This window comes from Cannabis sativa, chromosome 8 (assembly GCF_029168945.1).
Source record: "Cannabis sativa cultivar Pink pepper isolate KNU-18-1 chromosome 8, ASM2916894v1, whole genome shotgun sequence".
NCBI lineage: Eukaryota > Viridiplantae > Streptophyta > Magnoliopsida > Rosales > Cannabaceae > Cannabis > Cannabis sativa.
The window spans coordinates 17,104,944-17,177,032 of record NC_083608.1 but is presented as its reverse complement, the minus strand read 5'-3'; the positions used below and the strand labels follow the sequence as shown (position 1 = coordinate 17,177,032).

Below are 72,089 nucleotides of genomic sequence, written 5' to 3'. Positions count from 1 at the left end.
CGTGTTATTAAGGTTGAACTCCTCAAACCGAGCTTTGATTTTTGCAAAAATTCCAGTGCCCCTATATGTGACGTGGCCGTGAAATGCTCGGTGTCTTGGAATAATGAGTCTGGGAGCCATCTGAAAAATCAAAGACCAAACAAATTTAAATGTCAAAAAAGTTAAGAAATGTCGACATAACATCGACATCATGTCGACATTCTGTCGACATTGTCAAACATTCAACACTGGTCGACAAATTGTCGACATACAATCGACATGCTATCGACATCATCATAAAAGCAGTGACAAACGATCAGCATCGACAAATTATCGACATACAGTCGACAAATTGTCGACACTCTAACAGTAAACTACCAACAGAATCAACTGGGATTTATAATCGACAACTTATCGACATACAGTCGACAAATTGTCGACATTCTAACAGTCAACTACCAACAAAATGAACTGGAATTTATAATCGACAAACTATCGACATACAGTCGACAAATTGTCGACATTCTAACAGTAAACTACCAAAAGAATGAACTGCAACTTATTATCGACAAACTATCGACATACAGTCGACAAATTGTCGACATTCTAGGGCAAAACTACATAACATCAAACAAAGGTAAACCATCGACAAGTTGTCGACATTACGTCGACAACCTGTCGACAACAATGTTCAAACACATAACCAGATACCTATACATATCGACATCCTATCGACATCCTATCGACATTTCATCGATAACTATGTAAAAACACAGAAAACACCATTGAAACATATCCAACACATACAACATGCAAGTATTGACATCTAAATTCGCATATACAATCTAAAACACACAAAATCTGAAGCACATACACAAATTCGCATTGAAATTTCTAAAATTTAAACAGAAAAAAACTTACCTTTTCGTGGTTCAGTGGTTCACTTCAGTTCAGTTCAGTGCTTCGTCGTCGTCGTGGTCCTGGATCGTCGTCGTCGTGGTTCGTGAGGGGTTGAGGGTTCGTGCTCGTGAGGAGAACAGAGAGAGAGAGAGAGAGAGGGGAAGTCTGGTTTGTGGGTTCGTGAGTGTGGGAGCGGGTTGTGGGTTCGTGAGGGGTTGTGGGTTGTGGGTTCGTGCTCGTGAGGAGAACAGAGAGAGAGAGAGAGAGGGAACGTCTGAGAGAGGGAAATGTGGAGGGGGGGGGGGGTTCGTGATCGTGAAGAGCGAGAGAGAGAGGGAGCGTCAGAAAGAGAGAGGGAACGTCTGAGAGAGGGAATGTTTAATTTAGGGGGTATTTTAGGAAACTTTTAAAATTATAGGAATAAATTTGTACAAATTATAAAGGGGTATAAATTTTGATATAGGTTATATTATTAAGGGCAAAAATTGAAATTTCCCTTAACAATTTTACAAAATAAAATTGAACTTAAATACATAGAACCAAAAACAATATATTTACCACATATGAAAAAATATAAGACAATTTTTTTTTCCTATTCTCTACATTAGGTAAACTTATGAAAAATTTACCTAATGTGTTGATTATATGCATTAAAAATTAACGAGCATCAAGCAAAGTAATGCTTATATCATTTGTGGAAGATGATTCAGGTTTACTGGATGAAGTGTCTCCTTTAATTGAACCCATCTGCATGAAATAGGCAGGTGCTTTGGGCTCAGGCAACTTGTTTTGGCTATTCAACATAAAAATGACTGATGACATGTTTGGTCTGTCCCCAGAAATTTGTTGCACGCATAAGAGGCCAATGTGGATACATCGTAACATTTTATCTACATCAATGTCATTTGAGTTGATTAAGTACTTATCACCCAAATCTATAAGCCTGCTTTCTTTTAGTAATGTCCATGCCTGGTAGTACAGAATCCATGAGATCAGTCATTAGTTCATTCTATTATAATTGAGTAATAATATTAGTGATATACTTATTATTACTTACATATCCGATGAGGGTGAGACCATTATTTTCTTTGGGGAAACCTCTATTTTTCTTTCCACTTACAATCTCTAATACCAATATACCAAAGCTGAAAACATCTGATTTTACTGAGAATAGTCCATCAGAAATATATTCAGGAGCCATGTAACCACTGCATAAAAATTATTTTGGTTAGAAACCTGGAACGACAGCACTTTGCTCACAAGTGGATCTGATACAGGTTATAATTTAGAATAAGATGAATGAGGTTCCATCTTAAAACCAATTGGCAGTGGGAGGAGTAACCCATTCATCTTATATATCACAATTTATTTCCACACATAAGCAATGTGAGACTAACTTTGATAAAAACAGTGCAAATAAATTTATTTAATTTGGAAACAAAGACATAAAAGAGTTAACCAAATGCACCAAATTACTCACTAGGTTCCTATAACTTTGCTTGTCTTGTCTTCAATCTGGTCTCCTCCAAAAATTCTAGCCAAGCCAAAATCTGAAATCTTGGGATTCATATCATCGTCAAGTAAAACATTACTCGCTTTAAGATCTCTATGTATAATTCTCAACCTAGAATCTTGGTGAAGATATAGAAGGCCTCTAGCAATTCCACAAATAATTTGGAAGCGTGTTGACCAGTCTAGTCGAGTTTCTTGCTTTTGGTCTGTTATTTTGGTTTAAAATAAGCAACTGATGATAATTAATCACAATAGAGGATTGATTGAAGTGTTGATATATAGAAAGTTCTTACCAAAAATGAAAAAGTCAAGACTTTTGTTGGACATATATTCATAAATCAACATGTTCTCTTCTCCCTCAATGCAACAACCTAAAAGCCTTACGAGATTTCGATGTTGAAGCTTTGCAATTAACTTTACTTCATTTTTGAACTCATTTACGCCTTGTCCCGAACTTAATGATAGCCTCTTAACAGCAATTTGTTGTCCGTCTTCTAGCATACCCTGAAAATTTCACATTTTTTGTTGGTAAAATTAAAATAATATTTAAGGGGAAGGAAGAATGTAAGAGTCATCATGTTGATTACAACTATCATGGTTTGTTTTTAGCTCAGTATATCTTTGATTAGTTAGATCTAATTACTTTGATCGGATTGTATTCAGTTTCTCCGATTGGATTTTCTCACTATCTTTTCTTTTCTGTATTTTTGCCTTTTGTTTTTGCAGCAACTCCATTGAAGGTTCAAGAAGTTCTGCTGCAAGAAACCAGGGCTTAGTCGTGTAGGACCGACAAAACAGGCCACACACGATAATAACACTACTTGAAACCCACATAAAAGTTAGCAGGTTTGAGCTTGCCTTAAATGAGTTCGAATTGATTCGTCTAAGCCGTTTAATAAACGGCTCATGTTCAAGTTAACAGTCTAACACGAATCTAACCTGTTAAGATCATCTCCAATGAAAAATATAAAAATTATGTTATATTTACATCAAATTTTAACGTTGTGCATCAATGCACAATTACAAATTTTTCATGTAAAATATTTAATTAATATTTTTATTTTAAAAATAAAACTAATAACTTTATTATCAATTTTATTTATTATTTTAATATATAAGATAATAAAATAATAATATAAGTTCTTCATAATTTAATACTATAGTTAATTATACTAATAAAATATAACAAATGACATAAATGTAAATAAAAAAATAGTGCATTTATTGTGATGTAAATTTTACATCATAGCAAATGTTGTGTCAAATTTAGCATAGAATTTGCTATGTGCTAAATTTATATCACTTTTAAGCACACCATTGGAGTACACTTTTTGTTAAATGAGTTATATTTTAGCTTTACACCACTTATTTGTATCTCCATTGGAGATGCTCCAATGATCAATTTAAAATTAATTTAGTATTTTAATAGATTATAAATGGGTCTGTAACGTGTTGAACATGCCATAAATGTGTTAAACGTGTTAATATATTAATGAGTTGACATGTTTAAACCAAATGGATCATACGGGTTGTGTCGTGTCAACCCGTTTATAAATGGGTTGTGTTCACAAAATGTGTGTGGTTTCGACGGGATTTGAAGAGATTTTAGATTGAGGAATTGCTGAAAGGACTTCAGTAAGTATACACTAGGGGATCTTGTGATTTCAACCAAGGGAATAGTGCTTGTAATTGACATTTGTAATGGAATGTGTTAGAATTCAAGATAGGATGAATAAAGTTTCATTTTAAAACCAATTGGCAATGAGAGGAGTAGCCCATTTATGTTATATATTTTTATTATCTTTCCACAAATTAATAATGTGGGACTCTAACAAGTTGTAGAGAAACTTGTAAATATCTGATTGTGATGTTTACTTTAGTTGTGATGTGAATTAATTGGTTGAATGAACTAACTACATGCTAAATCATAACAAGGCAATTAACAATTAATGAAAGGTGTTTTACTTAAACTTAAAGAAGGAAAGCTTACTCTATAAACCGGACCAAAACCACCTTCTCCAAGTTTATTGCTAAAAGAGAAGAAATCAGTTGCAGTATTAATGGTAGACAATTTAAACAATGGAAGCTCCATGTCTTCCTCCTCTTCTCCTCTACTCGTATTTGTAAGTGTTTCTCTTCTTTCTCTCCTATCTTTCAAAACATAACATGCAACAACTGAGTAATAACCAAATCAGAAACTAACATTTATTAATTAGAGTAACATTAAACATTACCTTTCAAGTATTGCCTCCTGTAGATGCAACAAGCAATAAGTATGAAAATGCAACAAACACCTCCAACAGCTGCAACAATCACTGCTGTTCTTTCCACCTTATATTGTCCTTCTCTTTCTTCATTTAATATTTTATATTAGATTTATAAGAGATAACATTATATATATATTCATATGATCATAGCATAGTAATAGTCACATACCTATTTCTGATTCGGGCAAACGAAAATACAGATCTTGTGTACCTCCTGGCATTTGTCTAATATCAATTAAATCACCAAACCAGATAATACAGCCACTGCCTTCTCCTCTAATATCTATGTTGGAATAAGCCATACAAGAACAATTTTCCAAGCATTTCTTCCTACACTCATTCAAGCTATAAATCTCATTGTTGACCCATGAATGTACAGTATCAGGCAATTTGACCCCATCAAGCTTCACAAACCCATCTTTATATTTATCTTGACATATCAATGGAGTCTTTCTTTCACAACCTTGAGACCAATCCATAATACTCCACTGTTGCTCAGACTTGGGTTTGAAACCCTTTAAGCATTGGCAATTATTAAAGTCACTCACTACACAATTGGTATTAGGACCACAAGCATTGTAGTGGTCACATTTATCAGAAGGAATAGTAAAGAAACTCCTCCATGTCTTTTCAGTTTGAATCCATGTGAAGTGGTTCCAAGTTGCAGTGGTTTGATTCATCACTGCTCTTACCATGGTTGATCTATTCTTGATATTCATGGTGAAATAGGCTTCTTTATCGTTGTGTACAACAGAGTAAGTGAAAAGCATATTAGGCCCTAAAGCAGGGGCACCACTAAATGTTACACCATTCCATGGCCCAGATCGAAACACCACTTTGGTACCTTTTCTATATATAGATTCTAGTAGTAACTGATTCTTACTAACTTCAATTCTCCAAATGAAATCTCCTGGACAAGGGTCATCCCAATTCTTCCATGCCGATACACTCCTGTCTAGACCATTACCACTGTTCAAGTATGGTCCCACTTTCATACTTGATAACAAAGTATCTGAAGGATAATCAAAGCTTTGCCATAAAAATGTGTCTTCATCAGTCACAACAAGATTTCCTGATTCTAATAACTCTAACTTTGGTTTCTTGGCTTGTTTTGATGATGATGATGATGATGACCAAACCACGACTTTACTATTGTTGTTGTTGAAAAGCACTAGATTTCCGGTGTTGTTTATGAGTAAAAAACCAGTTGAACCGTTGATGGGGTTGCATCTATTTGCAACCCAAACGACAGTTCGAGCTGGGTCGTTTTTGTACCAAATTCCCAAATAACGATTGTTGTTGGAATTTCGATTAGGACTAAAAAATCCCAGCTCAAAGGTTCCTTCTTTGGAAACCAAAGTAGTGCCATCGTTTAAAGATTGTTGTAATGAATGTCCACCAGTAAGGAAGAGTGAAGAGAGGAGAATGGTGTGGGCGATGATATAAGTAAAGAAGGCCATTTTTAGATTTAATTACGTTGTATTTTGTTTCTGTATTTCCAATTGATCTAGTGTTGTTTTTCTGAGCTGAGGTTCGTACGAGGAGGACATGGTTCATGGTTGTGTGGTTATTATTTGATCACATTAAATGACACAGCTGTTTGTGTTAGTATTGACTTCAAATTAAATGCAAAGCAGGGTACTTTCTCCCACTCTTTCCACCCGTGAAACACTTTTTGATTAATACTCGTGCGTGGAGAGAAATACTAAAGGCCATGCTGCCTGTTAACATCACTTTTTTGGTGTAATATTATTATTTGTGTAATTTAATATCGGTTCTCTTATTTTAATTTAGAAGAATTACTTTACATACTATTTTTTAACTTTTATTTTTATTTTTATAGTTTGGGTTGTTTCAATAATTACTCGTTGCGATTTATATTGTTCTGCTAATTGCGATGTGGGTTGCTAAGTGAAGTTTTGTAAAAATACAAAAATAAAAAACCAATTTATATATTAATAATTATAAAAAACCGCTAACTAATTATAAGACATCATGCTATAGATGTGCTAGGTACTTTAGTGTCCAATAGCAATGCTCGTGAGTGGACGGACCACATCGTACAATTATCCATATTGGTTACTAAGAGCCTTTTTAAAGGTGCTAAAAATTTTCACATCATCCAAAAATGAAATATTTTATTTTATCTTTTTTCACATTATTTTTGACACTCTTCTAAAAATACTTCAATGGTATAGCACCCTTCAAAAAATACTATAATTATTATTTCACACATTATTATTTATATATTATTTGTTTTAATTATAAATGTTGCAATACTAAATTTTAAAAAATCATGTATCTCTTATATTGAATATGAATATCCCTTGTGGCCATATAAGGTTTGCCAAACAATGAATGGGTGCTTCGGGACGGAAAGAGAGCACCAAATATTGTGATAAATCTAACACGCAAGTCAAAGTTTAGCAGAACAAACTTTGAACGGATTTTTCGGTCACCTCTGGTATCCGTTTGACAAGCTGTCTTAACCACTAGACTCAGCTCGTCGAGGAGAACACCCTACACTAAACTATTTCACCCAACTCACTACTTTTGCCAGCGGTGTTTTTGTAGCTCCGCCCCTTTTCGGCGATATCGTGTACCGTTTAGACAAACGGTTGACATGGGTGTGATCTACTCATCGAGATGGTCGTTTTGATATATGCTACCCATATTTTTGGCGGCATATTCAAGACACCAATTTTTATTGCCACCGATAGCTAATATGCACCGCTTGGTGAGGTTTTGGAACTCTAAACTTTAAATATAGTCATATTATATGTCGTTGGACTCTATTTTGAATGTAGAATGCAATGATAATAATTATTTAGCCATTTGATAGTATAAGTAAGAGTAATATTTAAGATTGGACTAAACAATTGGAGCTCGGAACTTGAGAGCTTAAGATCGTCTTTTGGACCAAGGTTAACGACTTGGGAGAGGTAGGGACTCAACTTGATTATTGGACTTGATTTTTATATGTGATGTATAACATTAGACATATTCTAAATTTTTATGATTTGCAAATTTGTTAAAAAATTGAAAACTTAATCTGCATATATTTTTGGACTGTTCTGGGGCACTGTGTGCCAAATATATTTTTGTACAAATATTTATGTAGGTTATGATTTTTGGGTTTATTCAAAATATAGTCGTTATGCTGCCATTTTTTTTTTAAAGGAATATGTTCTTTTGTTATTCTTATTATTTGTCTGCTTTGGTTATACTGATGAGAGCCATGTTTATCATGTTCGGTGCATATTATTGTTTAACGACCTAGTCTCTGTGTCATCATAGGTAGATCAGGTGTGCACTCACCTGTAAGTGAAAGATCTAGAATCTATACAGGGAGTGAGTTGAATCTGAGCCCCGATATTATGGTGATTATCAGGTGTGACTACTCAATTTTGGATGTTGTTTTCTATGATCGGTATTGGGAGCTAAGGGTCTAGTGGACGGTGTGATATGCATTTGACGCTTGATTTTGTGATTATTTGTGGTCTCTCTACTTTGTTTATATATTTTGATAATGATGATGAGATTTTTTTTTCAAAAGCTAACCATGCGGGAATTTTTATTAAACCAAGGGTCATTTGATATTAGTTGTTTTCCTACTGGGCTTTATAAGCTCACCCCCTATTTTCTCCCTTTCAAGAATTAATTCATACTAGTGGATGAGGATGGTACCGTTGAGGAAGAAAATTATTATTACTTTTGTCTTATTCTACTTATTAAACTTTCAATGTAACTGATTTTGTATTTAAGCTGAAATGGATGGTTTGATGACTTAAATTAGCTAAGTGCCAATTAGAAATGAAGAATGATGGATGCTAGATATTATTTAGTATTTTATTTAACTTATTAAATCTATCTATTCGGTGACTACATAACTTTGGGAATATTATTGTTCTTTTATATTAATGAGTGGTCCTGATTATATTACTAGTATATTCTTATCGATATAGGAGTTAATCTATTATTTTTAAATAAGTATTTTGTGATATAAATTAAAGGATCATTTATAAGTGTTATCTTTCTACAAGGGTAAAAGTGTGACCATTGACCACCCAAGTTATGGATATTACATATCTGCCACAACCTAGGTCTCGAGTCGTGACAGAAAAATGGTATCAGAGCACTGGGTTTAATTATCTCGGAGTGTGCCACCAAATAGTTTAGATTTATTTTAAATAATAATGTTAATATGTATCTTGATATTTATATGTATAAGACATATTTATATTATTAGCATCCAGTTCTCACTAACCAGTTAGCCTTTGGTTCTCAGACCTAAGAAAATGCCTCCAAAAGGAAGGAAGACAAGGAGAACGGTTGGAGAAGATGCCCCTCCAGTTAATGTCCAACCTCCACTAGCTGAATTCTCTATGAACGTTCTTCTCGAAGCCTTAAGAGAAGTTCTTGCTCACCAGATGGATCTTGCCACTCGACAGAGTTATCATTTTCAGATCTTTCATCGGATCCAAGTGCTTGAGTTTAATGGTGAACAAGATCCCATGGTAGCTGAAAGGTGGTTGAGGTAGATAAAGAAAAATTTCAACACAATAGGAACACTTGAGGAATATCAAGTTACTTTTGATGTGTCCAAGTTAGAAGGTGGTGCAGTAGAATTGTGGGAGACCTTTTGCAGGAACAATGGAGACTGATGGGATGACTTAGCGAGATTTTGAGAGAGTTTTTAGGGAATAATATATTAGTCCATTTCACAAGAGGGCTCTTATTGGAGTATTTGATGGTTTAAGACAAGGGGATATGACTGTGAATGAGTTTTACATGAAGTTTGTAGAGCTATCCACCTCTTATGCATATCCTAGTGTTGTTGACTAACCCTTCGTGATTGAACAGTTCATGCATCGTTTGAGGCATGCAATACGTGGTCCAATAGCCCATTTGACCTTTAACAACCTGGCTGAGTGTGTGACAGCAGCCTTGCAGACCAAGGCTCATGTAGAAGGGAATGAAAAGAAGAACACAAGCAAGGGAAAAGGAAATGACTGAAAGATGACCAAGAAGAATCAAGGGCAGTGGTCCCAAAGACAACAATTTAGTGGGGGTAGGACTAGTAGTGGTTCATCTAGAAAGACTCGTAGTGGATCATACGGGTGTTTCATTTGTGGTCAACAAGGTCATAAGAAGAAAGATTTCCCACAAAGACAACAAAGATTTCAAGCATCTCACGGAGGACCCATAGGGAGTTATGTAGAGTCTACTCCTTTTCATGGACAGCCCAGGACCAACCAGTCTCAGTCTTCCTCCTATAATTTCACACCCCAATCGGGCCAGCAGTCTCAGTATCAACATCAGTTTAGGCCATAAGGTTTAGGGTTCAACATGGGGTACTCACAAGGTTTCTAAACTCCTGCTCCTAGTGGGAGTCAAAGAGGGTACAATCAAGGTAGATGTCTGGTGCAAGTATGAGTCATCCTAGTCACAGGAAAAGGAAAAGCAAAAGCAAAGTCATCCGCTCAAGCCTATGCTCTTGGGGTTGATGATGTAAAAGGCAGTCTAGACTAGGGAGTTGTTGATGGTATGGTTCTTATCTCACACTCTTGGGCTCATGTGTTATTTGATACTAGTGCATCGCATTCCTTTATATCATTGATGTTTGCTAGTATGTTGGGTTCGAATTGGAAAACTTTTAGTCATGCGTTACATTTAAGTGTACCTATGGGAGGACACGGTGAGGTATCACCATATGTAGGTCAGTTTATATTGTGTTTGAGGGACACAAGTTGTCTGAAAACTTATTAGTGTTGCCTATGGGACAATTTGATGTAATTCTTGGTATGGATTGGTTATCTAAATACCAAGCTATTGTGGATTGTTCACGTAAAAGAGTGACTCTTTTAACCCCTAGTGGTGATTTCATTATTTACCGAGCCAACATGAAAACAGTGATCCTATCTTAAGGGCATGCTTAGGTGGAAAGAGAAACTTAGAGTGTTATGCGAATCTATTTGCGATCGAGGATGAGTCTAGGGATTTAGACCAGTTCCCTTGGATATCAGTGATTAGTGGTTTTTCGGATGTGTTTCTAGAGGATTTACCAGGGTTACTGACTGATAGCGAGATCGAGTTTTGCATTGATTTGATTCTTAGAGCTCAACTAGTTTCTATAACGCCTTGCCGCATGGCACCTGCAGAGTTAGCTGAATTGAAAAAACAATTAGGGGAGTTAATGGATAAGGGTTACATCAGACATACTACTTCTCCATGGGGAGCTCCAGTTAGGGGTGTTCATAAAATAGCCGATCCAATCCAATCCAATTCGCAAAGTGCGGATATCCGCACTTGTGCGGATTGGATTGGATTGAAAAATTCAAAATCCACACTTGTGCGGATTGGATGTTGATTGACATGTAAAAGTAACCGATCCAATCCAATCCACACATTTATAACAAAATTAAAAATAATATTTACAAATAGCATTTTAATGTAAAGAAAATAGTAATTTAAAAGTCTAATACATATAATACATTTATATTGCAAAACTTAATAGATAAAATGTATATTCTATTCTTATATTTTTTTTTTCTACATGCAATTTAAAATAAAATTAAATATTTTTTTATGTATACAATTTTTTTCTTCCTTTGAATTTGTTATTTGTTATTTTATTTATTTAATGTGTTGTTGGAGACATAAAATAACTATAGTTTGTTTTATTTTGTTGCTAGTTATGTGAAAAAAAAATATTTTTTTCATAAATATTAAATAATTTAATATTAAAAAGTAACCAATCCAAAGTAACCGATCCAATCCCCACTTTTGCGGATTGGATTGGATCGGATTGGAGCTATTGTGCGGATTGGATTGGATCCAAAAAATGAAATCCGCACTTAGTGCAGATTGGATGTTGTTTGACCAAAAAAGTGCGGATTGGATCGGATGAACAACCCTAGCTCCAGTCTTTTTGCCAAGAAAGTTGATGAAACTTTGCAACTTTGTGTCGACTATAGAAAGTTGAATCAGATGATAATTAAAAACAAAAATCCTCTACCAAGGATTGATGATATAGTTGATTAACTTGGTGGTTCAAAGTTCTTTTCAAAGATTGACTTGAGGTCAGGCTACCATCAATTGAGGATTAGGGAAGAAGATATCCCTAAGACTGCTTTCAGACACGTTATGGACACTTTGAGTTTTTGGTGATGTCATTTGGATTAACAAATACACTTTAAGTTTGTGATGGTATTCATTGATGATATCTTGGTGTATTCTAAGACACGTGAGGATCATGTTGAACACTTAACAATAGTATTACAGACGTTGAGAGATCATCAATTATATGCTAAGAAAGAGAAGTGTGACTTCTAAATGACTGAAGTCAAATTCTTAGGCCATGTAATTTCTTAAGATGGTATCATTGTTGATCCTGCGAAGATAGACTCTATTATATAGTGGGAAAGACCAAAGAATGTCACTGAATTTCGAAGTTTTCTTGGCTTAGCAGGCTACTATTGTTGCTTTGTCAAAAAATTCTCTCGGATTGCTATGCCTTTGAAAAAGTTGACAAGAAAGGAAGTAAAGTTTGTGTGGGATGATAGTTGTGAGGGAGCTTTCAGAGAATTGAAGGAAAAATTAATTTCGGCGCCTGTTCTCACTGTTCCTAATAGTGAGGAACCATATGTGGTATTCACTAATGCTTCAGGTACTGGCTTAGGAGGTGTCCTCATGCAAAATGGTAAGGTAGTTGCCTATGCTTCTCGACAATTGAAACCACGTGAGAAGAATTACCCTACGCATGACCTAGAACTTGTCGCGGTAATCTTTATCTTGAAAATTTAGAGATGTTATTTGTATGGTGTAAAGTTTGAGTTATACTCGGATCATAAGAACTTAAAGTATCTTTTTACTCAAAGGTACTTGAACTTGAGGCATAAAAGATGGGTTGAGTATATGGAGGACTATGATTTCACTTTGCAGTACCACCCCAGGAAAGCTAATGTAGTAGCTAACACACTAAGTAGAAAAACCTCATGGTACTTTGGCATGTTTGGCTCTTGAGGACTGGAATAAGACAATCACAATGGGTGATTATATCTTGCAATACTATGAATGGGAAGATGTAGCTTGTATCTCTAATATAGTGGCTACACAAATGCTACTTTAACAAGTTAAGCAACGTCAGTGGTAAGATGAAAAGTTAAGACTTATTTGGAACCGAATCCAGGATGGTGAGCAACTAGATGGGTGGACAGTTAATGGGGAAGGGTACCTATACCATATAGGAAGACTAGTTGTTACAGATATCCCTGATCTTAAGGAGTCCATTTTGACTGAGGCCCATAGATTCAAGTTTGCTATACATCGTGGAAGTACAAAGATGTACCAAGATTTGAAGAGACAATATTGGTGGGAAGGTATGAAAAGAGATGTGGCTAGCTTTGTAGCTATAGTTTGTCAGCAAGTTAAGGCTGAGCATTAGAGACCTTCAAGTTTACTTCAACCTTTGCCTATACCTAGAATGGAAGTGGGACAAGATTACAATGGACTTTATTATTGGATTTCTATTGACACCTTTGAAAGATGTTTTGTGGGTGATTATTGATCGTTTGACTAAGTCTGCCCATTTTATTCCAATCTGAAAGGATTACAAGCTTACCATGCTAGCTTGACTTTATGTAGACAACATAGTTCGACTACATGGAGTCCCTTCGAGCATTGTTTTTGATAGAGATCCTCAATTTACATCAAGGTTTTGGAAGGCCTTGCAACAAGCCTTAGGAACTGAACTTCACTTGATTACTGGCCATCATCCACAGATAGATGGACAGTCTGAGAGGACTATATAGACTTTAGAAGACATGCTTCGCTCTTATGTTTTGATTTTTGGAGGTAGTTGGGGAGAACACTTGTCACTAGTGGAATTCACATACAACAATAGCTACCAAGCCAATATAGGCATGGCTCCTTATGAGGCCTTATATGGGAGACCATGCAGATCACCATTGTGTTGGGCAGATTCAGATGAGCATGTCACTATTGGACCCCAGATTATCACTAGTACAACTGAAAAGATTAAGAGAATCCAAGAAAGACTTAAGGTTGTCCAGAGTCGTCACAACAGCTATGCCGATCTCCATCGATGGAAAGTTGAGTTTGATGTTGTTGATTATGTCTTCTTGAAAGTTACTCCTATGCGTGGCGTAACGAGATTTGGGGTGAAGGGTAAGCTAGCCCCAAGGTATTTTGGACCTTTTGAGGTCATCGAGAGGATTGGGGAGATCATTTACCGATTAAACTTACCAGGACAGTTGGGACATGTTCATAATGTGTTCTATGTGCCTATGTTGAGGAAGTATACTCCAGATCCGTCACATGTCATTGAGTATGAGGCTATCCCTCTTCAGGAAGATGTGACTTATGAAGAACAACCTGTCAAAGTCTTGGCGAGAGAGCTAAGAGTATTAAGAAACAGAGAGATTTCAGTAGTTAAGGTCTTATGGAAAAACCATAGAGAAGATGAGGCTACTTGAGAGTTAGAGTCTGAGATGTATATGAAATATCCTTACTTGTTTAATTTTTAACTTGAGGTTGTACTATGAAATTTTTAAGAATGGGAGAATGTGAAGACTCGATTTGACCGAGTCAAAAGTTATATATAATAATAAATAAATAAATAAATAAAAAATAAAAAATGTATATGAATAAAAAAAACAAACACAACAGACTCCTCCCAATATTGACCGAGTCAAAAATTAAATTTTTGGTGTTCTCTTCTCCTATTCTCTATTTTTATTCATTATTCTGTTTTTTGATTCTGAGATAGTTTGGTTCTTGAAAGTGTGTTTGTTGGTTTAGAAGTATTCTTTGCATCATAAATCTTGATTGATTCACAATAGTTACGTATATGATATATTTTTTATATTAATGTGGATCATTTTATGAAAAGTGATCAATTTGTATATCTTATCACATCATAACCAATTGATCCTAAAAATGTGCATTATTTGTAATTATTCTTAAGCTACTTGTATTTTTTTTTTATTTAGTTAATTAAAATACATATATAATTCACATTTAAAAATTTAAAAAATATGAGTGACATAAATGTATATAATATATTTCTTTTAAAATACAATTTACTAAAAATTATAGTTTCTACGACATGGTAACTCATTAATTTCGAAAATAAACTTAAAAATTACTCAAATCTATTTTAAATAATAAGCTACCATAATATAACTAATTGATTATTAAAATGTATACAAATAAGTTTTGAAAGCAACAAAAATGTATTTATTTCAAGCATATTAGTTTAGAATTAAGGTGTTTTTTTATGACACGACAATGTATTATTGTAATTGAGATTTGTTCAAATATTTTTGTAATTAGTTTGTATTTTAAATATATGTTTTAAAGAGAATCCTAAAAAAAATAGAAATGCCATAAAAAATGCATAAACAAAGTTTTATTTATCAAACATTTATTTAAAATCTCATAGATATTGGGTGTAATTTCCTTTATATATATATATAAGCACCAACAAAAATCTAGATGGAGATTATTTAGAATCATTAGGAATTAATACTTATAAAATGCAAATTATTATTCTTTAATTACATCATGAATAACACTAAGACACATGAAGTAAATAATTTCATTAAAAAAGTAAATACCAGATTATTAGCTCATCATTCCAGTTTATTTGCAGTGGTCTTTGACAGTTCATAAGCGATAGGAATAACCTGAAGAACATTTTTTCTTTGAAGGGTTGCAGCAAAAGTCTCACTCATGTCCAAATCTTCATGTTTCATTCCATTAGGAAGCATCCAATCAAAATGATATAGCAACAATGCAAGACAAAGCTCAACATTGAGAAAACCAAAAGACATACCAACACAAATTCTCCTTCCACCACCAAATGGTAGAAATTCAAACTTGTTACCTAATTTGGAGTCAATAGAATTATTATTATCTAAGAACCTTTCTGGTTTAAAAATCTCAGGTTCAGGCCAATACTTAGGATCTCTTCCAATTACCCATGCATTAATTATAGTGTTGGTTTTAGCTGGTATCTCATAACCATTAATCTCACACTTTTCTTGATTTTGTCTTGGCACTAACAATGGTAAAGAAGGATGTAGTCTCATGGATTCATTGATAACTGATTTTAAGTATTTCATTTCATCAAGTGCTCTCTCATTTCCCAATCCATTTCTGTGAAAGACTTCTCTAACCTCATCTTGTGCCTTTTTCATTATCTTGGGATTCTTCATCAGTTCTGACATAGCCCATTCTGTAGATGTTGCTGTTGTCTCAATCCCAGCAGCAAATATTTCCTGAGAATTATTTATTATTTAAAACTTTATTTCTCTATGAATATTTAACAATATATATCTCTTGGGGCAATTTCTTTTTTTCCCCTTTTTCCAATTACTAACAGCTTGCTTGACAATGTGTGTGTGTTTTGTTTCAAAATAGTTATGTATGTTTTCATAAATGAGAACAGAAAATAAATTTTGCTGTTTAATAAAAATAAGTACTTTGGTTATAATGTTTTCTTAAATGAAAAATTATTATAAACTTTGTAATAAATAATGAAATAAAGTATTATGAAAAGGAAAAGTTAGGATGAAAATAAAGATTGATGAGCATGTAATTAAGGTGAGAGCAAATTAGAAGAAAAATATGTGATAAAATAAAAAATGATGAGATAATAACGAGAAAATATTTCACATGCATCTTCTATATGAGATGTAATACATGAAGTTATATTTACCTATAAAAAATAAGACATAATTTTTTTTATGTACCTACACACATAGTAATGTAATCGATATAAAAGTAGCATAAAATGAAAGTAATGGTGATTATGATAAATATAAACTAAAACAAAGTGGTTAATTAATTGTTAGAATTTGAAATAAGATGAATGAGTTTATATCTCAAAACTAATTGGCAATGAGAGGAGTAACTCATTCATCTTATATATGATAATTTATTTTCACGCATTAGCAATGTGGGACTAACTCTAATATTAATTGACCAAACAAATACTATGTGTTTCTAATTGAAATAAAAAGTAAGCATATACATACTTACAAAGATTATTGCATAAATATTTTCGTTGTCAAAGAAAATCCAAGGTGATCATCATTGTTATGAAACTTAAGAAGAACATCAACCAAATCTTCATGACTTCTATCTTTTGGTTTTTGGTCCTTATGCTCATGAATGATCTCTTCAAATATTGTTGCTGCCCTTTCTCTAAGCCTCTCGAGTTTAGGCCTAGAACGACTCATCTGATAAAATAACTTCAAAGAAGGAAACAAGTCAGCAAGTTCAAACCCTAATGATACCTCAGTCACTTCTGTCAATACTGATAAGAATTCTTTGTTGCGAATCCTTGTCCTACCACATGCTGCACGTGAAATAATGTTATACATCAACATGTTGAGTCTCTCACTGATATTTATAACATCACCAACATTTGATGAAATTGATTCTATGAAGTTGGACATTTCTTCTTCTCTAATGGATTTGAAACACTGAATTCTTGTTGTACTCAAAAGCTCCTGCATGAAAATCCTCCGCAACTGCCTCCAATGCTCATTGTATGGAGCAAAAGCAAGACCAGCTCCATCATATAACATGACTTTCGAAAAAAGAATTGAGGGCCTTGATGAAAAATTAACATCATGAACTCTCATCACTTGTTTGGCATATTCTGTTGATGAGATTACTATGGTTGGAACATTCCCAAATTTTAAGTACATCAATGGTCCATGTTTCTTGGCTAAATCTCTGAGTGTTTGATGGAGTAATAATGAAGACCCAATCATGAGTTGGTGAATGTTTCCCACAATGGGAAGTTTCCATGGTCCTGGAGGGAGTTTTGAAGATGATGAGTTGCTTATTATTACATAAATTTCCATTAACAAGAAAATGAATGAAAAGAAAAGGCATGTTGGAAATGATATTGGTATTTGGATCTCCATGTTGGAAGTGATGATTGTTCAATATTTTTTGAGAGAAATATTCAGTATATATAGATAATACTATAAGCACAACTGCTTAGACTGAATACAAAAGAAGTTTAATTATAACATTTTATTATACATATATAGTTTCAATAAAAATGTAATGATTATGCTGACTTTAAGGGTTAATTTGTCATTTGCACATTAAAGTGTAATTATAAATGGGAAATTTGAAATTCTATGCTTAAAATACCATTTAATTTTTTCCCTAAATGCTTAGTTATTAAAATTGGTCCTATATGACAACTTTTCTAATTTTCCTAAACTACCCCTCACATTTCAAACAATCATCCTCTCTCTTCCTCTTGCTCAGCCGAACCCTCCCCCACGAAACCCATCTCTCACAGCTAAAAAATTTTCAACCAAGGCTCAACCCATCCCTCTCACAGCCACCCAGCTCCGTCGACGCTCAACCCCGAAGCCTCAACCCACCCAGCCCCCTCTCTCTCTTCGTCTCTCTCGGACCCGAAGCCTCAACCCACCCAGTCCCCTCTCTCTCTTTGTCTCTCTGAAATTGAAAAAAAAAAAAAAAAAAAAAAAAAAAAACTCCAGAGTCCGATGGTCGGACCATGGGGTCCGATGGGTCCGACATGGTTCGACCATCGGACCCAACCCCTCTCTCTTCGTCTCAAAAGTAAGAAAAAAAAAAAAAAAAAAAAAAAGAAACTCAAGTGGTCCGATGGTCGGACCATGGGTCCGATGGGAGGACCACTTGAGTTTTTTTTTTTTTTTTCAGTTTGCGACGAAGAGAGAGAGGGGGCTGGTTGGGTTGAGGCTTCGGGTCTGAGAGAGACGAAGAGAGAGAGGGGGCTGGGTGGGTTGAGGCTTCGGGGTTGAGCGTCGACGGAGCTGGGTGGCTGTGAGAGGGATGGGTTTCGTGGGGGAGAGAGAGGATGATTGTTTGAAATGTGAGGGGTAGTTTAGGAAAATTAGAAAAGTTGTCATATAAGACCAATTTTAATAACTATGCATTTAGGGAAAAAATTAAATGGTATTTTAAGCATAGAATTTCAAATTAGGTCAAATATAAAAAAAGTACTATTACTTTTTATTATTATTTTATAAAAGTAAAAAAATTTATAAAGTTCATAATACCCATGTATTAAAAAGATTTGATACATCTCCATATATTTCAAGAAAAAGAGAAAAAAAAAACTAACTTGTACGTAGGTCTAAAATTGTTCCCCGTTATTAATTTTAAATTGTCTACAAGTAATTAATAGGGTAGGATCATTTTTTAAATTTTGTCTATAAGTAATTAATAGGTTAGGATCATTTTGTTGCAGAGAAAACAAAAGCTTATAGGATCATTTATTCAATGCCATATTGGCCAAACTCTAATTTAATTGGCACCCAATAGGCCAAACTCCATCTATATTTCTTTTCTTTGCTGAATCGCCAAACTTTAACTAATTGCCAATAATTTCATCTTGTTAATTCTTACCATTAAAATGTACATATATGGGGGTTAGTACAATAAAAATAAGAATTGAGTATTTTACCTATTTTATTGTAATGGTAGTACAGGAGGGGAGGTATGTTTAGCTTCGTAGCCCCCTCATCTTTCCATAATTTCATCAATATGTGTTTTTATATATATAAATATATGTAGGGTTAGTATGGTAGGAAATAAAAATTGGGCATTTTACCTAATAGGTGATTGATTTATTGTGACACGTACACGAGCGGAGGTATGTTGAGCCTAACAGGGGCTTGTGAAAGTAGCAGTCCCTCTTAAATATTGTTGGGCTATGTTGTAGCCTTAAAAATTGGACCCTACTATTTTTTTTTTCTTTAAAATAATTTTTTTTTGTGTGTATTTTTACGAAATTCTACACATAAATCTTTATAGGAACTAACGGAGTAACTTAAATCGCAACCAAAATTCACATAGCAACTCACATAGAAACTACCGGAAAAATTACAACCCAAACTGTAAATTTAAAAAAAATAATAAAAAATAGTACATTGGATAATTTTCCTTAAAAAAATGTAAATTATGAATAATATATATATTTTTTTAATATTATATTATATATTTTACAAAGTTAAAAAAAATAATAATATTTTTTAAAATAACAATAATAATAGAAATTGCACAATTTAAGAAGTAAATAGTGATGATAACAATAATTTTGAATTAAACGTCTGAGTATATATAAATTCATATAAAAGATTTCTTTTTTTTTAAAAAAAAAAATCTGAATTAATTTTGAAAACATGTGTATTTTGGGAATTGAGTGAATTTTGAACTCATATTTTGTGTGTATAAAAAATAACAACTCATATTTCATTAAAAAATAAATAAATTAGGTCCTTTAATTTTTTAGGTCTCGTGCAATTTGCTCAGCTTTCACAGCCTATGGCCAGTCTTGGACAATAATACAAGAGCATATATAGGTATGTATTGCCACCCCTATATAGGTATGCTTTATGGGGGAATTTGTTATTGGCCTAACACTTTTTATAAGTGTCATCTTACGATTGGTTAGTAATATTCTTTAAAAATAATCTTTTTAAGTTATAAAGGACCCGCTACTTAATTATACTAATAACAATTTGACACGAAAGAGAGTGTTTGGCACCGTTAATACATTTTAGCATTCTCCCCCTCTCATTTTCCATCAATATGTGTACATATATTTCGGGGTTAGTACGGTAGGAAATAGGAATTAGGCATTTTACATATTGATAGGTGATTATAGTAGTACAAGAGGAGATGTATGTTGAGCTTCATAAGTGCTATGACTCCATTATCTTTCCATCAATGTGTATATATTTATATAAATATATATGTATTGGGGGTTAGTACGGTAGGAAATAGAAAGGGAAATTGGACTATTCATGTTTAAAAATTATTTATGGTCTTTTAGTATGCCACATTAAAATGCATAAAAATTTAATACTTTAAAATTAATTAAATCTCAAAATGCACTCCTCATACCTTCCCTCTTTCTCTTGGCCCTCTCTCCCTCTCTCTCTCTAACTCTCACCAAACCCAACCAATACCCACGACCACAAAACCATATCGAACCAGACCTAGACCAAACCCACAACCACCGCACCACCTCCAACAAAACTCACTCTGAACACGAAATGTAGGACAAAATCGAGGAGAATATCACGAAACTACAAAGAGAAATCGTGAAGCCAAAGCCCCAAAATCTATGAGTTCTCAACTCGCTTATTTTTTGTATTTTTTTTACAATGTCGTGAAACATCGCGAAATCATGAAACATGCTAAATGTCTCCAATCTACAATATCACAAAACAGATCGCTAATATCATCGTTAAATATCGCAAATCATCACTAAACATCGTTAAATATCACAAATCATCGCTAAACTTCATCCCTAACCTCAGATTTGTTCTATCGTTGCAAATACATCGCTAAATATCGCAACATATAAAAAAAAAACTAGTAAACCAGAAGAAAGAAACACAATAAATGAGAGAGGCCGTGAGAGAAGATGACGTCGAGGCCTTGCAACTGGGGTTCTGGGTCTGTGTGTTCGATGATAGGGGTTTTAGGTCGGGGTTAACGCCGGAGAGTGAGAGAGAGAAGTTTTTTTTGAAATATAAGGGTTTTTTTGGAAGGAAAAAATATTAAAAGTATATATATACTATTTCTAATTTGGTGGCATATTAAAACAATATATTTTACATTTAACCATACTAAACCAAATTTCTCAACAGAAATTGGGTATTTTGCCTGATGATAGGTGATTTAATGTGACAATAGTACATGAGTAAAGATATATTGAGTTGTTGGAGTTTTATGCCATAAATAAAATCTAATTTTAATATAATCTTGTTTGCTATCAATAAAGATCAGATTTTACATCTTGCTATTGTCATATGTTTAGTTCACATGTTTATTGTATGATCATATGTAGTTCTATTAAACATATAGTTATTCACAATTATAGTGATGTCATCTCAGTTGAAGATAATTATGATTATATGCTTCAAATTATTTAGTCCTGCATCATTGCACTAAATTTACACTAACGTGATAATCAACGATATAGTTTACTTACACTTAGATAAGTGGAATGTCTTTTCCAGCATTACCAAAGTAAACTTGTATCGTATACATTGGTTGTAGATCGGACTAAGCCGATATTAACAATGAAAATATATTCTAAACTTATAACTTTTCTAAGTCAATGTCACTTAGTTGACCATAGATCAATTGATCTCAATCTTGAGATGGTTAAGTTTTAGCATAATTGTACTGCATGAGTTATTTGATTTGTTCGTTACAAACTTACCTACCCGATACTTACATTTTGGGAACTTGATAGTGCAATTGAGTAAGAGTGTTATTCATATATATGAATATTTATAACTTCTATATCTATGTTTATATAAAAGTGAAACGACGATAGAATTCTTAAAGTGTGGATAAATGAGATAAATGATAGAGCACTCATTTCGGTAATTACATTAGTTTACTGAAACATTATTTAGAAGGAGTTAAGTATTTTAAGGGTAAAATACATCGAAGAGTAAAACGATAACTTTGTCCCGCAATGTAAATTATTTATAGATGATCATTAAATCATGTTATTGAAATAATGGATAATTCATAGTGTATCTGTATAGGATATATAGAGCATTCTGTGTAATCAAGAGTGTAATTCTAAATCTATAGTTGAATCAAGAAGAATTAATAAGTTGGGAAATTTACTTGATAAATTTCTAATATTCTTATTGAGAACTTGATTACATAGGCCAATGGTCTCACATTGTCTAGGATGATATCATTTTGTAGGCTCAATTAATTGATTTATTTAATCAATTAGAATTCTAAAATTGACTATGTCAAATTTTAAAATTTTTACTAAGTTGGGCTAAATTGAGAAGATAAGAGAAATATAGGCTTATTTGTTAATTATGATAAATTTGTGCCAAATAAATAAATTATTATATTTATAGTTTCAATTTATAATTATTATGAATTGAATAAGGTTTAAATATAATGTATAATCAATTATATACAACACATTCACTTAGATGTTATACTACATCAACAATTCAAATCGAAATTACTTGCACCGAATAACGAATATCAGTGAATCACACTAGCAACTATTGATTAAAGATTTTATATTTTAATATATTGCTAACTATTTTATTCATGGCTTAGTGATCTTAATTCTCCGTACAATATAAGTCACTGCCTCATGTATGAATAAATTTTTTTCTAATATTTATTTATATAAATTATTCAATATTAAATATTAATAATTTAACATTCAAGTATATATAAAAATGTTAAATTTATATTTATAAACAAAAAATATCTTTATAGGCTTTTCAAGGTATAAACCCTAACAAAACCTAGCACGACAATTTGATTAATGTCATTGTGCGTAGGCATTCCTGACTACGTGACCCTAGTGTTCACGTAATTTATGTCAGGATTCCTCTTCAGCGACTAGTTCATACAAGTCATCATAGAGTAGTAGAAGTTCAATTTCAAATTTCCAAATGGATTGAAAATCACCATCAAATTCAGTTTCAAAGTTGTAGGGATCATTGTTGTATTGTTGAGATTCCATTTTATTATTAAACTGAAATAAAATATAAAGTAAGAAAGATATAAGTAATAGGATATAAATACAATACAAATGTAACAAATGAAAAATAAATATCAAGTTTAGAATCTAAATATGATGCATAAACACATTTAAAACACATCAAATATTTAGAAATTTCACGATAAGGATTATCCAAAGATTAGGGCCGGTCAAATTAATATTGAATAATATACAAGACCATGTTCTTGTATTTATTAATTGTATTTTTCTAATTTCTTTAATATGATGTGACATATGTCTGGGTGACACATGTAACATGCATGTTATATAATTTGGACAGATGATTTTGCTCTTAGTAGGTCGTCCAGACTGTTATGAGGCTTAAGGTCATATATAAGTAGTAGGATGTCCGAACATGGTCACTCTGGTGGACATCCGACCAGCTCTATCAAGTGGATAGCTCACATACATCGACTAGGGCTGTGAGTTAGCAACTTCAGAGTTATACCTCACGTATTTCCAAACTTGCACCGACTAGGGGTGTGAGTTAGCAACTTCAGAGTTATTCTATTTTTTTGTATGGTTTTTCAACCTTAGAAGTTTGAGTATTTGGCATTCCTATTTTGATTATAAAATTATAAAAAAAAAATGAATTTAAGTATTTCATCAATCAAAATTTATGTTAAATTATAAATAAATCTATTACATATCTAATTTTCAAGAGAACTCAAAAACTAATATTAAAAAATTCATATATCATAAATTCATATATTAGTTTTTTTATTTACAAATAATAAAAAAACACACACACAAAGCGCGAACTAAAAAATATTATAAAATAGCATTAGAACAAAAATAAAATTATGTATATGAGAAAAGAAAATAAAAAAGAAGAACTAAATCATATTAAATGATTATTATATTAATTAAATCATTAAAATTACTTTTGGTATGTAATTACATTTAATTATCATGGGGGTATGAGAATTAAAGAGAATAATTGAGGCCTCCGAATTACCTCTAATTAGAGAGCTACTGTGTAATTATACGTGACTAGATAAACACACCAAACTGTGTAATTACTTCCATTTACATCCCATTCCAATTTACACGTGACTTTTCAAACACGCCCTTTAGGATATTATAGTTGCTCTCTAATTATATAAAATTATATGAATCACTTAATTACTTTTTATTTATGCTTAAAGTTTTATGAAATTTTCGAGTATAGTACTATATATTACAAAAATTAATTAAATGTATTTAAATTTTATGCATTTAAACTTCTAGACCTGCCAACAAAACCAAAAAAAATAACATTAAAATAGGTAATCAGACTTTCAAGCTCTCTTTTATTCTCTTAGATAAATTTACTATTTTTCACAGGATAATTAGTAAGCTTGAGAACCAGTGCCCTATATTCTATCAGTATTTATTTCACATTAATTCTTAAAATATTTAACAATTAATTTAGAAAATAGAACTGGTTAATAAAATATTTAGTAAATCAAATCTTGCCATAATTAAAATACTTAATTAATTAGCTGAAATCAAATGTAATAAAGATATATTATTCTTTTGGTTCTCATAGGTGTATATATATGTTAGAATTCTTATAATCACTCATAAAATATTTTATGCAATATTAAAATTAATTTCGTAACAAATATATTATACTGAATTTTAGATAAGATGAATGAGGTTTCATTTTAAAATTAATTGGCAATGGGAGGAGTAGCGCATTCATCTTATATATCACAATTTATTTCCACATATTAGCAATATGAAACTAACTCTTAATACACCCTCCTCACGTTTGGGCCTGAAAAGTATAGGTATAACGAACGACCTTCAAGAGACCACGGGACCGAACGTGACATTTGAAAGAATCCCACAAGACCAAATATTGGGAAGTTTGTGGGTGTACACATCGAGAAATTTGTGGATTTTGAAACAGCTCAAAGACCCAACCACTGGAAATTGACACACATTGGCCGAAAGGTCCCAAATAGAGGTTAAAGGGGAGACAGGAACACTTTGGCTCACAACGAATCACAAACGACTTTTTGGACACTTTGGGCTCACAACGAATCACAAATGGCTCTGATACCATGTTAGAATTTGGGATAAGATGAATGAGGTTACATCTCAAAACCAATTGACAATGGGAGGAGTAGCTCATTCATCTTATATATCACAATTTATTTCTACAAATTAGCAATGTGAGACTAAGTCTTAATATTATGAGTATAGATTTGATAATAATTAAATAAAACATTTTGTTGATTCAAAGAGAATAATTCAAATAGCGAAAGCCTATCTTAATCCATTGATAGAGATAATTGATTTAGTGGTGATGATCTTCCAAGAAAGTAAGATTGAGGTTTTTCTAATTTTTTTCTCTTAATGGGAAAAAAGAGTAGATTAATTTATTCTTGTTTCTTAGAACTACCAAATATAACCTCATTACTAGCTTATTAATTTAAAATATTTTTAAATTTAGCTCCTCAATAAATTAAAAATATCCCTAATTAACGTATCTACATATTTAGCGCATAACACTTTATATATAACTTACAATTACTAAAATAATCACGATCAAATTTAAAACTGCAATACTCTAATATACATTGCACCATATTTGAATTTTAATAACATTATTATAAATATAATATTCTAATACTTCATAGATTAATTTTTAAGGGGATTATTATAAATTATTTAGACGTGAAAATATTACCTGGCCTAGCCTTGCTATACCTTGTTTGGCAATGCATTTTTTCCATTTGCAAGTAATAATAATAATAATAATAATAATAATAATAATCAATATATATATATAAAGTAAAGCATATTAGAGTTGATGTGGCAGCTTAATAGAGTTTTTTAATCCCTTATTTGATTTCTCAAATTTTCTCATTTATATATTTTAATCCAATCTTATAAGATTTATTATATAAATGTTGACCATTTAATGATTTAAGCCTAAATGATGACCTTTCAGCAATTGATCATCAATACAATAAGAGTTTACAACGTACCCTTCAATACAATTGTTACTCCATATACTATATACGTTAACACTACATTGATTGTGTATTATATGACCAAGCCATGATAATATTAATACCGGTGATGTTTTATATTCCCTTCCTCAACAACAATAATAATAAAAATAACAATAATAATAAATATTAAGTTAGAACCTTTGGACTCACAAAGGCTTTATCACTTATTGTTTATGTATATAAATATAGATTTGTTTGTGGGTTGAGTGTTTTTCGTTGTATAAAATACACATAATCTGTTTTTAGGTTTTTTTAGTGCAACAATATAATTATTTTTGTTCTGATGATTTGTTTCTTACTATAATAATTTGTTAGTTTGTATTGTTTGGTTTAATTATTTTGTTAGATATTTTTTGTGTACATGATCATGTCGCTAATTAAGGCTCTTTTTATTGAAATATATAAATATATGTATTTCATATGTAGCTCACTTTTTCTTCTTCTATAGTTCTATATTTTTTGACAGGCACCTCAACATATATATTTATATATGTATTTCATATATGGCTGACTTTTTCTTTTTTTATAGTTCTGTATTTTTTAACAGGCACCTCAACATGGTATATTGAAAATTAGTTGAAACACTTAATAATTGTTAAAGCTAAAATAATTGTGTTCGTTGTCTCCTCTACCTTGAAGGCAAAACTAAATATAAAGTGAGTATCATCAATTATCTTTTTAGACATCGAATTTATTTAGTCATCTATTTATTTTGTTGATTAAAATTTTAATTTTTAATATTGCATTATTCTCATTTTTTTATTTTGTGATTATTTTAGTTTTTGATATTATATTATTCTATTGCTATCAACAAGAGTGTTTGGAAGAATAATTTTATTTTGTATGGCAGTTAGTATTTATGTGAGAAGGTGATGTTGTCGTGGTTGTTTCGAAAAAGATATCATCAACTCTTTTTTTTTTTTTTTAAGAAAACTGATCACCTAAAGGACAAATATTTATCGGAGGAAGATTTATAATAAGTGGCTAACTTTTGGTATTAACCATTTTTAAGTTTAGAACAAGATTTGCATAATCCTTTTTAAAGTATTTTTATAATTTTTTTGGAGCTTCAAGTTTTTATTATAGAAAAAAGTCAATATAATTTTTATTAGCTTATTTAAAAGTCTTATATTATTTAAAAATACTTTAGGTGTTGCTTATGTAATCTATAAATAAAATTTTATTTTTTTACGTTTATAATTCAATATTAATTTTAATTTATTTTCACGGGATTAATTAATTTTCTATCTTAAAAAAACCAATCAATATATTGTTTATATATTTAGATTTATTTATTTATTTATATCTATATATATTATATATATCGAGTTTATATATATATAGAGAGATTATTTTATTTTTATTATTTTATGTATGGAAATATTAAATTGAGAAATTTTAAGAAATATTATAAAACTAAAAAAGATATCATTTTTTAAAATTATACATCATTTTTCAAAATTTATTTGTAAAAAACTAAAAGTGGAAATCAAATATATCTTTATACATGTATTTTCTGAGAGAAAGTAAGTAATTAATTATACATATACTAATAATACATATATATCTATATCTATCTATATATATATATTTGTAAGCCTAAAAATTTTGAGGTACCATCCTATTATTGTAGGATTCATTTTTTTTTATTATTTATTCTCTTTAAAGTGAAGTTAGATAAACTTACAAAAAAAAATATTATGTACAAGGATAACATATAAATAATGATAGAATGTATTCCAAATGTAATTAAATTTTAGAATAGGTAACCAATTTCTCTATAATAATCTAATACTAATTAAAAAATAATAAAAAAGAGATTTTTTAATTAATACATTTCAATTTTTTTTTTTTTTGTATTTTTACTGAATATACAGTGCAATCTACGAAGCAACCTAAATCGCAACCCAATTCAAACTGCAATCGACATCGCAACCTACACAGCAACCAAATAGTAACCAAGAGAGCAACCCAATAAAAATAAATAAAAAACAAAAAGAATCGTAAAAATAGAAAAAAAAAAGTTAAAAGGTGATGTATGGGGAGATTCCCCTACAAATATTAAGGTAATATAATAGGAATTAAAATATTATTCGATTGTTATTAAAAAATAATTATAAAATTGCTAATAATAAGATTTATAATTATATGTTACTTATTTAGTAAAAATATTGACAATTACTTAAATATAAAATTCACACCCTAAAAATAGAGGGATTATTTCATAAATATAAAAAAATGACAAAACTTTACATTTTTATGGCTTTTTTTCACAAAAATATAGAGTGTTGTTTCTTTTTTTTTGTTATTTTTGAAACAATGTTGTTTTGACATTACTGTTATGGAAAAACAACATGATTTTTTTACATCAATACGGAGTGTAATTAATCTGTTGTTTCAAAACAACGTTATTTTTAGAACAACATTATTTTTACGTTATTTTCTGTAAAAAAAAAAATCCTTAAAAATGTAAATAAAAGAAAAATAAAGTCTGTAAAAATATATAAAAAAATTATAAAAATGTCAAAAGTAAAGTCTATTTTTAGGTGTGTTGTGTAAATTTTTAAAAATTATACATAAATAATTAAAATAATCATAAATTAAATTTTATCTTTCAATTATTACAACAATTGGGCGGTTATTAATTTATATAATTTATAGAAAAAAAATATTTAATTGGTTAAATGATATTTAAAACTGTAAATATATTATTTTTAATGATTAAAAAAATATTTTAAATTATTTAAAAGTATGTTATTATTAATATTTAGCTCACTGAATAATATATATATTTAATTTATTATTTTTTCAAGTGTAATATAAGGAAAAATGAAAATTAATTTAATTTAATTACCATAAATATAACTTAATGCAATGTTGTATTATAAATTATTTTTATTAATTCTAATTTTTGTTATATATTTAATAAAAAAATTAAAAAATAGTAAATTTTAAATTCCATTCATAACTAACTAAAATTCTAATTTATTTTTAAGAAAATTACTCCATATATTATTTTTTTTTAATATTTTTTTTAAATTTACGGTTTGAGTTTCTAAAGTGTAAAAATAAAAAAACCCCTTATTTTTATATAAACTAAAAAAAATAATTAAAACCGCGCGAAGCGCGGATCTATTGCCTAGTAATAATAATAATAATAATATTTAGCTTTACGTACACAAGGCTCATTATAATAGGATTCTTCTAAAAACAAATTCTATTTTTGCTATCTATTTAATTAAAAAAATACAGTTTGTATTTTGTAAATGTCTCCTATAAAAAAGGGTTAGTGATGAGGACGTGCGAAACTAACATGGAAGGGATAAAGTTGACTTATATAAATAAAGAATAAAGAATAACGTATCATAGCATTATAATTAGATTGATTTATATATATAATAACATTTTTTTTATTAATATTATATATATATATATCCAAATAAAAGAGAGTCTTGGATGTTTTAATTAACAACGATGAATTAATAATAGAGACCTTTTCCAATGGATCTGAAAAGCTCCTCCCAAGATCAAGAACGTCAAAAGCTCCAAATATTCTTTGTTCCAAAACGAGATGTTCGTTATATCTTAGCTTTATTCATCCTAATAATCTCTTCATTCGTTATTTCAAGGCTCGTTAATCTCACAACCCCTTTCGATCGAGGCTTCTTCATCTTTTTTCTTTCCAATAATAATAATAATTCCAAAACGACGTCGTCGTGTGATTATTCGTATGGGAGATGGGTTTGGGATGAGACTCGTATTCTCGACTCCTACAACGAGAGCTGCCGCTTTCTCGACCCCGGATTTCGTTGCCGCCAAAATGGACGGACCAACGAAGATTTTCGCCGGTGGCGATGGCAACCCGACGGCTGTGATCTTCCAAGGTAATAATAATTAAGATTTAAAATTTTCTCCAAACTTTCAAGATTTGTTTTCTTTATTATTTGCATGCATGGCTCTCTTTTGTAATTATGTACTTTTTTGTACTGCCCTAATTAAACACTTTTTCCTTTTTTAATTAGAGAGAGAGAGAGGTGAAGTTAGGTTTAATCTTGTAAGTGGGCCACGTGGCAGTTTTTTTTAACAATACTTTCCTTCTGAGGGAACATGGGTCCAATCCAACTTAAGTTCATGTTCATAGTTTTTTATAAATAAAATTCTTTACTCTTTTAAGAAAATGATAAAAGACCCTAGAGTTGCCCTTAGTAATGCAATTTAGTATAGGGTATGATATTTTAGTATTATTTGTCATTAAATTAAAAAGATACATGGGATCCCAATACTAAATTACTCTATAGCAACTTGTATATGGTATTGGCACTATTGAATTAATTATATTATTTTTTACAATTTAATATCGAATCCCTTATATTTAAGATGTAACTATATATGTGTAGATTTGAATTGTGATTATATATGTTGATATTGTTTTTTATATTATTAATGTATTTATTCCTTTTCAAAGTAATATATGTACATGGACATACGACATTGCATTACAAGTTAGAGCGATAGTTTCAAAGCATAAAACGACAAACTAACTAAGTGTATTTTAATTAGATTTAACGCCAGCGATTTCCTAGAGAGAAGCCGAAATGGAAGAATAGTATTTGCAGGAGACTCCATTGGAAGGAATCAGTGGGAATCTTTACTGTGCATGCTAGCTCAGGGAGTGTCCAACAAGTCGACAATCCATGAAGTCAATGGCAAACCCATAACCAAACACAAGGGCTTTCTCTCTATGAGGTTTCCTCACTATAATCTTACTGTTGAGTATTACAGAGCTCCTTTCCTTGTCATCAATGGCCGCCCACCGAAGAATTCTTCGAAACAAGTGTTCAGCTCTGTTAAACTTGACCAGTTGCATTGGTATTCCAAGTACTGGATGGGAGCTGATGTTTTGGTTTTTAACGATGGACATTGGTGGAACAAGGACAAGACAATTAACATGTATGTATTTCCTCTATATATATATTAGGAATATTTTCTATATAACTACTTAAAAGTTTTAAATTTATAATCCATATAAACTCAATTATCATTTTAGCATATCTAATATTAAAAAAATAGATATTTCCCTATATTTCATTTTTTAACATTTTTTTTTATATTTATGATTATGGTTGATTTGATAGCTAATTGTTATGTATAACTTTCAGTTGTAATATAAACTGGGTGGATTTCTATAAAAATATATTGCGTGGATTTTTATAAAAATATAAAAACATTACTGCTTTAAAATATGAAAATGAAAAAACAAAAAAAATTAACTATAATTTAACTTTATTAGGATTCGTTTGTAACGTCTAATAAGTCATATTATATTATATTGAATTAAATTATTTATCATACTTTTATATAATACTATGTTAAACTTTAATTTATACTGAATATTATATATTTGTGTCCATAAGAATTAATACTACATATAGTTTTACATAAAAATATTACATAAAATATAATTTAATATAATACTATATAATACAATACGGTATAATACTGCGTGCCAAACGAACCCTTAGTATCTTAAACAAGACTACTCTAAAGCCTAAATTCATTCAATATACATAGTATGAGTTACTTATAGAGTATTGCTATAAAGCACCAGTGGTGCCTAACACCTTCTCGACATGTCACGTTGCGATTAGTTAGCGATACTCTATAAAAACTATTATATTAAATTATATGAGACCCGATACTTAATTGTACCAATAGCGATATTAACACATAAGAGGGTGCTAGACACCACTGGTGACCTCTAGGATTTCTCTTATATATCTTATGAGCTTATATGTTAACCCTTATTTTTATTCCCTTTTGTCTTTGAAACACCATGTGCACACAAATATAATAAATTAGTAATATCTCTAATTGATGTTTCAGGGGCTGTTATTTCGAGGAAAATAAAAAAATAAATATGACGATGGATGTTATGGAAGCTTTTAGAAGATCCTTACAAACATGGAAATCTTGGGCAATGAACAGTCTTGATCCTGAAAAGAGCCATATATTCTTTCGTAGCTACTCCCCAGTACATTACAGGCAAGTACCATAAGGTAATTTTGATTATTAATTATAACAATATACAAAAACAATTGAGATTATTCAAATAAGATGAAAATCATGTTACAATTTTGAAGGACCAAAACTTTTATCTTTTATTTAGGAGGGCATTCATGTAATAAACTTTTAAGACAGAATTTAATAATCCACATATCTAACAGAATAAAAAAAATGAAATGAAGTTAGATTGGTAGACAAAAAATATGGACTGTAAATGTTTACATGTATATATGTTTTGTTGGCTGTGTTGAGGCCCAGAGGACTAATAATTACATAAGGAGAAAGAATAAATGTATTGGCTTTGTAAAATTTGCAGGAACGGGACATGGAATGAAGGGGGTAACTGTGATATCCATGTGGGACCAGAAACAGATTACAAGAAACTCGAAGCTGATCCACCCTATAATCAGATCATGTATAACGCGATTAAACAGATGGATAATGGAAACTGGAAGGTCAAGTTCTTGAACATCACATATCTAACTGAGATCAGAAAGGACGGTCACCCTTCCAAGTATCGTGAACCTCGAACCCCACAATTTTCTCCACAGGATTGTAGCCATTGGTGCCTACCTGGAGTGCCAGACACATGGAATGAACTTCTTTACGCTCATCTACTATCGAAAGGATTCAAAACCAAATGAAGTAGAAGTGAAAATACCTTTATAGTTTGGGAAAAAAATTCAGCTTCAACTGTACATAGTCAAGGATTCATTCTACTCAAGCCAGTTCCTCTACACTTTCATCTGAGCTCTCTTCGCTGGTTTCAATTTCCTTTACCTTCTCAAGTTGCCTCAAGAGATCCAACCTTTCCGATCCGTATGTAGAGGGTATCTGTCAAAGAACATAACAGTGAAGGTTCATACAAGTCTCAACTCCAAGAAAAAATTTCAAAACTACGTCTCCTCAGTTTTGAAAATTCACTCACCAGAGATGGTACATATCTCTGAATAGCAGCCAACATAGCTGCATGCCCGACTGCAGTAACCTGTTGGAAACATTGATTCTCCATAGTAAGTTTCAGTAGGTCAAACAGCTAGCAGATTTATTCTGAAATTGTAATGCATAAATACAAAAGATTGTTGATCCTTTTATGTATGATGATGGAGTTATATGAAATGAATGATCTATTAAGTGACCCTTTGAAACTTAAGAAACTCTGAACCAATCCTTGAACCTACTGTACCTCAACCTGATCACCAATGGATACCTTCTATAACATGTCACTGTTGACACATGGTACTAGCACTGAAACAACATAACTACTACTCCTTGAGTTGAGATCAATTACCTTAGGATATACATGATTCAGAAGGCATAAGGCATAGTAATCTTAAAATTGGGGTTAAGAACCTCCGTAACTTAATTAATATTGCTTCCGAAGGGAACTCCTATCTCGATTATCACTGGAGAACTACTTATATGTATGATGATTGCACTAATTTGGGACGAGGGAAAGAGATGTAATATATTTTGGCAATATATAGTCAATAAGGATTCATGGAATATAGTGACTCACAGGAAGAAGCATTAAAACACCAATAGGAACAACTGATGCTAAGTCAGTCCCAGTTCTTCGTAGTGCTTTCTTCTCTTTCTCTGTTAGTTCATCTCCTACCAGGGCCCTTCTAAGCAATCCCATTGAAGCACCTACGTCAATGGCTAGAAGCTGTGTTCCTTGCCAGACATCCTGTCAAAGATCAAATTTTCAAATATTTGAATATTTGGACAAAATTTTCAAAAATTGTTTTCCAGGGAGAAAAAGAGAAGGAAGGAAAGAGGGAGGGAGGGAGGGAGGAGGGGAGAGAGAGTCATACTGTGCTAGCTTCTTTCAGCTTGTCAAATGATTTTTCAATAATATTTTCTTTCTTCTGAACCTGGACCAATTGAGTGGATCCAGCATCTTCGCGGTATTTATAACCTTCTTTTCCAATCTCAATATCCTGGTAGAGAAATGTAGGATAACAATGAACGAAGAGAATCCAAATGACAAACTCAAGTAGAAACAAGTTTTCACATTACTGCACATAACTTCAAAAAGATCACGTAATTGAAAAGTTAACTACAACAGCCAGATTCATAATTGCTCAACTCCAATGTTGAGGTCTAACATTCAAATCTTCCTACAATGTTAGTCTTTATTTCAAAAATATCACCACATAAGCACATAGTTGAAGTTGATATGGCAAAAAGAATCATTGTATTCCTAAACAGAAACTTATGGAAGGATCTGGTCAGCAGCTCCTTATTTATCTTTTTCTTGTACTTGTAAGGATGCCGAAGATGCTTCGTCACAATTTTGATTATGCCTACCTACTTAACAGTAACAATTAACTCGTGAACTTTCTAGATCCAATTTTCTACAGTATTTAAAGTAACACCATTAGAAATACTATACTATACCATAAAAATATACCTCATTATCTGATTCATCAGCGGTTCTTTGAACCCGCTTTTCAAGTTCTATAAGCTCATTTCTTAGGAGCTCAAAACGGTGGATTTCATTTAGTTCTGACTCTGCAGAACTTGAAGCAGTCTGCTCAAAAAATTCATTTTCCTGCATACAATAAACAAGCATTAGGAAAAAAAAATGGATTAAGCAATACCACCAATTTGCAGCAGCTACATACGTTATGAAATCTTTCATTCCAATTTTTCAAACATAATCCATTTGGTAATGATGCAACAAATGCCAAATGATAAGTTCGAGAGGCATTTTTGTCATAGATCATGTCAGAGATAGATGACGTACTGATTCATCCGAAGTTAACACAAGATTGGGTTTCCTAGTTGAAGGCCGCCTAAAGATGCTCCACATACCACGATTTTTATCACCAACTCTGAAGAATATTAACTTACTTTAATGGGAAAGTTGTGATTTAATAATCTAATTTATTACAGAAACTAAATGTAGCTACACTAATCGCACCTGTCATTCCTATCTGCCCTGACATTACCACTCCTACTTTTTTTCCTTTTTAAAAATTGTTGTTGCTCACTAACAGCCAGTTGGGAATGACTGTCGTCAATCCCCTAGACAAAGAGAAGGAAACCAGTGGAATCGAAATAAATAAGAAAATCATGGAAAATAAACAAAGGCTGTACACACAGAGCGTGAATGTTAAGGTACAAAAGTTTAGAGCGAAGGTAATTAAAAAGTGATTACCATGCATTTTGTTAGTCCTAGAACATAGCTTATGCTTTATCCATTTTGCATATTGGTCCCCAACCTATTTGTTTTGGCATTTCGTTACCTAAAATATTGTTTCCTTAGTCTCCCTTTGCTAATTTACATCTTGCATCCAAAATCCATTAGGCTGTGAAAATTGACTATGTATATAATATTTATATATTGTGCCATGGATCCCTAAAACTTCTTGATTGTTGTTACATTACTACCATTTGAGTACAAACAAACATATCCATAATTAAAGGAAGATTTAATGAAAAATATATATTTTAGTCAAGTCCTACATAAGTGCATGTTTGTTTAATATTTTTAATTTTAGTCATGGTTTTCAAAATTGGTCAAGGCATACACCTCAAGGAGGTTCAAAACCGAATCTGAGGCTACACCTCTGCTATTTTCATTGAGGCATACGGCTCACATTGATGAGGCACACACCTCTGAGGTGATGAACACTGAGACTTGAGCGCACGCCTAAGGTTAATTGTATTATTAGGCATTTTTATTGTGGGCTCACTTCGGCTTTTTTGTAGCTGTTTTTCAGGGCTGATTTTAGGCTTTTGAATGACTTAAATAGGCTTTAGTTTGGACCTTTTTTTAGCAGATTTTTATCAAATAAATTACGCAAAATAAATGAAACCCTAATAACTCTGTCTCTCTCTCTCTCTCTTCTTTTCTCACCACAAAAGCTCCTCTTCCCATTTCCCCTAGCCTAGTCACAAAATCCTCAAGTGACTTTGGATGAGGAAGATGAAATTGAAGGAGAACATGACTGCACACATATGATGGTCGAGCTACAAAATTTGATCACTTTGAATTTACTTTATGTTTTTAAGACTTATAACTATTAATTTTATGGTTTTGATACGGAATAATGTGTTGTTTGTTATGAATTTTTTTTTTCTGAAAGAAACAAGGTCACATGTCCATGAGTGACCTCCTCCCAAATTTATTTGGTGTCCTCACTTATGGCACAAGAAAAATGTGGTAAAAATAACAACAACAAAAGGAAACAATGAAAGCTAACACATAAAGCCCTCAGTCGATCTTAATACTGAAAAGTTGCCCACACTCTACTAAGATCAAGATAAGATAAGCCATCAAAACCTTTAACTTGATAAACTCAAGTTGCTACCCAAAACTTAACTTTCTCCCAAAGCCCTGCTACTGATTCCTCTTTATCTTTGAAAATTCTATTATTTCTTTCTAGCCACACACAGCCCTGAACACAGCAAAGATAGCTACTGTCCATAATGTGGCCAACCTCCCTCACTCAAATCATACACACTCTATCATCTAAATGCACAGGCATGCACCACTGAATGTCCAATTCAGTGAGCAATTTGGACATAATACTTGAACAAAATCACACTCCAAAAACAGGTGGCTAATATTCTCCCCTTAGCATGAGAGTTATATTTTAGATTTTCCAGTAAATTATTTTGCATTGGCTAGTCTTTTGGAAGTTTCATTCAAAGTAGTTGTTTCAGACAGTGTCACTTGGAAGAAAATAAAATAAAAATCTAAAGAAATGTAAGGGATCCTTGGCTAAAGATTGTCTACCTACATGTCATAAAAATAAAAATAAGGTTGGGGACTAAAATGCAAAACTAGTTAAACATAAGAGATTAGTTATTATCGAAACAAAGATACACACTATTAGAGTAAATTCAAGCATCAGATGCACTAACTAGAAGTTTTTTTCTTCCACATGTTTTCAATATCTACTTCAGCCATAAAAATAAATAAATAGATATAAAATAAACATAGAATATGCTAGTAAAGGTACTTAGAATGTAGTTTGTTGCATCTCTGCATTGACATGAGAATGAGCAAAAGGCAGCACCAACTCACTGAGCAATGCCTACCTTTTCTTTTCCTTTCTTTTGTCCAAGTCATGAAACAATCAAATTGCCAACTAATAGACAAAACTTTCAGCAAACTATTTTAAGTAACAGCAAAAATACCTGCTGAAGAGAAGCTGCTTTTGCTCTGAAAGATGCCTCCAGAAATTCAGCCTCTTTTTTAAGTTTTCTTATTTTCTCAAGATCAGAACAAGCAGCTTTTAAATGTTCTCTTCCAGAGTTAGAACTTGAAACATGCAAATCTTGAAGCAACTTTTCAAGCCTTGTGAGAGCTTCTTCAACACTTGCCAATGCCTGAGACCAAATGCAAATACCACTGCATTATCAGAACCGCTAGCAAATTTCAAATGAAATGGCTCAGCAAGAATTTTGAAAAGCATCAGAAGATAAGTAAATGTTTCCAAATTAGATGAGAAGAACAACAAAAGTCCACGAAAAAAAAAAAAAAAAAAAAAACTAAATATACCCAAGGAGTTAGATAGTTACACACAAACTTACAATTATACAGTATCAGAGCACCTTCTTGTTTTGAAAAATTTACCACAAAATTTCAATAACTCTGGATGACAAACATGGTAGACCAAAACATCGTGATTCTGTATGAGTATATACTCCGCACATTAGTGAATTACAAAAGATTTATTTTTTGAAACTAGATCCCTACCTAACACTACAATATTTGGGGACTAGGAAACTATAGCAATTGAGCTTGTGGGACTCAAACCTCAGACCTTGTGGGAGTATACCACATGCCTAACCATTTGAGCTATCGCTCTTGGGTGTGGATTACAAAAGATGTTGAGTCACCCGAGTCATGGACCTAGGTAATAATAATTCGCCATGATACCCATAATTCGCCATGCTAGGGTATCAGAGTTTTCAAGTTTAACTACACCACTAGCATTTGAATACCATTAGTACAAACAATAACTAGATGAAGAATGAAATGGTAACACTAAATACATCCAACTAAAATACATCAATAAGTAATATGAACCCTTTTAGTCCAGTTAAGTATTTTTAAAAAATAAAAAATCACACGATGAAATTTGGATCAAAAAATCACAAAATATACTGAAATTTGAATAAACCCAATTGACGAATAACAAATCAACCTTGTCAAATGAATCCAAGTCTTTCTCAATTGACGAATACTCTACACCTCCAACCCTCCCATCATAACTTTTTACCTTGCTTTCCTTACTTTTATCCCTGCATTATATGTTAAAAGTTAACTTTTCAAGATGAATTGATATGATAAAAACTAAAAAAAATATCATGGTAAGACCGAAAGATGGATAAAAGTTAACTCCTCTATTCCGTCCTCCAAAATTACCAAACAAAATTTCTAATGTACAAAAAAAATTGCATGATCTGTGCATTTCTGTATCTGACAGTGTTGAATCTGAGAAACATGGAAAGAGGAAGGAGGAAGGGGGATGGAGGAGATTAACATTTTTCAGTAGCTTACTTTGACATCTCCAGTTCTTCCACGCACTCCATTAACTTGTTATGCCTAGACATTAAAGAAAGAAAAGATCTTGTAAAAATGATTAAATTAGATACAGGCATACAGCTCTTATTGTTTAATGACGACCAAAACATCAATTTGATTACCCTTTGGACAAGAACTTTGCTGCCTTAACATTAGAAGGGTTCTCCAGCCATTTGCTATACTTGATAAAACTTTGCATCCAATGAGAGCATACATCTAATACTTGCAGTATCGCATCAGTGTTTGGAGGACCTTCCCATTTACTTTTGTGGCCATGGGACTCTTTAGAAGTACCAACAATGCCTGGATAAAATGGAAGCCAGTCCAACTCTTCACAGACTACCTATGTAATTGGAAAACACCTTTAGATACTATAATTTATACCATGAAGCACATTTGGCAGAGAGTGATAAATGCTGACCTCTACATACAACTGATAGGAACTTATTGATGACAGCTGAGGATAGTACAAAACACTTCCTCCAATGAGAAATCTGCATTAAAAAAAAGTACAAATAAATCATTAAAACATTAAAAATTTTAAAAAAAAAAAAAACAAAGTGGAAAAGTAAATTGCATTATCTGCACCTTACGAATCCTTCAAGTGGACCAGTTATAACATCAAAACCATTTGCAGATAAATAGGATTGTGTACTTCTGCCCAAGGCAATAAAGAATCCAAATATAGCTAGATCTCTTTCTAAAACCTGCATTAAAATAGTATTGATTTGAATAAGGCATCAATCTTATTGAAACATGCAACTGCATCGAAAAAAAATTAGGCCTCCGCCATACTGAACCCATCATACATACAATACATACATATACTCCCTAGATCACTGTGCTCAAATTAATTGTAGTGTCAAAACACAATTTACAACATCCAAATTCTTTGCTACTAATCCCACCATAACCAGGATTTCAAATTACGAATCTGTTATGAACTACTTGCATAGAAGAGGAAGGGTATAACAACTGGTCAAAGCTTTTGTTAATGCCTACACTAGAAATTCTGGTCACCATGTATACATATTTATAGTAGTTTTATTAGTGAATCGGGATTCATTGCAGTGCAGATTAATAGTATCAAGGATGATGGATTCCAGACTGTTATAATACTAAGTTTGAAATTCCAAATAAAATGCACCACCTTTAAAGTTAAGCATTTACAAGTTTAAATGACTAACCTCAATGCTTTCAGATGTAGTTAGTCTTGACCAAATTTTCTCCCTATCAATAGCCCGCTGCAATTGTGTCTGAACAAGATCCACCCAGAAAACAACCTCCTCTGAATCCCGGTCATTTTTAATCCTACATGCTACAGCACGAGGACCAAAGTGAACAAGAAACTCTCTGACCAGGCCAATTCCCTTTACAGAATGATAAGCCTCGGATATAGGCATGAAATCAACCAGCATGTCCATCAATCTACCAGTTATATCTGGAATTGTACTAAAAAATTGTGCGCAAGAAACTTTTGCGGGACCAAGTTTTGTTATTGCAGCATTGCATGTCAGTGCAAGCATGATCATTGATACATCAGCTGAAACCGTAGACAGAACCTTCCCAGATCTGATAGTAATTTAAAATAATATTAGTTCTGCATTCATTTTGTAAGCCAAAAAACACAGCAACTGGTTTTATAGCATACACAGAAGTTGCAGCAGTAAAGCGTGGGTCCCCTTCAATAAAGTTCACAAAGGATGTAACTGCCTTTGTAACTTGGTCAGACCAAAACCACTCGTATGCTTCTGGTTGCTTGGTGGATAATTTTTCCCTGATGGAGCTCTCTAGGCAAGCCAATTGCCGCAGTAGACTGTGTCAGTGAAAAAGTAATATTTTGAATAGGCCATATGGAAAAGAGAACCAGTGTGCAAAATGTTAAAAACTTAAGTAAACAGGAACCCTAATTGCAGATAGATATAGCTGTTTCAAACAAGAAGCTGCATTCATATACTTTTTTGTCTTATTCCAACAGTAACAAACCAGAGAAAAGAATGCCACCATCACATTCATAAAATTTATTTTACTGTTAGTGATGTTAGTCTTTCAAATTGTTAGTATTACAATATCCAAACTTGACAGTGCACTTATAACACCATCAAATCTGGTGAGGAAAAAGTTTCAAATCCTTAAATTCTAGCCAGCTCGCTCCCACAACTGAAATAAACTTTTGCTAGATAATTCATTACTATATTGTTATGATTAAAGCATTGGTGTACACATAAAACATAATTCGACAGGTTTCTTGACAATACTTAAAAAGGTACAGAATACAGAAAACAGAAACTACTGTTTAGCATAAAGTTATTCAGTACCTTCTTTGAACAAAAATGTTTACATCTCTGTCCCTGCCATCACCTCGAGAAGCAATCTCAACAGCAGCTTGCAGTAAAGAGTATGTACAAGCCTGAGAAAATCACAAACCTTCAGAATGCCTCAGTACTGTTAGGTTAGTACAGCAAGTAAGTTGGTCAAAAAATAATGCAAGTAAAGTTGGTCTTCTTCATGCATAATTATCTGTATGTTGCAAGTGATAGATGAATTTTGTAAAATAATTAATGAAACAACAATCATGGTATCAAAGTCCAGTTTAATAAATAGGAAACACCATGTGAAGTATAACTCTGTAAGTTAACCCACTTAAGAGCATAAGATAGCAAACAGATTGCATGTGTGATAAATAAACTTCCCCAAGTTTATGATAATACCTGATAAGATAATGATTTCACCCACGCATTTCTGTCAACACCAAGCCAAGCAGTTGAAAACCAGGACAGTTTTGAAAATGAACTTTGCTCTTTAATTGCTAGCTCGAAAACCCTTGCCGTGTCATGTAAAAATTGAACAAGACTGTCGCTCTCGTCACTACCGCCCTGCAGTGACCGATTCAGTTTAACCCTCATTTCCTCAACATCACTCCTGGTGCTTGCTTGGGGAGTTCCATTGACAGTAACACCATCATCAGCAGAAGCAAGAGGAACCATTCTTCTTGACCTTCGAAATGTCAAATACTGCTTCCTGAATCCCACTTGTCCAAAATTAAGACTATGATTGTTGTTCTCTAATAAAGCAAATCTTATAAGACATCTCTTCCTTGAATTGCCCCAGCAACTCAATAGGTGATCCAAGTCAGAAACTTTTTTGCAGGAATAATGCATTTTAGTTGGCTTTGGTGGAAGCCATCGATTTGTAGAGCTGAAATACAAAGCACAATTATGCATAACCCAAAAAAAAACATCTACAACTACAACAGCCAAGATTGAGAGCTATCCTGCATACCAAAGCATCCCAAAAGCTATATCTCATGACTTAGCCAAACCAAAATTCTAAATTATCACATGTTATGTTATGTTCACTCAAACCCAAAATACCTTTACCATTTTCACAACGCTTCAACTAAGTTATGTTCACGCTACATTGAGCTATATAAAAAATTGCTATAACAGTTAATAACTATAGATTCCAATACTTATTCTTCTTTTCTCAGCAACCAAACAGGAAATTTTCACACCATAAAGATTGTGAAAGTACTTCAACAACACAAACGCAAGCAACAAAATTGAATAATACAGTTGCGAACAAAGGAAAAAAAATAATAATAAAAGCAGGAGAAAATATCAAACCTTGACGATAGAAAGCTGTGGTGGGTAAACTTAGCTGCCATAAATGGGAAAGAGAAAAAGAAAATCGAAGGGAGAATTTGGTTGGATTGTCACGAAAATTCATGAAATGGTAGAAAGTGATTAAAGAAGAGTCGGGTGTTGGGGAAGGAAGCTTGTGAGGAAGAGAGAAATGTGGTGACGTGGCGAGAGTGGTCTATCCGTAGACGTGGAGAAGCGAGTAATCACATAACTAAAAACGACAATAATAAAACTCTTTTACCCTTTTCTTCCCTCTCTTTACTCAAATTAAACAAAATTACCTTAATTTTTTTCAAATTGCAAAAAATATCTAGTCAGATTTTTATATATCATCACTAGTTTTTGTGGCTCGCACGTATAGGGATGCACATTTTCCTTATGGGGATGGTGCCCCGTAGGAATTTCCCGTCTAAATGGGGAACGGAGCGGGGACGGAAATTAAATTTTGTCCCCAAATGTTCAACGGGACGGGGACGGGGATGACACTCTCCGCCCCGACGGGACCCATTTAATTTATTAATTATTTTTTATTAATATTCTATATTTTATAAATACGTTTGTAATTTTTTTAGTATATTAATATCATTTTTACAATTTTTGAAGTTGTGTTTATGCATAATAATTACTATATTGAATAGTAAATAATATGTAATATTTTATCTTTATGTAATTTAATAATTTTATACATTTAATTTTTTAAAATAATTTTCTTTTTACAATAGAGGATTCCCCTGTCCCCGTCCCCGCTCCATTAGGAATTCCCGACCTCGTCCCTAATGGGGAATAAGCGGGAAAAGGGATTAAAATCCTTAACAGGGATGGGGACGGGGAGAGCACTCCCCGCTAATTCCCCGTCCCGTGTGCATCCCTACGCACGGAGCAATGGTGTGAAAATAATTTTATTAATTGGTGTAATAATTATTGAGAAAGTATAAAGTACATAGTCATTTATAAATTTTGATAGTTTTTATTAAAGAATGTTCTCTCAAATGAATTAAATGTAAAAGTATTGAATTATATATAAGAAGATTGGTTACTCCACTTTTTACCAATTGATTTTAAGAAAAAATCCATAATTATCATCATGATTATTCCATAACTAGGAAACAACCCGCGCTTCGCAGCGAATATTTTATAAATATTAAATTATTTAATATAAAATAAATTATATCTATTATTTAATGATAACTAAATAATAAAATTGTATTAAATTGTAACTTTACTAAAGTTTAATATATTTTTTTTAATAATATGTAAATAGTAAATTTTATATTTAAAATATTAACGTATATAGTTAAAATAATAATATAATAACTAAAATGACATGATAATAAATAAATAAAAAAATTGCTACAAATGTACATCATGTTAAATTTTGTCTTAAATTTAACATATTTTGTAGGCTATATCAAATATCATATTTTTTACCATACCATTAAATTATTATTGATAACTTAATTGATATTGTGGACTCTCAATTTTCTTTCAACCTTATATAATTTATCAAAACTTTTTTTTTTTTTTTGTAAGGAATAATTTATTAAAAGCTGAATATAAATGTTAATTTTATAAGATAAAGGGTCTTTGGTGTGATTTTCGAGTATGTCTTTTGAGATGAATAAATTTGTAATCAATTAATAAAGAAAGATTTAAAAAAAATATGTATTACGTACTCTATTTAAATTTGTGATTTCTAAATATTTTATTTCAATGTCCAAATAAAAGAAATTAATTTTATTTTATTATATTTAAAAAAATCTCCATGTAAGCAGTTCACTACACAATAATATTTTAGTTTAAAGTAATCTTTAAACGTTATTTAAGTTTTATATTACTTTAGTTTATGCTCTAACAATATTAATGAAATTGAGATATGCTATCTTTAAAATATAATTTAAATTTTTTCAAAAAAAAAAAAATTAAATAAAGACATTTTTCGTGAGTAATATAAGATTAAAAAAATATAAATATATACAAATTTAATAAAATAAATAGAGTGCAAATTTACAGTTACACAATCAATGGAAATATTGGTTAAAAAATGTGAATATATGTATTAGTTAAAAACAATTAAACAAATCATATAAATAGAACGAAAGAATGATAACTATTTTCTTACTATTTCAACATTAATATACTCTTATTTTTCTTGAAGGAATAGATGATAAAAAATTAATTAAAAAACATTCTTATTAAGTTGATGTTTTAATTAGAGGACTTATAAATAAAAAATATGATCATATATATGTATATACTTACAAATTTATCACAATACATTTTATTATGAAGACTATTGGATTATATGAGACTTATTGATGCCGACTATCTATATAGAACACAAGCTTCCTAATAGTATAGGTTAAGTGCAATCTAAAAGTAGCTTGGAAGTATCTGTTGTAATTTCAGCAGAAATAACCTTGAGGATTCAATTATAAAATCTGCAATGAACTCACAACTTTGACAGTAAAATGAACATAAACCAATTAATCTTCACAATGAGTCAAATCCGAAATCAAACAAAGAACAACACACGATTTTATCCTGGTTTCGGTCCTAGAGATCAATATGATCCCTGGCCATACTCCAGCTGAGAAACATCACCAATCTTCATTAATATGCGAATAAGGGAGCAACAGTACAATTATAATAACTAGAGCAATCACAGCTCAGATGGCACTCGACACACACCAGAGAAAACAGTCACAGTTTTCTCTCTATCAACCCGAGTACACCCCTTGTTCTTGACCCTCTTCAAGAACAAAACTCTCAGCTTAGAACCCTAAGCAACTCTCTCTAATCCTCTCTCTTATCCTCTCTCTTCTGCCTTCTGTTGTCTGCTTTAAAATGAAAAGACTAGACTTATATATAGTCCCAACTCAAACAAGGATAGCACCAACTAACTAACTAACATAACCGAAAGTTAGTTAAGTTAGTTGGTTTAGGTGAGTAGGATAAATAGTTGGTTTAGAGGATCAACTTCCACAAATTTCCACCTTGATTCTCTAAAGCAACCTACCAGAATCTTTTCACTGAAGTCTTGATGATGTGATATCTCGAAATGTTCAGCAAGAACCAATGTTCAGCAAACTGAGACAATGCATCAGTTTGCTGAATGTGAGAACCTTTGTTCCCATGTCAGCAGGGTTGTCACTTGTGTGCACCTTTTCCAATTCCAAAACCCTGTCCTCAATCTTCTCTCGAATCCAATACAATCTAATGTCAATGTGCTTGCTTTTCTCATGGTATACAGGATTCTTGCACAAATGAATAGATGACAGACTATCCGAATAGACTGTCCCTTTGTCTTTGAGCAGTAGCAGCTCTTGCAGTATTCCTTGTAACCATATATCTTCCTTGAATGCTTCAGTGGTGGCCATGAATTCTGATTCAGTAGTTGACAGTGCCACCACTGGTTGTTGTTGTGATTTCTAACATATGCAACTTTTGTTAACCAAGAACATATAAGCAGTGGTAGATCTTCGATTGTCCCTGTTTGATGCATAATCTGCATCAACATAGCCTTCTAACCTCACATCAGATGTGTCTTTCTGATAGATCAGACCATACTTGATTGTCCCTTTCAAGTATCTAATCAGCCACTTTACAGCATTCCAATGCTCTAACCCAGGGTTTGCCATAAACCTACTCAAAACACTTAGAGCATGTGCTATATCAGGTCTAGTACTGACCATAATATACATTAGACATCCAACAGCCATAGCATATGGTACACCTCTCATATTTTCCCTTTCAGTTTCAGTTTTAGGGCAGTACTCATTGGACAACTTGAAGTGCCCTGCAAGTGGAACTGCAGTGGCCTTAGATGAATCTAGGTTAAACTTCTTGATCACCTTCTCAATGTAGCTTCTTTGAGTTAGCACCATCTTTCCTTCTTGCTTGCTCCTCATGACTTCAATCCCCAAAATTTTCTTGACTGCTCCCAAGTCCTTCATTTCAAATTCAGAGTTGAGTTTGTTCTTAATGACTTGTATTTCAGCCTTGTCTTTGCTGATGATCATCATATCATCAACATATAGTAATAGGTACACAACCTTAGGTGTTCCTAGTTCCTTGTAGTAAAGACAAGAGTCAAATTTTGACCTTGAAAAACCAATACTCTGAACAAACTGGTTAAACCTTTGATTCCATTGTCTAGGTGACTGTTTCAACCCATACAATGACCTTTTAAGCAGGCAAACCAGATCAGTTTTGCCATTTTCCACCTGAAAACCAGGTGGTTGTTCCATGAATATCTCTTCATCCAGAAAACCACTTAAGAAGGCAGTTTTGACATCCAACTGCTCAACTTCCAAGTCATTGTGTGCAGCAATGGCTAACATCATTCTAATGGTCTTGTACTTCACAACAGGTGAGAAGATATCTGTGTAATCAACTCCCTCAACCTGTGTGAATCCCTTAGCTACCAATCTAGCTTTATATCTAGGTGGTTCACCCTCTGACATTCCTTCTTTCTCTTTGAACAACCATCTGCAGGAGACAACTTTCTTGTCTTTTGGTCTTGGCACCAGAATCCAAGTTCTATTCTTCTTCAAGGAATGCATCTCTTCTCCCATTGCAGCAAGCCATTTCTTCTTTGATTTGCATGCAATTGCTTCTTCATAGGTAGTTGGTTCAGGTTCACTCTCAGATTGTATCACAGCCAGGGCATAGGCTATCAAATCAGCTTCAGCATACCTACTGGGAGGTCTAATTTCTCTCCTTGACCTGTCTCTAGCCAATTGATAGTTGGTCAAATCTGGTTGATCATCTTGACTGGTTTCCACCTCAGCTGTATCTGTACCAGCCTCAGTTGTGTCTGCACCCTGTGTTTCCACCTCAAGAGATGTCCTTGCTTCTGGTGTGTGGGGTAAATCAATGGAGACTTCAATCTTGTCAGTGTTGATCTCCAACTCAGCAAGGTCATCCCTGTTAGTACCTGGAACATCAGAACCTTTGCCTTCCTTGGCTGTCAAGTGCATGAAATCATGCTCATTAAAGACTACATCCCTAGATATGATAATCTTAGGTTTTCCATTTTCAACATGACATAGTCTATATCCTTTAACACCCTTAGGATATCCAAGAAAGAAACATTTAATAGCCCTAGGTTCCAATTTGTCAAGTTTCTGGTGTGCATATGCAGTGCAGCCAAATATTTTCAAGTGATTCAGTTTAGGTGTAGTGCCATGCAATTTTTCATAGGGAGTTTTTAAATCAATCACTCTACTGGGACTCCTATTAATCAAATAACATGCAGTGATCAAAGCCTCTCCCCAGTAGATTTTACCTAAACCAGAACTAATCAACAAGCACCTAACCTTGTTCAACAAGGTTCTATTCATCCTCTCAGCAACATCATTTTGCTGAGGTGTGTGCTTAACAGTCCTATGTCTAACAATTCCAAATTCAGAACACAACAAACCAAATTCAGTATTAATGAACTCTAAACCATTATCTGTCCTAAGCACTTTCAATTTCCTTTCATACTGATTTTCCACTTCAATTTTCCATTCTCTGAATTTCTCAAGACATTCATTTTTGGTTTTAAGTAAATAAACCCATACATGTCTACTGAAATCATCTACAATGGACAAGAAATAGTGTTTACCTGAGTGAGTTCCAACCTTGTGAGAACCCCATAAATCAGCATGAACATATTCTAATGGTCTTTTAGAACAATGATGGCCAGCCATGAATTTCAATCTGTGATGCTTTCCCAACACACATGCTTCACAAAAAGGTAATGAGTTCGGTTTGAAATTGCCTAAGAGTCCTTGCTTGGTTAGTTCTTTGATTCCTTGCTCACTCATGTGACCCATCCTTTTATGCCACAGTTCCATCTCAGTTTCTTGGTGTTGCACAATACTAGCTTCACAAGCCATTACTGTTTCTCCTTGCAGAATGTACAACCCATTCTTCTTTTCACCTTTCATGATGGTAAGAGATCCCTTTGCAATTCTCATCTGACCATTGTTGGACTTGTAACTGTAGCCTTCATCCTCAAGAGTACCAAGTGATATTAAGTTCCTTCTAAGTTCTGGTATATGCCTTACTTCATGTAGCATTCGAACAGTACCATCAAAGTGCCTAATAGCAACCTTTCCAATGCCAATTACCCTGCAAGAATTGTCATTTCCCATTAGTACAGTACCAGAATTTACTTTCCTATAGTCAATAAAATTTTCAAGAATAGGACACATATGGTATGTGCATCCAGAATCAAGAATCCATTCATTTGTGATTCTTTGATCTGAAACCATGTACAAGTCACCATCAGATGAGCAACGATCTGATTCTTCAACATTAGAAGCAGAATCATGCTTCTTTTCTCTGTCTTCTTTGAGTTTGTTCTTGAACTCAATGCAAAACCTCTTGATATGACCTACTTTCCCACAGAAATAACATTTTCTGTCCTTATGGTATTTTCCTCTTGATTTTGATCTTGATTGGGATCTATGTTGGCCTTTGAAATGATCCTTTCTGTAGTGATCTCTGCCCCTATTGTTGTCTCTTCCTCTGGCCAAGTAAGCTTCATCCTTGACATTGTCTTTCTCCTTGGACATTTCTTGTTCTTTGGACTTCAAGGCTCCAAGAACATCATCAAGGGTGAGAGTATCTCTTCCATACTTGATCACAGCCTTTAATTCTTGGTATGCAGGTGGCAAAGATCTGAGAAGAATGACAGCTTGGCTTTCTTCATCAACGGTGTGCTTCAAGTTAGCCAATCCTATAATGATTTGGTTAAATACATCAAGGTTATCATCTAAAGACAAATGAGAAGACATTTTAAAACCATATAAGGATTCTAACAAATTAATCTTGTTAGTTAGAGAGGGTTTCATGTAAATCTCTTCAAGCTTGCTCCATAGTTCTCGAGCAGTCTTCATATTCTGAACCTTTCTTCTCACTGTATTGGACAAGTACATTATGATAGTGTAATATGCCAACTCCTCCATATCTTCAAGTTCTTCCTTCTGCAACTTGTCAGTGAGTTCTTCCTTGGGTTTCAATGCCTTGGGAACTTTTTGATGAACAAGAATTCCCTTCAAACTTTCTCTCCACAGGCCAAAGTCCCCTGTCCCATTGAACTTCTCAAGTTCAAATCTTGTTGATCCTGTCATAACTGGTTGCAGATGAGTCTTGATTGAATCTTGATTCTTGAATTCCTCAAATGGATCTTGAACCTAAGCTCTGATTTTTTTGTAATTTCAGCGGAAATAACCTTGAGGATTCAATCATAAAATCTGCAATGAACTCACAACTTTGACAGTAAAATGAACATAAACCAATTAATCTTCACAATGAGTCAAATCTGAAATCAAACAAAGAACAACACACGATTTTATCCTGGTTCCGGTCCTAGAGATCAATATGATCCCTGGCCATACTCCAGCTGAGAAACATCACTAATCTTCATTAATATGCGAATAAGGGAGCAACAGTACAATTATAATAACCAGAGCAATCACAGCTCAGATGGCACTCGACACACACCAGAGAAAACAGTCACAGTTTTCTCTCTATCAACCCGAGTACACCCCTTGTTCTTGACCCTCTTCAAGAACAAAACTCTCAGCTTAGAACCCTAAGCAACTCTCTCTAATCCTCTCTCTTATCCTCTCTCTTCTGCCTTCTGTTGTCTGCTTTAAAATGAAAAGACTAGACTTATATATAGTCCCAACTCAAACAAGGATAGCACCAACTAACTAACTAACATAACCGAAAGTTAGTTAAGTTAGTTGGTTTAGGTGAGTAGGATAAATAGTTGGTTTAGAGGATCAACTTCCACAGTATCATTACAGAGTTTAAACAAAACCCACCTTTATATCAGTGCAATCAATCTGGGTCATGGAGAATTAGTTTGTTGAAACATAGGCCTTCTGTACAACAAACTCCCTAAATCTGACCATCCAAAGTCCATAACATAATCAGTTGCAGAAACTGTGAAGCTTAATTTTCTCATCCATCAATAATATATATACATGACAATATTGAGAGAAATATTATCGTTTCCATAACATAATGTAAGATAATAAGAGAAAAGAAAACATGAAAAAAGAAAAAGAAACCAATTAATTTGAGATTAATCATCACATAAATGATAATAACTAATTATAAACTGAGTTGTTCTCAACTTTTTGAGATTGAGACACAATCCAACATAATAGAAAGAAAGACAAAAACAATAAATAAGAAGAGATAAACAAAGAAATAAATTAGGCCTACGTACTTTAATATGGGGGAAGGAACATGGAGGCAGAAAGGGTGACTGTTATCAGAACCTTTGCCCATACCAGAACTTCGTCGAGCTTCATCGGCCAATGTACAGATGGGGAGACTGGTTTGATGGGTTGGATGGTCTCCAACTGGTGCCTTTCTCTAATATACAATTTGTCTTGCCACATGGAAGAGACACCAACAGATAAAAAATATAAGAGAATGAGAATGGTTAGGGTTTGTTTTAAATAATAGACAAATATTACTATTACTATAAATTATATTATAATAAAAAATAAATAAAAAAAAAATTATAAAAATAGAGAAAAATTAGGAAAGCAAGGCAAGAATAAAAGAAGATAGTTTGTGGAACCTACCATGTCACTACCTGATTGTTATGGCTATAATTATTAAATTATTAGAGAAGAGGGATGGGAATATCGTTGCTCTTTTATTTTAGAACTAATTATTTTTTCCATTTGATATTATTATAGCATAAACTACATTAATATATATAAGATAAATACTAACGTTTATGTAGTAAGTGATTACATGAAAATGTCTAAAATAAATAAAGTTGGTCATTATTATTTAAGTAATGATTATCAGTTTTTATATTTATGTAGTCTTTATTTGTTGATGTTATGATTCATTTTTCTTCTCCTTTTTCTATAAATAATTAGTCCCATGTAAATACACCTCAAAATATATAAGTTTTAATGTGTATACGAAAAGACTTATATGTTATTATTATTATTTTTTTTTTTTTGACAAAAGATGAATGTTACTATTTTCTGTTAATTGCTTAGTATTAATAGTTAATATTAAATTGAAAAAAAAAATATTAACAAAAGTCTACTTGATTAATTAGAGTTACATATATTTTTTTAACTGAATATTTATTTAAAAAATTAAAATGATACACTTAAAAATATGAAAAGACACATATATTATTACTTTTATTTAATTATTTTTTTTTGAATAATTAGCTTTTTTAGTCCCTGTACTTATGACACTATACTATGATGCCCCTTAATTTATAAGTGTAGTTAAAAATACCCCCTAAAATATATCAGTTAGAATAGTATAATCCTTTTATCTAATTCTGTTAAAATTGACTAAAGTTGACTGTTAAATTAATAATGTGGCATTATACATAGATAGTAGTTGAAAAATTATATACCATTAGGAAAATAAATTACAAGTCATAAAAATTACAATCACAGGAAAAAAAAATGAAAAATAACATCCCCAAAAATAGAATATCATTACCTTAATTTTCCAAAAATGTCATGTTCTTTCTAGTGATATCTATCTCTTCAAATACTGTAGAATCCTAATTTTACACCTTTTTCTAATTTGAACTGCTAAAAAACGATTGGAATTATTTTAATAAAATTATTTTTATTAAATTTTTTTAAAAGGTTATGAAATCATTTTTTAATCATCTTTCATTGTCAATTATTATGCCACCTCATAGTCAATTTTCCCTCTAAAAAGAGATGAAATTACTACTCTATCCTTTGTTATAATACCACATCATCAATACAAATGGTATTTTTAAACAAAATAAACAGAAGGACTAAATGTATGCATATAAAATTATACAAGGACTATTTGTAACAAGCTGAATAGATTAAGGGGCATAATAATATAGTGTCATAAGTACAGGGGGTAAAAAAGATAATTATTCTATTTTTTTTAATTGCTTCTTTTGTAGCTGAATATTTATTTAAAAAATTAAAATGATACACTCAAAAAATGAAAAGACACATATTGCTTCTTTTGTAACTGAATATTTATTTGAAAAATTAAAATGATAAAAAATGAAAAGACACATATATAATTATTTTTTTTAATTACTTGACATTAATGTAATTAGTAGTAAATAGAAATAATATTAAGAAAAATTAAAAAAATTAAAAAAAAATGAGAGAGCAAGAAAAGTATAAGAATGTTTGTGAAGGCAGCCATGTCTGTTGGGTTTTATGCCTTAAATAAAACTCATTTCAATATAATCAGATTTACTTATTAATATAGATCAAAAATAACATTTAATGTTGCATGGTTCACATGATTTATTTCATGATTATATGTACATAATGTATAAATTCATCTGAAACCTTTTTCACATACTTGATCCTGTTTATTGTGCCGTCAACACATTGGAAAGTAAACATGACTATGTGAATAAAGTTTCCTAAATTTATCAGACATAGGGTTTTACTGATATGATAATTTACAACAGAGTTTACTTGCATTTGGAGAAATGCTATGTTCTTTCCAGAGCATTGGTTAAAGTAAAGCTCAGGTTGGATGCATAGAGTATGCATCGGAAGGGACCGATATTGAACTTTGACTTAGATTTAATTAAACTTACCGTAATATCTATTCAAGTCAATATCGCCTAGTTGATCCTAGATCAAATGATCTTAATCCTGTTATGATTAGGCTCGATCTCGAAAGGCTATTCGTGTTCTTTGATTTGTTAGTTAAGCCTACTTTTGGGTCAGGGTGATACGTACATTTTGGGAACACGGTAGTGCAATTGAGTGGGAGCGCTAACATAAACATGGAATCTATAGCTTCTATTTGGCGAATAGTAAGCAAAGGATGATCTCCTTCGAGCTTGACCAAACGAACATAAATGGTGGAGTACTCATTTCACATAAGTTGAAATATCATTTATACGGGGTCAAGTGTTTTAAGGATAAAATACATTGTAGGGTGTAACGGTAATCTAATCCCTTTACAGTGTAGATCATTCATATAGAGGATCATTGATCACATTAGGATTATAACAATGGATAACTAATGATGTGTCTATATGGTGGAACATATAGAGCATTCTATATAACTGAGAGTGCAATTCTAAGTTCTATGCGTGGATTCAACGAAGAATTAATAAGTTAGTGAGTTTTAGTGCTAAATTCTTCATCTACTTATTGGAAGCTCGGTTATATAGACCCATGGTCCCCGCACTAGTTGAGATAATATTGCTTGTAAGACTCATGTAATTGGTTTTGATTAATCAATTATAATTCTCAAATTAGACTATGTCTATTTGTGAATTTTTCACTAAGTAAGGGCGAAATTGTAAAGAAAGAGTTTTAGGGGCATATTTGTTAATTATGATACTTTGTATGGTTCAATTAATAAATATGATAAATGACAATATTATTTAATAATTATTTATAGTTATTAAATAGTTAGAATTGACATTTAAATGGTTGAATTAGAAAATTAGCGTTTTTGAGAAAATCAGATGCAGAAAAGATAAAACTGCAAAATTGCAAAAAGTGAGGCCCAAATCCACTATGTAGGGCCGGCCACTTTTGTAGAGTTTTTCCCTCTGATATTTTCATTATTTTAATGCCAAATAATTCAAACCTAACCCTAGTGGAATGCTATAAATAGATAGTGAAGGCTTCAGGAAATTTACACAAAAAATTCTACACTTCTGATTCAGAAAAAAACTGAGCCTCTCTCTCCCTATCTTTGGCTGAACCCACTTTCTCTTTCTTCTTCCTTAAATTTCGAAATTCTTAGTGTATGAGTAGTGCCCACACACATCAAGTGATACCTCAATCATAGTGAGGAAGATCGTGAAGAAAGACCTTCAGCAAAAGGAGTTTCAGCATCAAAGATTCAGAGAAAGAGATCCAAGTTCAGATATTGATAATGCTCTGCTACAGAAAGGAATCAAGGACTAGATATCTGAACGGAAGGAGTCATTATATTCCGCTGCACCCAATGTAAGGTTTCTTAAACTTTATACGTGTTTATTTCATCATTTTAGAAAGTTCATATTTAGGGTGTTAATCAACATACTTGTGAGTAGATCTAAGATCCTGGTAAAATAATTTCCAAAAATGTCATCATCGCTAACAACAGCATTAAATAGATATATAAAAGGAATTTTGATTTTATATACTTAAAAAATTAAAAAAATTTATTATTAAACCAAAAACTTAAACCATAAAAAAACTATACCTTTTTTTTCAAAACCCCAAAAATACCCCCCTCACAATTCTCTCTCTCTGCATCATCTCTCTCTCTCTCTCTCTCTCTCTCTCTCTCTCTCTCTCTCTCTCTCTCTCTCTCTCTATCTCACATCCCAACCGCCCACCCTCACCACCACCTCCGACCTCCGACCCTCACCGCCACCTCCGACCACCCGCACCAACACCCCGACCCAGCCCCACTCTCTCGGACCGCCCAAAAGTCGCACCCCGAAAACCCACTCTCTCTTCCTCTCTCTCTGAAATCGCAGAAAAAAAAAATTGCTCCAGGTCCGATGGTCGGACCATGGGTCCGACCATCGACCCGGAGCAATTTTTTTTTTTTTTTTTTTTTTGCGTTTTTAGAGAGAAAAATTCGGACCCCATCGGACCCATGGTCCGACCATCGGACCTGGAGCAATTTTTTTTTTCTGCGATTTCAGAGAGAGAGGAAGAGAGAGTGGGTTTTCGGGGTGCGACTTTTGGGCGGTCCGAGAGAGTGGGGCTGGGTTGGGGTGTTGGTGCATATGGTCAGAGGTGACAGTGAGGGTCGGAGGTCGGAGGTCGGAGGATGGAGGTCGGAGGTGGTGGTGAGGGTGGGCGGTTGGGGTGAGATAGAGAGAGAGAGATGATGCAGAGAGAGAGAGAATTGTGAGGGGGGTATTTTTGGAGTTTTGAAAAAAAAGTATAATTTTTTTAGGGTTTAAATTTTTGGTTTAATAATAATTTTTTTTAATTTTTTTTAATTTTTTAAGTATATAAAACCAAATTTCCCTATATAAATTATCATCATGATTGTTAAAATTTGAGCCTGAAAGTCAAGTACAAGTAAAATGAGACAATTTGACTGTGAAAAATATTTTGATATGAAACAAATTTCAAACTTACTCAAAATGAAAAAAAAAAAAAAAAGAATAATAATAATTTTCTATTATACACATATATATATTTTGAAAAAGAAACAGTTTCAATTAAGAGTACTATTTTGTCTAATTTGGCATCATTCTTTCTCAGTCGAGGGTTAGCTTTTAAACCTCTCTTCCACTCTACTCTCTCACTCTCTCTGCCATTATACATATATATGTATATGTATAATAGAAAAATGGCGGCTCTTAACAAAGTAGTTGGCTCAAGACTTGGTTTATCCCACTCTTCCCTTCTTCCTCCTGCTCTTCTAATCTGTTGCAGAGGAATTACTTCTAAGCTCTTTGTTGGAGGTATCATTTCTCTCTAATCTCTATATATTATATATCTTTATGGACACATACATAATATATCATTAATTTTATTTGTTAAATAAACATTTTTTGTTATTGTGATCAGAAAATCGCGTTGATAACCTTTTATGTTAAGAATTATCTTCCTGCAAATACTAGGAACAAAACCAACGACTAGTTTTGGTGTTCACTCTTATTGATAGGTTCAGAAAGAGCACAAAGTGTTTGACGAAATGCCTAATAGCTTATTTTAGCTCCTAGCTGTGTGAATTTCAAACCTAAAATTAAATTAATTGCTGCAGAATTTGACGATAACTGATCATGGGAACTACTTGGTTACTTTCGTCTACTGTATCCATGAATGCTAATGTTATATACAAAAAAAATTGAAGTGATTATTGGACCATTTAGAAAGAAAGCGAGTCTCCACATGGGGTTTTGACTAAGTTGTAAAGCAATGGTGGACTTGAGATTGGGCATAAGTTGGAGTGTGTTTTGCTTGGTAGGCAGGGATTAATGGAAATATTTTGGCAGGGTAGTTGTTTAGAAAGAAAGATTTTAGGAGGAATAAGCCTATAATCATTTTTTCTGGTTGAGTATGAATACGATATGAGGTGGTTTTTCTGATTTCTCACATTCAGTTCTTGTGTCTGTCATTTCTTCCCCTGCCAAATTTTAATCCTCTCACAGTTGGATGGTTTCTCTCCTGCTCCTCATGTTGAACACAAAAGCGAAGAATCTTCGCCTCCCACTTTCTTTTATTAGGTTTTGTAATGTTGGTGTCGTTCATACCAAACAGCCTTAGAGTTTGAGCAATCAATAAGATAGATCATCTATCTTTTATGATACGTGTTCATGTGATCTAACAACTTATAAGCTTTTCACAATATGTTCTGAAATGCATTTGTAAATATGTTTTCAGGGCTTCCGTTTTACACTAATGAGAAGGGATTATCAGAGGCATTCTCCCAACATGGTCAAGTTATTGAAGGTGATTAGTATGCTAAACTGATGAGCCACTCTCTACGTTTATCATCTGCCTAACAATTAGTCTTGTGTTTTCAGCTAAAATTGTAATGGACAGGGTATCGGACAAATCAAAAGGGTTCGGGTTTGTAACTTTCGCTTCAGAAGATGAAGCACAAAAAGCTCTAACAGAGATGAATGGAAAGGTAATTCTCTACGGTTTTCAGTGCTCCATTTCCCCCCCCCCCCCCCCGATTATAACAACCAAAAATGACAAAACTGTAATTTGCAGGAGCTAAATGGACGAGTTATCTTTGTGGATTATGCAAAGCCCAAAGCTGATTTTGGTGGAGGGATGCCAATAGCAAGGGGACCTCCTAGACCTGCACCTTCAATTGGCAAAGACGATATAGAGATAATGTAAGTTTGAATATTCTCTTCCATCAAAAAGATTCAACAAAATCTATTAAGTATGCACAGAATCTCTCACTAATTTTTGAGACGAAATATGTCCAACTTTTTTATGTCATTCATACATACGTTTCTTTTACTGGAAGAATAATTTTGTTGACTTTGAATTATGTTTGGTAAAGTTTATGTCAGTGGACGAAAACATTGTGTGTAGATAGAACTCTATAATAACTCCTTTATTTGATTCAGTATCTACTTAGTGTGACATGTTTTATTGTGACATAAATGTTTATAACGAGCTTGAAAAACCAATGAGGCAGCACTTGAGCACCATTACAATTTATTTTTGTAGCTTTCTCTTTAATGACCACCAATGAGCTGGTGAAGCAGTCTTTGTTGTAATATCTATAATATATATTGGAAAATTTTCTTTGGTGTAATATCTATCTATAATATATATTGGGAAATTTTACTGCAGGGATGTAATTTTTGTCCGTAGACATTTTTATTTTTAGCGACTAGAGATATTATAATTAAAATTTTAAAATTTTCTTATATGACTATGAGACTTGGGTTGATATCTAACACTCATAGAATCACTACAATTTGGAACATTGCTTTTGAAGTTTTAGATTTAGCTAGTAGTTTTCTCAGCTGTAAGTTTATCTATAAATAATTGAAATTTTTATGAGAAATTTATGGGTGACTTTTTATTTTTATTTAATAAAATAATAAAATATTATTTATATATAATAAAATAATAATAAAACAAATTCCATTAATATTTGAATTGATATTAAATATTCGAGAATCACAACCCATTTAAAAAGAAAACAACCGGAGATTTGATACGGAGAGGAGATTTGAGCAAACAATCTTCTACATGCTCATGGCGTTGGCAGTGTACTGTTACGTTCTCTGGAGATTTGAGTTTTGTTAGAGCCATTAGTTTTTTTTTTCATATTGTAATGTTTGTTATTATTATTTAAGTAATATACGTTTACACCCTTACTTGGAAGGTTTGACTTTTTCACTGACATTTTTATTTTTTAAGTATCTGAATTTTTGTCTTCTTTGATGGAAATAACCCAATGGATCCAAGAATACTCTGCACTCTCAAACAAAAAAAGGAAAGAAAAAAACACACACATAATCAAACAAATCACAGGAATTAGTAAATCTAATTAAAAATAATAATAAAAATAAAAAACATCTAAACAAAAAAGAACTATTTTCATAAAATTAATACAAAAATAAAATAATTATATACCTCCAGAGTGTTTAAGATAGAATAAAGCAGAGTAAGAAGTGCTCTGCTTGTAATATACACATCTCCTTCAATATTCAAATTCTCATACCGAATTTCGATTTTGAGAATATCAATTCCAACTCTACAGAAAATAAATTAATAATTTTTTTGAATAATAATAAAAAAAAAATTGAAAGTGAAATAAACAAAATGTTTTTTTTTTTTTTTTTTTTTTTTTTTTGTCCTTTCAAAAAACAAAATGTATTGGTCTTTCAAAAAATTAAAAAAAATGTAAATACTAAATAGGGACCTGTCAGTTCTATCTCTAAGTCTCCTTAAAAATTTCTCATTATCTTCTCCAACAATCTTAAGCACAGTGTCGACCAATCTGCTTCTTCTCCAAACCACCAAGTTTGTTGAAATCAATTTAGTTATGAACGATATTTCCATCCTCAAGAACTTGTTTCATCACACCTTTCCTCATCCTCTCAAACGTCGGTATCATACCTTAGAATAACTCCAAAACTACTTTAGAATAAACAATAACTGCAATACCAACATGGATAAAATGAAAGCCATCTACTCCATGCACAAGAAAAATCTTCATTGGAGATTTTTGACAAACACTTGGTGTGCATACGTGTACAAAACTACAAAGATAATTTGAAGCCAAGGAAAGACAACTCTCACAGGATGCAATATGTATTATCAGCACAGTTCTTATCAATATAATCAAGAAAAAAAAACTTTCACATAGTCACTTCATCAAAAAGCATATATATATATATATGAACCTAGGAAACATTATTCGACAAACTATATAGAACCACTAATTACAAGATACACATTTTATTGACAACTTCAATTCTTTTTCAACCCCAAAATGGGATGACTTCGGGAACATATAAAACTGACAGCAATTCACTATCAAGACAAAAACAGAGCTTTGATGATATGCAACTCAACAGAGCAACATTCATCTGGAGATAGCAAAGCCAATCATAATAGTCTTTAGTCAATAAGTCATCCCAACATTATGCATGTCATCTTCTAAGATGAACGTCTTTAAAAGATCACTTTGATGTAATATTTGTCACTTTTAATTCAATTGCCAAGTGGGTTTTCATCTGTTTCATCAGAGAGTAATGTTTAGATTATAAATTGGTCTTATTAGAGATTTACCAGATAGAATATGATTTGAGTGTGTTTTAGTATAGTTTGAAATTTTGAAGATTGGAGACTTGGTGTTCATAAGGAATGTAGAACTTATTAAAATTTAGATTTTTGAGTATCAATAATTGTAAAGTGAAGAACTTAATTATAAACATTCAATAGTAAATATTGAAATTTAGAACTTTGAGTGTATATAATTGTAAAGTGAAGAACTTGATTATAAGCAATTTTCTCTGCAATTTAGAATTTGATTAAGAACATTTATTGATGAGTACCAGTTAAATGCTAATCTACACTAAGATTTTCAAGTGGATTGTTGATAGGGATATGAATGAGAACTGAAATTTGTATGTCTTTATAAATTGTAAGCTCTTTGAATTTTATTTATGTCTATATTTCCTGAGAATAATTGGTAGAGGACCAATATTTTATTTATTTTTTGTATGTTAGTCATCATATTTTGTATATACATGCGCCTACTTCTTCTTCTTCTTTTTTTAATAGTATGTATCTTATTCAAAAAAAAAAAATATATTATGTAGAATCTTACAGGGGCATAGTTGTTTTACTCTTTGTTTTACCTTACTTTTTATTTAGCATGGTTCTTTACCTTATTTTCCAATTCTCTTCCATAGGCTTATTAATGACTTTATTAAAAAAAAATACACTTAGACTATAATAATAAATTAAATTATATAATTTTTAATTAAATTAAAAAGTACCTAACATAAAACTAAGTATACGTGCCTTTCACGTAATTTTTTCCTAGTATATATGTATGTATAAATTTCTCATTCTTATTAACTTTCTTTAATCAATGAGCTCTTGCTCTTTTTCTCTTTAATATAGTCAGAAATAAATGTAAACGACAGTTACTTTTTGTAGGACACTGTCAACCCTTAGAAGGAGTAGAGGTGTGTATAAACTGATCCAATTCAATAACAATTAATCAATTCAATTACAATTGATCACCAAATTTAAGAGTAAAACAGTAAATGGAGCCAATATATTTTAGGAGGCGTTTGGTTGAGAGGAATGAAAATATAGGAATAAGAATGAGAATGGGAATAAGAATAGGAATGGAATAGAATAAAATTTAAAATGCATAAAAAAAATTGATAAAAAAATAATTAAATTTTTTTTCTTGTTACATTGGAATGGTCATTCCTTCCTTTTTAAAATGGAATAGCCATTCCACCAAAATGGTGGAAAGAGCATTCCATTGGAATGCCATTCCAATACTTTAAAATGCAACCAAACAAAGGAATGGAATGAAAATTATTTCCTTTCCATTCCATTCCATTTCATTACCTCCAACCAAACGCTACCTTAGTTCCAAATGGCAAAGGAAAAATGCAAACCAATCCGTGAACAGTGTAATTCGTGTAAATCTTGGCTCTTCCAACCAGTGTCAGGTTCTAATCAACTTAAACAATTGTGGTTGTGGAGAATGAGATATATGTGCTCTCCAATGCTCTATATATCGGTGGCTTCACAAGTTTTCTTTTTTTCTTTGAAAGAAATCATATCCATCACATGACTCTTATCTATTATGTTTTATGTTATACATTGAGAAATGTGAAGAACTCGTTTTGGAACGTCATATTAGGATTTGCTTGTATTGTATTATATTAAATTAGATTATATATCATATTTTTATATAATACTATATTAAATTTTAATTTATACTAAAATATTATATATTTAGGTATTGATAAAAGTTGTAATTATATATAGTTTTACATAAAAATATTTCATAAAATATAATTTAATATAATACTATACAATACGATGTAATACGTCATACCAAACGAATAACAAATAGTTTCAATATTAATATGAATTAACCATTAAATGTCTAACATAAATTTGTAAAAATTGACTTTGGATTTTAGTCTCACACATCATATGGAAAGAAATAAATTGCATGTTAATTTTTTTTATTGTTATTTGTTAATGTTTATTGTTTATAATTTTTTAATTCGATCATCAATGAATTAAATTAAATTAAATTGTTTGATAATTTGATATTTTTTTGAGAGATTGATCTGAATTATGACAATCGTCGATATAGAAGAACTTTCAGTCAACAAGTTAATTATTTAGTCAAAGATATACAAAATCAGAATGAGTCACTACAAGCAAAACAACTTATATAAGACCAAATTATCTTGGAAATTTAGACAAAATAACTTGACACTATATTCAAGAGGCATCTGATATAAGCAACCAATTTGGCCATAACTACCCACAAAATTAATAGATATATAAAAGTAGATTAACACACTATACATGCTATAATGTTATGAATTTTTAAATTCAGGATAAAACACAGTTATTGTTGACCGAGATTTTTGGCAACCAATAAAATAATAAAAGATTAAAGAGCTGTAAGAAATTAAGAGAAGGATTTTTATGTGGTTGGGGCGTTAATGAGCCTTAGTCCACGAGTCTGTGTATTTATGAGTGTATTTAATACAGAGAATGTTCTTGGTGAGTATTTACTCTTCTTGCACTTATGCAACCCAAAAAATCTCGACCCCATTAATGAGCTTTGAGGGGGTATTTATAGTGTTTTTGGTGGGGTGATTCTCAGAATTGTAGTACATATATTTTTGTAACTATCAATAAAGTTGGGTGTTCCCAATGAATATACCATGAGTAATGCATCGTCAAATCCCTAGGTGTTGTAGGGATTTTATGAGGAATGTCCTTATTGCCTTTTGACTGATGGGACTCTTCACAGTGTAGCCGTCAATAGACTTAAGTGGTCATAGCCTCGTAGGTGCAGATGGGGGGTCGTGTCGTCAGACTTTATTGCGTGTGGCAGTCCCAACACGTTTTCTCCCATGCGACATTAAATGCGAGATGACTGCTCAGGGGAAGCCTGACACCTCGCGGATGCTTTGATGCCACTTAGACCTCCGGGAGCATAGAGGACTTCGTATGCCTTCTCCGGGAGGCAAGTCCCGGATGCTGTCTTTCTTCATAAAGACTTAGCAATTAATTTAAATGTTAAGATCTTTTGATCCACGTGTCCCTGTCTGGTTGGTCCACGTATATTGGGCAAAATCAAGGGCAACAGTTATTATTTTAACAAGAAAAAAATTATCTTTGAAGCCTTTCTTTCACTTAACATGTCACCATTATATCGAAACTAATTTGTTATGTTCAACTATTAGGGTTATGTCTTCCAAAGTAAAAATATACTAGTCAATTAAACCTACACATATATAAAATTTGAAAGATTAATGAAACTTAATAAATCAAATGCCAACTAAATTAACTAATTTGTTAAAAAAGTAACAAAACTCAATTAACTAACAAATAAATGATAAAAACAATGATATAAAAAAAATCATTCAAAATTATAAAAATATAATTAAAAGCATTTTAACTTTTTTTTCTAATTATACATAACTTTGTAAGCTTTTTTTTACTTGTTGCGCAGGGCTTAGCAGAAGTTTTCCTATGGTCTTTGCTCTTTTGTATTTTACTATATTCTTGTTTAAATATAATTTTTTTTAACAATTGTTTAAATATAATTGATGAAAGTAAGATATATAATTATAAACTATAAATTTTGACGTAAGTTATGTGCCTGTGACATATCTTCACACGCTTAATTTATATATGTAGATTTATAAGTTATAGTATGTGTTCCCCTGAATAAAATATACATTTGTTTTATATACTTAATAGATGTTACGTGTCAAGTCACGTATGTTAATTTTATTTTAGTTTTTAGTTTTTTTTAATATCATAATTTTAAAATTAATAATATTCAATGTAATGATAATCATTGACATTTGAAAGTATAATAGTGATTTAAATAAAAACAAAAATTACTATTATACTTCGTAATAGTAATTAAAAAAAAATATTATTCATCCTAAATTTACCTTCGGAAATAATGAAAATGCTCATCTGGTTAAACTATCAAAACATTCAAATTTAATTTAAAATAATATTTAAAATTTAACTAATTCTAAATATCAAAATTTTAAAATAATTTTTAATAAAAAAATATAGTAGCTGGATTAATTATATTTAGGAACTAGATGCTGGCGCTTAATTTATGTGGCAACATCTAATAATTTGTTATTTTTTTTAGTTAAAAAAAAATTACCCAATAATTTCTTGTAAACAAAGAATTCGGTCATATAGTTACATTTTATATAAAATAGATATATATATATTAGATTTTTAATTATTATTTTTTATATTTGTTTATATAATTTTATTAAAAAATATATAAAAATTAAATTGTATAATTATTTTTAGACGTCAAGTAACATTCATTCGGTATAAAAATATACTTCTTAGACTTTTCAATCTAATCTAAAATATTGACACTTTACATTAGATTGAAATGAATTGGTCATACACCGGCCACTTGCTTATTTATTATATTCCTTCTCATTTGGACATGCAAAATCAAATGCCAATATATCAATATCATATTAAAATTATTCCACTCTGAACTACATTTATACACTTTTTAATTCAACGTTCAACCACATGATACTATTTTAAATATTATTATTTTCTTCTGAATAATTTTTAACTACTGCTAATTTCTACGTACGTAGGACCCTATTTTCTTTTTCTTTCTTAAAATCTTAACATTTAATTCTTTTACTAATTATTTTCAAAAAAAAAAAAAATTCTTTTACTAATTAAATGTGACTAACAAGAAAAATAAATAAGCATTTATGTTAGTTTAACTCTACGTTATTATCAATTGCTCAAAAAAAAAAAAAATTAATACTATACTCTTCGATATTATAGTTTCAACTTAAGATCGAGTAATAAACTGTCAAAAATTAAAGATTAATTTATTTTTGTCTTGTAATAAATATATAATATATCAGTATCGAATTTTAATATCAATAATAAAAAAGATTTCTTTCTCTTTTTTTTTTTCCTGGTGTTGTGTTGTTCATTTGAACATAATTACCCAGAATATACAAAACACAGCTGAAACTCCTAATAATGAAGCCGATAGAATATCTAACGTTCCTTCCGTCCTCACTTTCCTCTCTATTCTCCTCATTTTCCTTTCTAAATACTCTTCGTATCTTTTCCTTCCTCCCATTTCCCTTCTCCCACTATTTACCCTTTTACCCTCCAAAGCTTTTCGTAAAATTACCAAACTCTCCTTCCCTTTCATATGCCTTCCATCCATGTCCTCAACCGTTAAACACACTTCCCTCACCTGCAACAATTCCGGGCCTTGGGAAACTCCGCACGTGACCACAACATCGCACGTGACAGACTCCGTCGACGACCCTTTATCCCCCCCGCCCTCCAACACCGACGCAAAACCCACCCGAACCTCACCGCTCAGCCAGTGACGCTGTACGGACACTGGCTTGTGGCTTGAGAGGTTAATCGCTCGGCTTCCCATCGGGTCGATCACAATCCAGCTCAGCGTCAGTTCCTCCGCCAGATTCCGGCACGCGGTTTCGTCGTCGATTTCGTTTCCGTTCGGGTACGGTATTCGGGTCGGGACGATGTCTTTCGGGTGAAGCAGGTCGACCCGGAAAGGCGAGCAGCGAAACCACCCCGACGAGGTTTCGGTCACGACGACCTTGCTGAAAATGAGCTCTCCGCGATAGTGGAAATCGACGGCTGAGATGAATTCCGGCGTACGGTGGAGATCATCGGTGCCGGGATTTGAGGGCGAGCTATTATATGTGGTGGTGATTAGAGGGAAGGAATCGGCGAAGAAAGATCGGTGGGCGCCGTGGAAATCGGCGATGACTTGGCGGACACGTGGTGAGCTTGTGGAAGGCCACGTGGAATGGCAAATGTTGGTCCAAAGAGTCTCTTCCGTGTAGAGGGAGTTGAGTTGGGCCGAAGCGCAGCCCACTGAGGCCAGAGTTGGGCCGTCGAGACGAGTGAGGATGTGGGTTTGGATTATGTCGGAATGAAGGGTGGAGATTGAGGCGGCGCCGTCGTGATGGACGGTCGATAATGAAGTGGAGGAAGGTATAATAGCAATGTCCATTGACTGTTTGTTTGTCGTTCCCAACAAGTTTGGACACTCTTAATTTGGAGTCCTCTTTGTTAGTTTATATAGGAACATTAATCATTAGGTTGACAAAATTGCCCTTAACTTACTTTTTAATTATGTATCCTCCAAAATATTGGCTATGTATTTTTATTTATTTATTTAATGGACTGTCTTTGAATTAATTCACATCACAAAATTAAATCACGGAATGAAAACTTAATTTTTTTTAAAGAAAATTAAATTCCTAATGTACACACACAAATAGGGTCCCTCAACTTCACTACGTTTTATTTTTAAATAATTTATGGTATAAATATCTAACTTTAATTTATAATTACAAACAATTTCTGCAGGTACTTGTTAAGTGTTAAGTAAATTCAAACGTGACAATTCTTGATTATTACACGTTATTAAATTTTATTTTTTTTTAAAAAAATTATTTTAAATGTACCAATAAAAAAATGACACGTGGATAATAATTTCACATTTAACGGTGATATACTTATGGAGTTCTAGAAATATAATTTAGGTATTGTTACTATTAAAAATTAAACTTAGGTATTTATTTACAACTTAAAGTTAAACTGAAATATTTATACCGTAAATTACTTTTTGTTTTTTAATTTAATTCTAAAGCCTGAATTAATGGCTATATTTATCTATTTAATGATATGCACAAAACAAAAAAAATATTGTAATAGAATAATGATTTGAGCACATTTAAATTACACACACTTTCTATACAATTATAATTAATCTTAACCATATAATAAGGTTATCTTATGTCCTACTTAAAAATAAAAATAATTAATATTTAATACACATCATTATGTGTAATTTATATGCAGCATTACTTAGTGTAATATTACTAACTGTATAATTACTAAGTCGTATAATTATATTATATTTAAAAATACAATGCATATTTATATGATGTAGTACTTATATATGAATATTCATAATATTTTGTTTGATAAATTATTAGTAATTATATATGAAAATATTATTTTTAATAGTTTATATTTAAAATGAAAGTTTTTAATTTTTACGTATAGTTACACTTACAACATGTTTGGTAAGGTGGAAGGAGAAGAGAATACATAAGATGGATAATTCGAAGGAAGGAGAAGAGAATAATTCTTTTAAATTATTTGGTAGGAGAAATAGAGAAGTAAAACGATCTATCATTATTCATTTATGAAATTGCTAAATTATTTTTATAATAATATTTTTAGAGAGTAATTTTATAATTTTGAACAAATAATAATAGAGAGTATCAATCTTTCAATTAATAGAAGGATTTAAAATTGTACATTTGAGTGGATTTATCATCTCTTACTTTTCATTTCCTTGGAATGATCTTTTTTGCCAAACAAGAGAATGAATGATCCTTCTTGCCAACAAAAGGATTCAACCTCTCCTCCCACTTATTTCCCTTCTTTCCTTTCCCAGCTCCTACTTTTTCTTCTCACCAAACAATGTTGATTCTCTTAGGACCAAGTGATTTAGAAAGCATAATTAAAATCTCTAAATTACTTCAAATTACACTATTCAAATATATGCAATTACGTAGCAATGTCAAATTATATTAATTACCATTACACTCAAATTCAATTCTTAATTATATTATTTTTCAGAGGAAATAACATAGCATTTGGTTGGAGGTAATTAAATGAAATGAAATAGAAATGAAACAATTTTCATTCCATTCTTTTGTTTAGTTGCATATTAAAGTATTAATGGAATGTCATTTTAATAGAATGACTTTTCCACTATTTTGGTAGAATAACTAATTTTGAAATATAAGGAAAGATCATTCATATGCACGATAAAAAAAAAATTAATAATTTTTTTATCAATTTTTTTCATGCATTTTAAATTTTATTTCATTTCATTTCTATTCCTATTTTCGTTCTCATTCCTATTCTTATATTTTTATTTCTCCTAACTAAATCTCACTTAAATGTAACATTGTCTGTGGTACCTATTTTGCTCTTGAAGAATTAAAATTTTGTGCATGCTTTTACATGTTAACATGCATCAACATTTTCTTTTTTGGTAAATTCCTTATAACTTTTAAGGTAATTTTTTTAGGTTAATTAGTAATTTTTCTCCCTGAACTTTGAGATGTAGTAAATCGTGTCCCCTGAACTTTTTTGGCAATTAAAAATTTCTCCCGAACTATTGAGATTGTTAAATTTAAGGACTTTTGTCTAATTTCATTCAATTTTGTTTCAGTGATTGTTTATATACTAAACCATGCTCCCCAGACTTTGATATCTACCAAATCATGTCTCTCAAACTTTGATATGTACTAAAACATGCTCCTTGAACTTTTATCCATGTTAGAATTTTTTACATAAATTAGACAAAAGTCTTTAAATTTAACAATCTCCATAGTTCAGGAGGAATTTTTAACGGCAAAAAAAGTTCAGGTGACACGATTTAGTACATGTCAAAGTTCAAGGAAAAAAATTACTAATTAGTTTTTTTTTATTCATTATGCGTACATGGTACAAGTGAAAAAATTGAATATGTATCTTTTTTTCATTTTTTTTTTTTTGAGTGTCCTACGTAGTATAATGATATTATAATCAATTAATAATTTAAGAGTCATGAGTTTGAATCTATACCCTCTCCTTTTTTTACATCTTTCTCTCACCCCTAAGTTAGGCTTAGTAGATTTTTTTAAGAGATTTGGTAATATATAATTGTCCTTTGAAAATTAAAAACCAAAAACAATTATAATTGGCTATGTGAATGGTGAGAATGGTTGTAGTCCACAGATGGACATGCATTGTTCTCATGCTTATAATATAATAATAATAAGGGTCAACTTCAAATTTCAGTACTTGAAAAAAAAACTTTGAATCCATTGGTAGTGATACTATTATTAACTTAATCAACCTAATAGAATTAGTCAAAGGTTACAGAATATTTTGCATTAGTTTATAGTCATATTAAATCATGTTCATACATATGTAATCAAATAAGTGATGGGATGGTCGATTTAGACCAATGATACATATTAAAATAATCAAATGGTTGGATTTTATTACGTATTATTTACGTACTAATTTGATTAACTTTCATTCGATATGATAATGACTTTATTTTGTTTACTATGTATAATATATTATATACAATGATCATGTCCTTTATTCCAATTTGTAGTTTTTAATGACATAAATATATTTATTTTTTTTTTTAATGACATAAAAAAAAAATATACAATGATCATGTCCTTTATTCCAATTTGTAGTTTTTAATGACATAAATATATTTAGATTACTTTACAACAACTATATTTGTCATATAGTTTACATAATTTTATTATCATAATATCAACTGTTGATTTCTTGTACTAAATTATATAATTTTCATGTTACTACATCATATCGTACTGTTTAATTATTTTCTTATATGTTTTTTTATACGCTTGGATCTTTTCTTTGTAGATACCTATTATCATCATCCAAATTAAGGAGAATTTTAATAATCTAAATTCCTTACCTTGAAGAAGTATGCTAATATTATTAAAATTTGAATATTTTACTTTTATTACGTTTTTTTAATGTAAAAATTATTATTATATACCGTCGGAGTCTTCTGCAAAAATTGTGTACATTAAAATTATAATTTTTTTTTTTTTTTTTTTTTTTTTTTAAAAAGATATTTCTAAACTTTCAATTATATATATTTTTTTTATTTATGTATGTATAATAAAAAAAAAATCTTTTTTTTTTTAAAAAAGAAAAGAAAAGAAATTGGGCCTTACATAATGGGGCTATTTATAAAAATATGAGGAAAAAAATATAAGTTATGATATATATAGCATAAAAACTTAATTACACTAAATATGACATTCTTTTTAAACAAACTTTAAAATATGGGAAAAAATAAGGAGGAATGCCACATAAAAACTTTTTTTATTTGTTTTTTTTTTTCTTTTCTTTCAAAAAAAAAAAAATAATAAAACATTGTAATAAAGAAAAAAATTATCTCAGCTGAGGTTTTTTTTCTTATAGAAACTCAAATAATATTAAAATAATTTTATTAAGACATTAAATTAATTAACTAAATAATTCTATGTAATTAAAAATTAATTTTTGAACCAAAAAAACTAGTTACAAATACCAAAAGTCATATATATAAATTTTACATGTTTCTTAGAAGCTCTAAGATTTGACCTCCAAGCCACTACCAAAACTAAAATTAATACAAGACCAAATTTAAAACCGGTTACAAGTTTTCGAGAAACTCCAAGACTCGAACATCAACCCACTACACAAAACAATCACTGTCTACTAAAACAAAATATTTGCCACAATAAAAGTAAAAAATAAAATGAGAACATTTGAAAAAATTGCTATCATCGTCGGAAAAGTCATCGCTACCAAAAAGTCATCGTAGTTAGACATCGAAGTTGTCACCAATGTTGGACGTTTGAGTTGTCATCGGAGTTGGACCTTTGAATTTGACAATGAAAAATCAGTAATATTTATCAGCTAATTGAAAATATGATACCGAGAAACTAGTTATGTAGATTAACCAAATTAAAAACTAAACCTTAAAACCAGTTATGTATTATAACAAAAATAATAATTTAATATAGAAACCAATTTTATATTACAAATAAATAAAAAGTGAACAAACATATGAAGCCTAAAGTAATAAAAAGATATATCAATTATAAAAATCAATTACTTAAAAAAGAAAAAATACATACCATAAAATAATTTTTAACGATAACTTATAAACTAAATAACAAAAATCTGTTACAATAAACAACTTAGCAAAAATCTAATATAGAGAAACCAGTTACGTAAAATAATTAAATTTAAAGTTAATTCACATAAACCAATTACCTAAATAACTAAGATCAAAATTAAATATAGAAACCAGTTACTTAAAAATACGCTAATAAAAAAATAAACAATAGAAAATGCAGAAGCTCCAAATGATTACACAAAACAAAAATAACTTACGAACGATAAAACTATAAACAGAAAACCTAAAAACAAGAAAAATCATAAAGGAAGAAACCAGTTTCTTTTTATAAGAAAAATTACCAAGGGAGCAGCATCAACATGAGTCTCACTCTTCTTCTTGCCATGGGATTTAGAAACTGGTTTCTTTTTATCTTTCTTAATGATATTAACCAGTTTCTCATCATCAACAACATTAGATTCGCACACTTTTTCCTAACAAATATAAAACACAATTCAATTAAAGGAAAATGCAAAAAAAAAAAAAAAAACTATTAAAACAAACAAAAAGATCAAAATTTATACAACTAAAAAATAAAATTTATTTAAACAATACAATACACATATCAACCAAAAAATATAAGAAAACAACAAGACATACCGAATTAGAATCCTTCACAGCGGCCTTAATTTTACTCTTCTTTAACGCACTAGCATCATCACTAACAGACTTCCTTTTTTTGGTTGCAACAACTTCCGAGACAACCTTCTCAGTTTAAAAATCATCATCATCGTCCGCTTGATGGACATTAGAAGCCTTCTTACTATGGTGTTCCTCAGTAACAAAATCTGGATCATCAACTTTAACTTCTTGTTTATCATCTTGAAAAAATAAACAAAAACAAAATAGAACAAATTAATAAATCATAAACAAACACAAAGAAAAAGAATAACAAATTACAAAACACAAAAAACTGGTTTCACATAACATACTCAAAAACAGGAACTAACATATAAAAGATAAAAACCAATTTTGGTGGAACAAAGACTTGGAAAATTTAAACAAAATACAATTAGGAAACAATAATGAAACATAAAAAAAATGCAAAACTAGTTTCAGTAAAAATTTAAAACATACATTAAGTTTCTGGGGAGATTTCTTTGTTGCTGCTTTAATGGAAATTTCTTCTTCAATAGTAGCACCCTTAAAACGAAACAAGGAAAAATCAGTTTCATCCAAAAAAATTCATAAAGGAAAAAATGAATAAACAACAAAAACTAGATTCAATAAAAACATAGAACATACTTTAGATTTACGGGGAGATTTCCTCGTTTGAACTTTAACAGTGTTTTCTTCTTCAACAGAAGCATCCTAATAAAAAAAATTAAAACCATTTTTCATGAGAATCAATAAAAAGAAATCAAAATAAAACTTAAGATTAAAAACTAATTTTATTAAAAACATAAAACATACTTTAGCTTGCCGTGAAGATTTTCTTGTTCGACCTTTAGCCTTGATAGAAGTACAAAGGAAACTTTGGATTCTGATTTACTTTCCATTTGATAAAGAATCAAAGTACAAAAAAAATATTAGATA

The 72,089-nt window shown here is 31.5% G+C and overlaps 7 protein-coding genes across 8 annotated transcripts; 2 read left to right on the top strand and 5 right to left on the bottom strand.

The window, feature by feature from the left end:
- Window positions 1–1,413: 1,413 nt before the first annotated feature.
- LOC115701545 (G-type lectin S-receptor-like serine/threonine-protein kinase At4g27290) lies at window positions 1,414–6,369 on the bottom strand. The gene is made up of 7 exons (XM_030629360.2): window positions 4,828–6,369; window positions 4,626–4,742; window positions 4,382–4,542; window positions 2,685–2,895; window positions 2,360–2,597; window positions 1,937–2,087; window positions 1,414–1,848 (listed from the first exon to the last, which is right to left on the bottom strand). The coding sequence occupies exons 1-7, from the start codon at window positions 6,116–6,118 to the stop codon at window positions 1,537–1,539; spliced, it is 2,481 nt and encodes an 826-aa protein (XP_030485220.2). The 5' UTR covers window positions 6,119–6,369; the 3' UTR covers window positions 1,414–1,536.
- An 8,814-nt stretch (window positions 6,370–15,183) lies between these two features.
- On the bottom strand, window positions 15,184–16,364 carry LOC133030437 (desmethyl-deoxy-podophyllotoxin synthase-like). The gene is made up of 2 exons (XM_061103176.1): window positions 16,359–16,364; window positions 15,184–15,961 (listed from the first exon to the last, which is right to left on the bottom strand). The coding sequence occupies exons 1-2, from the start codon at window positions 16,362–16,364 to the stop codon at window positions 15,314–15,316; spliced, it is 654 nt and encodes a 217-aa protein (XP_060959159.1). The 3' UTR covers window positions 15,184–15,313.
- Window positions 15,184–17,666, bottom strand: LOC115701491 (cytochrome P450 71D9). The gene is made up of 2 exons (XM_030629303.2): window positions 16,725–17,666; window positions 15,184–15,961 (listed from the first exon to the last, which is right to left on the bottom strand). Exon 1 carries the CDS (start codon window positions 17,618–17,620, stop codon window positions 16,730–16,732), a length of 891 nt encoding a protein of 296 aa, XP_030485163.2. The 5' UTR covers window positions 17,621–17,666; the 3' UTR covers window positions 15,184–15,961; window positions 16,725–16,729.
- A 12,030-nt stretch (window positions 17,667–29,696) lies between these two features.
- Window positions 29,697–33,572, top strand: LOC115698576 (protein trichome birefringence-like 9). Its single transcript, XM_061102488.1, has 4 exons — window positions 29,697–30,160; window positions 30,837–31,226; window positions 32,160–32,318; window positions 32,656–33,572. The coding sequence occupies exons 1-4, from the start codon at window positions 29,778–29,780 to the stop codon at window positions 32,981–32,983; spliced, it is 1,260 nt and encodes a 419-aa protein (XP_060958471.1). The 5' UTR covers window positions 29,697–29,777; the 3' UTR covers window positions 32,984–33,572.
- Window positions 32,509–42,742, bottom strand: LOC115698575 (uncharacterized). Of its 2 annotated transcripts, XM_030625673.2 has the most exons (19): window positions 42,513–42,742; window positions 41,598–42,084; window positions 41,205–41,296; window positions 40,538–40,702; window positions 40,074–40,458; window positions 39,475–39,593; window positions 39,308–39,380; window positions 39,009–39,229; window positions 38,863–38,907; window positions 38,507–38,603; window positions 37,494–37,685; window positions 35,269–35,372; window positions 35,092–35,179; window positions 34,756–34,896; window positions 34,157–34,282; window positions 33,859–34,029; window positions 33,268–33,327; window positions 33,001–33,173; window positions 32,509–32,912 (listed from the first exon to the last, which is right to left on the bottom strand). In XM_030625673.2, the coding sequence occupies exons 1-18, from the start codon at window positions 42,551–42,553 to the stop codon at window positions 33,060–33,062; spliced, it is 2,721 nt and encodes a 906-aa protein (XP_030481533.2). In that variant the 5' UTR covers window positions 42,554–42,742; the 3' UTR covers window positions 32,509–32,912; window positions 33,001–33,059. The 2 variants fall into 2 exon arrangements, with proteins under 2 accessions (XP_030481533.2, XP_030481535.2); XM_030625675.2 differs by lacking the exons at window positions 35,092–35,179; window positions 35,269–35,372 and having other exon boundaries at window positions 42,513–42,732.
- A 12,981-nt stretch (window positions 42,743–55,723) lies between these two features.
- LOC115698694 (small RNA-binding protein 11, chloroplastic) lies at window positions 55,724–57,593 on the top strand. The gene is made up of 4 exons (XM_030625835.2): window positions 55,724–55,965; window positions 56,888–56,956; window positions 57,031–57,137; window positions 57,224–57,593. Exons 1-4 carry the CDS (start codon window positions 55,830–55,832, stop codon window positions 57,353–57,355), a joined length of 444 nt encoding a protein of 147 aa, XP_030481695.1. The 5' UTR covers window positions 55,724–55,829; the 3' UTR covers window positions 57,356–57,593.
- Window positions 57,594–64,581: 6,988 nt separating this feature from the next.
- LOC115698583 (probable F-box protein At2g36090) lies at window positions 64,582–65,958 on the bottom strand. The gene has a single exon (XM_030625686.2). It carries the CDS (start codon window positions 65,775–65,777, stop codon window positions 64,707–64,709), a length of 1,071 nt encoding a protein of 356 aa, XP_030481546.2. The 5' UTR covers window positions 65,778–65,958; the 3' UTR covers window positions 64,582–64,706.
- Window positions 65,959–72,089: the final 6,131 nt, after the last annotated feature.

Excerpts from the sequence above, each read along its gene's own strand:
- LOC115701545 (XM_030629360.2), bottom strand. The coding sequence starts at position 6,118 with ATGGCCTTCTTTACTTATATCATCGCCCACACCATTCTCCTCTCTTCA. Across the intron at positions 2,598-2,684 it reads TCTTGACTTTTTCATTTTTG|ACCAAAAGCAAGAAACTCGA; the intron begins GTAAGAACTTTC and ends CCAAAATAACAG. Across the intron at positions 2,088-2,359 it reads AGCAAAGTTATAGGAACCTA|TGGTTACATGGCTCCTGAAT; the intron begins GTGAGTAATTTG and ends ATTTTTATGCAG.
- LOC115701491 (XM_030629303.2), bottom strand. The coding sequence starts at position 17,620 with ATGGAGATCCAAATACCAATATCATTTCCAACATGCCTTTTCTTTTCA.
- LOC115698576 (XM_061102488.1), top strand. The coding sequence starts at position 29,778 with ATGGATCTGAAAAGCTCCTCCCAAGATCAAGAACGTCAAAAGCTCCAA. Across the intron at positions 31,227-32,159 it reads AAGGACAAGACAATTAACAT|GGGCTGTTATTTCGAGGAAA; the intron begins GTATGTATTTCC and ends TTGATGTTTCAG. Across the intron at positions 32,319-32,655 it reads TACTCCCCAGTACATTACAG|GAACGGGACATGGAATGAAG; the intron begins GCAAGTACCATA and ends TAAAATTTGCAG.
- LOC115698575 (XM_030625673.2), bottom strand. The coding sequence starts at position 42,553 with ATGGCAGCTAAGTTTACCCACCACAGCTTTCTATCGTCAAG. Across the intron at positions 41,297-41,597 it reads TGAAATCATTATCTTATCAG|GCTTGTACATACTCTTTACT; the intron begins GTATTATCATAA and ends TGATTTTCTCAG. Across the intron at positions 35,373-37,493 it reads AAGCAGCTTCTCTTCAGCAG|GGGATTGACGACAGTCATTC; the intron begins GTATTTTTGCTG and ends CTCTTTGTCTAG.
- LOC115698694 (XM_030625835.2), top strand. The coding sequence starts at position 55,830 with ATGTATATGTATAATAGAAAAATGGCGGCTCTTAACAAAGTAGTTGGC. Across the intron at positions 55,966-56,887 it reads TTCTAAGCTCTTTGTTGGAG|GGCTTCCGTTTTACACTAAT; the intron begins GTATCATTTCTC and ends ATATGTTTTCAG. Across the intron at positions 57,138-57,223 it reads TAACAGAGATGAATGGAAAG|GAGCTAAATGGACGAGTTAT; the intron begins GTAATTCTCTAC and ends TGTAATTTGCAG.
- LOC115698583 (XM_030625686.2), bottom strand. The coding sequence starts at position 65,777 with ATGGACATTGCTATTATACCTTCCTCCACTTCATTATCGACCGTCCAT.